At 37.9% G+C, this 58,016-nt stretch overlaps 1 protein-coding gene across 1 annotated transcript; it reads left to right on the plus strand.

Annotated features, from left to right (window-relative positions):
* Positions 1–23,010: 23,010 nt before the first annotated feature.
* On the plus strand, positions 23,011–29,302 carry sox18 (SRY-box transcription factor 18). Its single transcript, XM_028011522.1, has 2 exons — positions 23,011–23,821; positions 25,353–29,302. Exons 1-2 carry the CDS (start codon positions 23,422–23,424, stop codon positions 26,696–26,698), a joined length of 1,746 nt encoding a protein of 581 aa, XP_027867323.1. The 5' UTR covers positions 23,011–23,421; the 3' UTR covers positions 26,699–29,302.
* The last annotated feature ends 28,714 nt before the right edge of the window (positions 29,303–58,016 follow it).

The raw sequence follows: 58,016 nt of genomic DNA on the forward strand, positions 1-58,016 counted from the left end.
GTGGGCATTGTTATTGACCACACACATCCACAGGCTTCTCCACGCTGCGCATCCACAAATAGTCTGTTTTTTAGTGATTGTGTGTGTTTTTTCCTTCTCCCTCTGCAGACAAAACGCATCATCAGCTCTTTTTTGGACTGTGAGACGATGAGAAAGGTGAGAAATGTCGTTTGAGTGAAGCGGTCGTGTGTAGCTGTGACCACGGTTCAGTCATCATGAGGATCAGCTGGTTCTACCGCTGGTCATGTTTGGTTCAGTGCACAAAGACTCATCATATATGAGTAACAGAATATTTTGCAGTTTGTTAAAAGTCTTTCCATTGCTAAAAAGTCTAAGTTGCTTCATCAAATGAGAATTTGCTCCCGTTTCCAGTGTCTCCAGCAAAAGTCCAAAACCTCCTGACCATGGGCCTCTGCAGGAATCCCAATCGAGGCATTTGATCACACACAGTTCAGGTCCGTTTGGGCCTGGAGGACGTTGTGAGTGTTCAGGCCACAGCAGGTGAATCACTCATTGTTTTTATGGAGAAATAAAATGATTTGAATCAAATGCTTCACAGCAGGGACACATTCAGAACATGTAGCATGGACTGAATTTGTAATCATTTTTCATTTCTTGAGATCTTCTTGAACCATCGGTCAAATATCAAGTGTCAGGTGTTTAAATGAATCGGCATTAATAGCCAGTAGCATCAGACAGGGATGACCAAAGAATCAATTCAGGATCTAATCAGGACCTGAGAGATGCATCAACTTTCATTTATTCCTGGTCACATTTTGTGCTTTTTAAAAGTCTCTGTGTTGGTACCAAAATCCAGCTTTATCTACTTCAAGCTCTATTGTTTCGGTATTTTCTTCATACTTTATAAGAAACTGGAAGAATTTGTGACTTGATGTCACAAATCTAAAAAGTGGCTCCTCTCTAAATTGTGTCTTGTTGAAGCCCTTAACAGTGTTGTTTAGGTGCCATTGTTATGCTTCTTGTCAGCATTAACAGACAAGAAGCCTATTCCTTTCATTCAGATTTACAATCACCACATACCCAAACATGCATGTTTCTGGACTGTGAAGTAGAAACCGCGGTATCTGGAGAAAACCTCTGTATGCAAAGGATGAAACATGCTCACGTCAAGAAAAGCTCCAGCTAAGAATCAAACCCAAATAAAGAATGTTTTACAACCCATGTATATTCACACATCCTCCCACAGAAAGGGAAATATGAAATAAAGCCGCCCCAAAGGCCATATCACCCTTAATAATGTCCTGCCCAAATTTGAGTAAAACAGATTTTCCTGCTCTAATGAATGTTGTCGTCTTAACAGAACAGAGCCGCAGCTACGCATTTAATATTTTATCTAACGGAAATAATTGGCTGCAAGTAAAAGACATGGATAGATACTTCTTTTTCTGTAACTCATCCTTTCTCTCTCTCTCACACACACACACACACACACCCTTACAGGGAGAGCAGTCAGTGATCCCCTCCCTCCATCTAACATTTTCTGAATAGTTGCAGTGACCACAGAATACTTTCCCAACTTCTGTGGCCGATTCAAGTCGAGTCGCTGAGTTGAATTTGTTCCTCATAGCGCGCTCTGTCTCTCTCTCTCTCTTTCTCGCTCTCTCTCTCTCTCTCTCTCTCTTTTTTCCTCCTGTCCTCTCTGCTATCTCTCCATCTGTCACCTCCACGCTGTATGTAAACCTTTTTCTCCATCTGATCTCAGTTAAGATCTCTTTCTCTCGTTCTGTTTTCCTTTTTTGTCCGTTTTAAATCAATTGCTTGGTTACTTTCGTCTCAGCTTAAACTAACAGCTGCTGTCGTTTTTGCCCATGTCGTTTTTAATTATCTGATGTTCAGCAGTGATACAGCTTAGTTTATAGGATATTCAAACATTGATTATTGTCAGATTTTTCACTCCTTTGAAACAAAACATCAACTTTTCTTCTTGTATTGCAAGAATCAAAGCAGGGATAACTGCTTTATTAAGAATTTATTAAAATGCTTTATTTAATATATACTTGTTTTTGATGGATAAATTGTTAAGTTTGACAGTTTATATCTGAATTTTACATAAATCCTTCTGCATGGGAGGATTTTAAATATTCAGTTTAAGACGAATTAGTAGAAAAGAAATGAGGTGAATGCTAATATGAGCAGCTTGTTTTTATTTCTGGGTTCTATTAAAACAAAATTATATTTTGTGACTCACTGGTTGTTATGGTGCCGACAGCATCTTCACTCCTAAGTCATTCTTAAATTTCATGTTTTTGTTGCTCTGGGTGTCTGTGCGTTTTTCTGAAATGTCACCACAACAAAGAAGCTGTGGTCAAACTACAAAGAGAGAAAGCAGCCAATTAAAAAAGAGAGTTTTTATAGCAGCTGAAATGAGTTTCATTCCATCATCGTTCCTCATCAGACAACAACACCGTCGGGTTGGAAAGCATTGAAACGACTATATGAATTATAATCTGCAAATCTTTTAAATATGTTGTGTTTATTTTTTTAGTTGTTTTTTTTTTTTACCATACTTTAAATCAACTTGAGAAACATTTTACATCTTTTCTTTATAACACACACACACACACACAGAAGTGACCCCACCCACTCTTAAAACTAAGATTTTTTTGTTTTCATTACTTATTTTTCTGAAGTTGGGTATTTGAGGAAAAATTCAAAATGTATGTAGTGCAAAAGATGCATAAAGTCATTCATGTCTCATGAAACAAATGAAACCAAATCCAACTTTGTTCCTATAGAAAAGGGAAACATAAAACAGAAATCACAGGGCAGACATTCAGCCACTAGGAATAAAATAATTACACTCCTTCAGCAGCTTACAGCCACCAACTTATTTAAGTTGGATTCTGGCCAACACAAATTAGGGCATAATTAGCAATTTAAAGGAAAATTACACACTATTGGGTTTTTTTACACACAAACATCTGAGAAGAGAAAAGGTGTGGATGGCACTAACATTATTAATTCATTTATGAAACTAGTGTGGAGCTAAATAGTTAAATTACTCACTAAAAAAGTTTGGAAGGAAAAATATTTAATTTGTAAACTAAATATTTAGCTTTCTAATTAGCTATTTAGGTTGTATCTAAATATTTAGCCCTGAGTTAGTTAAGTATTTAGTTTGTAAACTAAATAATTAGCTAGCGCAGAGCTAAATAGTTTGTTTGGAGCTATAAATGTAGCTAACCGATGAAATATTTATTGTGACATTTTCAAATAAATGAGTAACATGGTGAAAATATGACTTTGAAAAAAATGATCCCCCTTTTCTGTCAAATTATTCTGTTATTTCTTAAATGTATGTGTAGTTTCATGTAATTTTCAAACAGTATAGCCCATATTTTTAGCACTATAAACATGCAGGAATATATCAATTTTAATACAAAAATGTGAAAGATTTTTCTACATTCTTATAGGTAAACTTTGAAAAATAAGCAGCATAACTGAGCACAAGAGAAACATCAAACAGGAAACCACAGAACATAATTGAAACTGAGAAAATCTAAACCATAGAATAAAATCATTACAATCATTAGCTAATAAGGTAAATCCTAAATCCCATGAAGACTGACAATGAATCGAAGCACATTAGATACTTTAGGTTGCAGCATCGTTACTGACTTGTTGCATCAAGCTGAACTCAGCTAATTAAACTGAACACTTGGCCTCTCTGCCTGAGTGCATTCCTCATGTCTTGCTGCTGCATCCCAGCAGGAACTGGGACCACTAGTGGGTTTAAAACTGCAACGCTAAGGATTCAATCATACAGAAGCAGCTCAGCATCGGTCTTCAGAAATACCACCGCAGCTCCCTGGTTCACATCTAAACCATATCAAACTGGAAGCTGCATTCCTAACAGTCTGCAACCCAGAAGTCTGAACTGGGACGATCCAGAACAGAGAAACAGAAAGATCGAACAACACCTGAACGGTTTCCATTTGGTTTAATTACCAGTTGGACATAAGCTGTCATGGTTGGTTTTTAGTTGGACCCAAATGCAGGCGGGTCAGAGGCTGAGATGTAAAGTGAGGAGCTTTAATGTAGACCACATTTTTAAAAAATAAAAGTTTAGACTGGAGCAAAATATACAGAATATGGAAACAAAGAATACAATAAGTAATAAACACAGAAACCAGGAGCTTTAATACAGAGGCAGGCAGAGTAACTAGAGGAGATGTGGAACAGCTGCGGCAGGAGGCAAACGGGGAAACTGAGGGAGGAGACAAGTTAGACTCAAAACCAAGACAAACACTGGTCTAAGAGAAATAAATCCAAATTCACAGATAACAGGAACAATAAGCCAAGAAAATAAACACAAAGGAACGAACTAATATGAAAACATGTTTCTACCAATAATAAACATACAGAAATGAGCTGAACTTAAGTTTAGTAAGTTCAGAAAGACTTACTGAACTTAAATGAACAACAAGAAAATTATCAAAACACCCAAAGATTGTGACGGAAACATTATGAGATTAGGTTTTAGTTTAAACATCTTCCAACATTTTGCTGTGTTTTTTCTTCAAAATTACAAAAACAGACAATTCATTGTCTTTTAGCCAAGAGGGGAATTCCTTCAGGGAGTTGCTGAACTTGACAATATGTAAAGGTTGGACTGGAGTTTTAGGAAAAGAGCACCTTTCTCTCCCAGTTGGCCATTCTGTTGGTGTAATCTGGATCTACCATTTTACTCTGAAAATACACCTTAACCAACCATTTTCTAATCCCCTCCTGCCCCCAAAATACAAATTTGAAAATGGTTTTAAAAAAAGAAGGAAAAACTTTGAGAAACCTTCAGGCAGCTCAGAGAGGTTGCTGATCAACTCCACTTTAAAAGATCTGAAGAAACTATGAAGTGAAAACTTTTGAAAAAAGGTGATGATTTAAGACTTTAACGCAGCTGTATGGCTGTCAGTAATGTTTATAGTGAGACACAGGTTGAAAGAAACGATTTCTTCACTCTTTTCACTTCAGAGATTTGCCTTAGATCCAGTCCACTTATGTAATTCAGCTGAACTTCTCTTTCTGCACAGAGTCTCAGAACAAAACCAAAACAGTCTTTTATTCCAGGCCGTGTGATTAGGTGAAGCTATAAATAGGTCAAAGTCATTCAAGGGAAAGACTTGGCAGGAAGACATGTTTGTAAAGTTGATTTGTGCAAGTTAGCTTAAAGCACCGAGCTCAGTGGTTTTCTCAGCATTCATTGTAGTTTTTCTTTTTAATAGTGGTATGTGCCATGTTTACTCAATTCAGCTTTATTAATAACCTGATAAACACCATGGAGGATAATCTCAAACAAGGACAGGCTCAGTAAATGCATAAAGTATTTTTTTTAATTCCTCCAAACCAACTTGGTTCTGTGATAAAAATTTTTTGCTCCATCTGAGCAGATTTATGCATTTAAATTATCTGAGTTTTTAAAAGAACAACAACAAAAAATTAATTTGCTCTGGGTCACACATTTGTCTGATTTTTGTTGGGAAGTTCAATAAAAAATGTTTGAAACTGTAATCTGAAGCTAAAAAGCAATTCACAGAACTCCCATTCACATCAATTCAAGACAGCTGTGCTGTTATATTGGCCGTACTCAAATGAATCTTGATCAAAGCAATGGCAGAAAGCGCCAGCGCTTTTCTCCAGACCCTCTTCCTCTGCTTCTCACACTTTCCCTTCGTGTAATGAAACTTCTCCTTGTGTCTAATGGCCTTTAGTAAGCTCATAAAATGCAACACTAAGCTTCACTGGACCAACTCGATCTTTGATAGGGTTTTCTCCTGGACATCCATAGAAATGTATCTGCTTTGGCTGAATACCCATAATGCCTCACTCTGCGAAGGGCCGGATCAATTCAGACAATTACCTTCATGTTGCTCTGAGAAAATCAGAGTCAGTAGGACTGGAAATTATCAGTCATTTTTAAAGAAACAAACAGCTGCAAACATTTAACAGGTGTCATTCAAAAGGATTAACCTTTTTGACCTTTTCTCACTTTACTACCAAGGACTTTGTTATATTTTATTTGATAAGAAAAGAAAACATGTTTATTTTTTCTTCCTAAATGCTGTAAAGAGATTGAAATATTGAAATAAGTATCTCACTGTAGGAGTGAATTTCTTCAGCAGCGTCAGGTGTCAGCTGTCAGGATGAGGAAAGGAGCTAAATGCCTGGAAGAAAACCTGAGAAAAGACCAGCAGGCAGAATCACTTTCCAACAGAACAACGACCCTAAACAGAGCTGGAACAGTTTAGATCAAAACTTGTTTATATGTTAGAATAGCATCAGTGTTAAAATGTAAAAATTGATCAGAGGTGTCCCGGTCATTCATTTTTACTTACATTTCCACTGCAGCTACAGTGAAAATGTGCTGGTCTATAAAATCTTGGTGAAATATGTTGAGGTTTGTTCATGTTATGTGACAAAATCTGAAAACCTTTCATCAGAAGACATATGCAAAACATGCTTTTGATAACCTTAAGTTATTTTTTTGTCATGTTGTTCTAGCTTAGTCTAGAAAATAAAATAAAAGATGGAACATTCAGCTTCCGATCGCAGTCTTCTGGCCGATCTTCTGAAAGATCTGCCAAAACCAGTTTTGACCAATACTAATTTTTTTGTCATTAAATATAGTAAGAAAGTCGCTGAGTTGGCAACATTGGATTTGACTATTGTTAACCTGGAACCTGCAGACATGACCTGAGAGGACAGTGACTGATTTTTAGACTTTTACCGAGGAAGAAAAGATCAAGGGATGATATCGGCTTTACATGCAAGTATTGGTCGATCACCGATCTCCCTAACACCCCTAGTGCCCAATAATTATCAATATAAGTCATCAGATTTCCATGTTACTCAGAGTAACTGAGAATGTTTTTCCTTCTTTCCTGTTTTCCACTGGTGGCTAGCCTTACCGAATATTTTGGAGAAATGTTTCTAGTTCCAACATATGACTTTCTTCTTTTGTGTTATCAAAACACGAGTTCCTCTCAGACTGGTCGATGTTGTTGCCTGCATGCAAAGAAAGAATTCACAGGAGAAGAAATGTCTTTAGAAATGAAGCTTGGGTTAAAGTTTCTGTCACATGTTCTCAGTCTACAGCAGAAAACCAGATACTAGTGTCAAAATCCTGCCAGCAATAGCACCTATAATTATATTTGCCCCAAGCCTGCTGGCCTCATCTGCCACACTTTAATCACAGATTGTCTGGACTGATTTAAATTAGGATGTTTTTTTGCGTTAGAAATTACTAGAATGAACATCATCATTATCCCATTTCACCTCTAAATCACTTTCTCTCCCCCGAACCGCACTCAAAACAGCTGCAGCCACTGGAAAGTGGTAAAACAGCACTTAGGCTTTAAATTAGCGGCTTTACTGGGTGAATGGGTTTGTGTTGTTTTAACAAACGGCCTCGCCAACTGCTTTGTGGGACGGATGGTTGATGACATACAGATCTGCTTTTATGGAAAGTATACAGAATTTAAAGTTGACAATTTTCTGCTAACAGGACAGTATTATCCAATCTGACCCGACAAGCTTCAACCATTTCCAACTTTGACGTCAAAAATTAAAACAGAGATTAGAAGCATTTTGTGTTTTTTGTGATGTTTTTTAGGGATTGTATCAGTTGTCTTGCATGAAACTCTTTCCCTTGGTAGCAGGACCATCTGCTGTGTAGAATTTAAAATCCTCTGAAGCCTTTTAAGACTGTTTGGGCTACAACTAACAATTATTTTAGCTAATGATTAGGCTATCGATTTTTTTCTGACAATCAGATAAAAAAGAAATTGGCACAATCTGCAGATTTTTCAATTAAGCCTTTTTATACAGTTTTATAAATGCATAAAAAATGCCAATACACAAATAATTTAATTCTTTTTTTAAAAACAGAAAATGAACATTTTTATTTCCTAAAATTCAACAACAGCATTCCTTTAAAGTGATCATTTGTAGCAAAGGATGAATCTTCAGCTAAACACCAACCTGTAAAAAGTTCAGTTCTTTCTGCTTGACTTCACATCAGTGCAGAACTGTTGATTATTTTTTGGATTAACTGATTAATAATTGTATGGCAAAAGATATACAAGAGGTATAATAAGAGATTTTTTTTTAAGAATTTGAACAAGTTGAAGCTAAAACAGCCACTTGAGTTCAACAAACTTACAGACAAAGGGTATTTTATCTTTAAGGGAACATTATATATACGTTATAAGTTTTTGGCTTATATACTCACCAGAGAATGTTCCTCTTTCAGCAGTTGACCTTTTAAAGAGTCTGTTTACTCCAGGTAATGATTAATTGATTTACTAAATTAACTGATGATTATTTCAATAATCAATTCATCACGATTAATCTGATTAATTGTTTCAGCCCTTCAAAGTTTAAAGTATTTATGTCAACTTTAATGTGGATTTCATGTCAGACTGTCTGAAAATATAATATACTCAATTGGATTTAAGCCTCGGGCTGCACAGTGGCGCATTTGGTAGCACTGTTGCCTTGCAGCAAGGAGGTCCTCAGTTCAATTCCTGGCCTGGGGTCTTTCTGCATGGAGTTTGCATGTTCTTCCTATGCATGTGTAGGTTCTCTCTGGGTTCTCCAGCTTCCTCTCACAGTCCAAAAACATGACTGTTTCATGTTGGTCTTTCTAAATCAGGGGTCTCAAACTCCAGTCCTCAAGGGCTGCAGTCCTGCAGTTTTTAGATGTGCCACAGGTACAAAAGACTGGAATGAAATGACTTAATGACCTTCTCCTTGTGTAGATCAGTTTTCCAGAGCCTTAATGACCTAATTATTCTGTCCAGGTGTGATGCAGCAGAAGCTCATCTAAAAGTTGCAGGACTGCGGCCCTCGAGGACTGGAGTTTGAGACCCCCGCTCTAAATTCTCCCTCGGTGTGTGTGCATGGTTGTTTGTCCTGTCTGTCTCTGTGTTGCCTGGTGACCTGTCCAGTTTTTAGTTTTATCAGTGGTGACATGTTTGCATCCAACACACCTGAATCAAATGAGTGGTTAATGACAACGCCTTTGTAAAAGTTGCTGACCTGCCATGGAAATATTTCAGTCTTTTAAATGTGGGAGCAGCAATGCATCCAGAACATGTAGAGAGGTGGCACTTGAGGCCTGGAGTTGCAGTTCTTCCCCTCTGCATTGAAACCTTTTATCTTAGACTTTGTCTAATTATTATTTTTTTATTTTTGGTTGTTTGGTTTATGATACTGCATGTTCCTCCTGGGAAGAAAAGTGACTCCAAAACACAAAACACTTTGCTGCGAGTTCACAAAAATACATCAGACTAACTGTGAGTGACTCCCAGTTTGAGGCACTTGGTGTAGCTTTAGAGGGGCGGCCATGATGGGTTCTGTGCAACTAGACAATAGCCGACAAACATCAAAACTTCTAACATCAGCTGGATTTTAAATTACAAGCGATGGAGGTGTTGTTTTATTCCTCGGCAGACAAAGGCGTCCCATGAAGCGCTGCTACTCATTTCATCATCACAGATGCTTTAATTAATGACGCTGGTCAACCTCAAGTGACTAGAATGAACATTATAATTGTCACTTTACAACTAAATCATTTTCTGCGCTCTTTCTGCTCCGCTCAAAACGTCAACAGCCCAGAGATTTAACTTTAACTAAGTGGATAGAGGAAGAGTGGATGGTAATTAAGTTCTAAATTAGCAGCTTTGCTGTGCGACTGGGTTCTGTTCATGTTTTAGGTCTTGGCTTCAGATTCTGTAAAAACTGACAAGAAAAACTAGAACGACGTTGAAGTAAGTATATGAAACAAAAAAGTCAAAATAAAATACACAACTGGGCTTAAAGGAATCGTCTCATGTTATATTAATCAAGAACAATTTAACTGGAACTTGAACATCTTCAATGCAATTTCTTCAAGAAATGCCACTAACAAGATCACAGGGAAAACAAATAGCAGCAGTTTGCTTTGTTGTTTTGTCTAAAGAGGAAAACCTTCAAATAAATGACCGAAAATGAAATACGAGGTAACAAAAAACCACAATGGTCCGATATTTGCAGCAAAAAAGCTACTCTTTGTCTCTAAGCATTTAACTTTTGCATAATAATGATGGCCGCTGTGTTCCTGTTGCCTTAAAGGAATGAAGGAGAAACGTTTCTGACACGGCCAGTTCACTTATAACCAGCTGAGTTTGTATCCTGATTGTGTTTGAGAATTATTGACAATGAAGCCCAGAATACTAAAGACTGCGATGACTCCTTTTAACATTTGAATTTTAGAGTTACAAAATAAGTTTTATCCATCAGAATTAAAACAAATTCTGATTGATATAGTTCAGGAAATCTTAGCTTATGTAGCTGATATGTTTCATTTATTTTAATATTGATGATATTCCATTTTTATTGCTTTCATGTTAGAAATATTTCACTCTTTGTAAGACACTCTGTTCACCATAAAACACCTTTTGATGTGTTTAAAGGTAAGAAATGGTCTCATTTTATTTGACAGACATCACTGGTGTTGTAACAATTACTTTTTTTTTTTAGTTTGAACAACTAATAATCCCAACAACTGAACCCAAACTTTATTAGATTTTCTTTAGTATCATGATTGCATTTTCCATTTTAACTTTGCAACAGCAGATTTCTGTTACAGATAAAGATATGCTGCTAAGCAGCATTGCATCTTTCTTTTCCTTGTGTTGTGCTGATTTGGCATGCTTCATTTTATTTGGTACATACATTTTTAAGGCTTGTATTAAAAATTACAAATAAATATTTCCATTGTTTTGTTTACAGCTGCTTATACTAGAAAAAAAATCTTGTTCCTCCTGTGATTTTTGTTTGGAGTTTTTGCCATATTGAAGGAGCAGATTTAGCATTCTCACTCTACCTTCTTTACTAGCAGGTTACCATGGAAACAAAATGTTTAGGTACATTGTGCAAAATATAAATTACAATCACACTAAGCTTTTTATATTTATGGTCAGTTAAGATGACCAAAATTATTATTATTGCTCACCAAAGTTGAGAATAATAACAAAATATTTCAGCTGCAACAAAAAATTTATCTTTTTAATGATTGAAGTGGTTAAAAGGGGGAAATAGAGGAATTATGACTCACTTTGATCCATAATATACATTGTGTTTTTTTGTATTTTTTTTTACATCAGATAAAATTCAATGCACTGATACCAAAATGATTTGGGTATTCAGTTTGGTATATCAAATATGTCACTATTACTAAATAATGTGACCCTGATAGAAAGTGATTATTTTAATCCATAATTTAAATAATTACATCATATTAATGTCCCATGAATCTCACTATTAACTCTTCATATTAATGAAAATGTTTGTTTGAAAAACATTCACAGAACTCAGATAAATCAAAATATTGTTTCAGTTTGGAACCAGAACTGATTTCAGTAGAGTTACTGCTAATCTGAAACATTTTGTTTTCCCACATTTTGATTCTGGCATCTAAACTTTTGCCTTTTTGCTGATCTCAGTGACTATTTGATGGCTATTGGTCCAGACAACCATAAACAGTAAGAACACAAGCTTCACCATACTGTCGAAATCTGAAAACTATGGAGTCTGAAAAGCCTCAAAGGCGAGAAAAGTAAAAAGAGAAGATTTAGTGACAACCACATGCAGATGTCTTCAATAGAGACACATACTGCGGGCGGAGCGTTTAACTTTCTCACAATCACCAAAAGTTTACTCGGTGTTCTTTATATAATAGCCTCAACATCCTCAGATCTGAAGACACATTTGATTTTTTTTTTTTTTTACATCACAAACAATAATTAACCCGTCATTCATTTATGAGCTTAACATGCTGCCAAAAGCAGCGGGGAAAAAAACTGTTTGTGAACTCAAAATCAAATCACAGCGTTCTTTCACAAAACTTAATCCGGTGATGACAGGAAACAAAACCTCAGAAATAATTTGAAACATGTCTCTTCTGGTCTTTACATGCGTCAATGTGACAGAAAGTCGAATATAAAGAGGGACTGGTTGCACAGACCTAACCTCCTAATGAAAGGTTTGAACTCAGGTCAGATTTTGATCTTATCTTGTTGAAACTGGACGTTTGTCTGATTGCGTTGCCTTTGTATTGACTTGCTTTGGTATCAAGATCAAATTCCAAGCTGCTTACCCATCCCAGTCCTTATCGTCCCCCTCAGCCCCTCCAAACCCCCTCCAGTGTTTAAGTGTGTCGGAGGCTGATAGCATTGACTTCAGGAATCACTCCATCTCATTCAGCGGTTCCCACACACTCACCACAAAAGAATAAAAAAACACACTCTTTACACGAACCACAAAGGAAAAAAATAGATTTCACTCACACCACACAAAGAAAAAAAAAAGTCACCTCCCACCCAACTCCTCTGGTTGTGCCAAACAATCCAGAGCTCCACTGCGGGCCCCCTCTCCCTGGCACTCGGCTTTCTCGTCTGCACTGCAGTCTTGCTCTCAAACTTTCTTTTGTTCCCAAACACATCTTAGAAGAAGATATTCGATCGCCGGCGGAAATACATTTGAGCTCAAAAATGTTGGGAGTTTACGCAGTTTTTGTGAGCGGGAATAAAAAAGGAGAAAAGTGGGAAAGTGCGATAAGTGGAAATGTTCGAATGTTCAGACTAAACAGGCTCCCAGTTCATTTCTGGAACAAAGAGCGAATACGTGAAACATTGCATGAACTCACTGGTTCTGTTTGTACGGGCATGTGTGACAGCAGTGACCTGCAAGACAAACATCTGCACACATCGCTCCAGCTCCACAAAGCTGCCACCAGTGACGTCTTCAGAACACTTTCCCACATAATTTTGTAATTTTTCAAAGGTTTAACTAGTGAAGACTGTATGCTAGCATACTTTTTCACATTTTGTTTTGGATAACCAAATTTATTTTGATATTTTGTTCAGGAGGAAAACTGTTTAAAAGCTGCAAAAGACTAGAAACTCCGGTGGACGTTCACCTTCCAGTAGGGAAAAAAGCCATACACTCATATTCAATACATTCTCATTGAGTCAGAATAGAAGTACCTTTTGAAAATAACAACCTTTAAGCATGTATTAAACATTCTCTTCAATAAAAACACACTTCCATATTTAAAAACAGTTTTCTTTTGGTCTGATGTGATATTCTAATTTTAAATGTCATGTTTTCATTGGCTGTAAGTGGAAAATCAGAATTAACAGAATAAAGACTTTCAAACATTAATCTGTGTGAAATTAATCTATATGAAGTGTTTCACTTAGTGATAAAGTTTCTAAATTAATAGATGTTTCAATAACTTTCTAACTTATTGAATGGGTCTGAATAGCCATTGCTCCAGTGAAAGGGCTTCGATCAAAGCATATTCATGTGTTAGAATGGCCTACAGATTTAAATACAAATGAATTTGTTCAGTTTGGAATATGGTTTAGTATTTTTGTCAGTTTCAGGAGATATTTTTTATCTTAAGCTACATTCCTCTGAGTGAGTTTTGAGGCTGAGACTCACATTTAAAAGATCTTTTACAACCATGAACAAATTTCATATGGTGATTATTTATTTATTTGTCCTTTTTGAGCCTGATTTGCATTATGTTGCCTGGTCTCAGCTCTGATCTGGCAACTTTCCCCAGGCGCTTTAAAGCTGAAACTTTTCACACTCAGAAAACAGGGAAATATTTCAGGCTCTTGCTGTTTTTCCTGCAGTGAATATTACAGTCAGTAGAAACATTTGCTTTGTTTCTTTTTCCTTTTTTCATAATTATGCCTTTCACAGCGATGCGACATTGCCTCCTATAAGAACGTAGTAAAGGCACACATTCTGAAAATTAAAAGTGGGTAAAACTGCAGACAGAAGGAATGCATTCAGACACTGGAGCGACACATCAGTTAGAATCACGTATCTCTGCTGTCTAGTTTGTTTCATCTCCTTCAGTCGCTGGAAATCATTTTTATTTCTTCACGTCAAAGATAACCCAGCTCTTAATGAAGAGTAATGCAGGAATGCTCATAATGTGATGTGAGTCTGTAATTTGCATGTATGGTATGTAGGTATTTGGGGCCGAGAACCAGAATTATGGTCATAATTTCAGAGCGCTGTCACAGGAGATATTTTAGTTTTTGTGCTGAGAATCTGATGCCTTCATGAACGGTTGGGAATTTCAAACACTCACTCCTGTTCATGCAACGTCTCTTCTTCTGCATTCATTATGTTTTACGTATTTCCCTGATTTTTTTTTTCTGTTTTAATTTAAGCTGCAACACTTGCTAATTTGCAAGTGTTGCAAATTAGCATAATATTTGCATTGACACATTAAATTATGAATATGCAACATTGATCTTCACTTTTCTGCTGTTAGGATATGTTGCATGTTGCCAGATCTTGTGACAGAAATAAGGAAGAAAAGTGATGGCAGTGAGCCCAAAAGAAGTGAGTTTGGAAAACAACAAAAAAGTATCTCCTACGAGAATAAAATCTGGTTTTCAAAATTATTTTCAAATAAAACTAGAAAGTTTTATTTTGGCCTTTACGTATTTCAATAAACCAGTTTTAAACTAGAGACTGATATTTTTGTAAATAATTCAAACTCAGTCAGATTGGATGGTGAGAATCTCAAGTAAATTTTAATTTCTGCCACATATTTCTGTAAAATTTCGGTTTTTACTTTTCTAGTTTTTGTCCTGCTGGAAACCATTTGCACTCCTCTAACAGGTTTTCCTCCAGGATTTACTGATATTTAACGCCACTCATCTTCCCATCATTCCTGAGCAGCTTTTCCGTCTCTGCTGAAGAAAGGCAACCCCACAGCATGATGCTGCCAACACCATGTTTCAATATAGGGAAGGTGTGAACAAGGTTAGTTTGAATAGTAAACTGCACTGATTGAATTGAAATGACTATTTTATTGTAAAGTACCTTGAGACGACATTTGTTGTCAATTGATGCTACTTAAGTAAACTGAATTGAATTGATTACACAAAAAACATGACTATTATAATCTGCCCATTTTAATTTTTCCACATTTACTGCTTGCCATACGTCATTTGTGCAAAACATCAAACTGGTTCTTTTTGTCTTTTGGAAGATATCTATTTTTTGGTATCTGAAAATGACTTTTATATTTGTTGCAGGCTGAACAAAAGAGAAGTTAGAAGAAGTGGAATTTTCTGTTTGGAAAAATCAACATTTTCAATTTATATTAGCAGAAGAAATAAAGTAGACAATGTTCCAGTGAAAAAGTTGACAATACTTTGGTGGTTAAAACAATAAATCTGAGTTTATTTTTATTTCAATGCTGGACAAAATCATCATTAACAATGTTGTGTGTTAATGATCAGTTATTTTTTAACTCTGGGTTTATGTGAATCATTCTCAGGGTAAATTCTAATGTCATAATGTATATTCATTAAAAACTAAATTTCTGTCTGACTAGATTTATGGAGTTTATGGACTGTTTTTAGATGACAGGTTGAACAGCGCTTCTGGATTTTGTTTTATCACCTGAAACCGTTTTAAACCTCCTCCCTGACCTGTTAGCTGGGACCTTTAGACCTCATGATGTTGCCTGTTCACTCATTTTCTCCAGCACACCTCTGAGGCGTTCACAGAACACCTGCATTCATGACACCTGGCGCTTTTCAGATTACTATTTGTAAAAGATAATAAACAGAGAAAATGAAGATGTGTCGCTTTCCTTACACTTGACTATTGGTGCACTAGTGTGTGTTGGTCTATCACTTAAAATCACAACAACTATAAGCTTTGTGGTTGTAATGAAGCACAGTGTGGAAACGTTCAAACCCAATGATTAGATTCGTAATTCACTGCATGTCTGTTACGATTTTAAACAAAAACCTGAGTGGACAGTTGCTTTTGGTGCTTAACTAAACACTCCATCAGCTCTACACACAACTGTGTGAAAGTTCAATCAAGCCATCCCAGACAACCACCAGTTGTCACAACAAGTGCAATCATTTTCTTAATTTGTATTTATGTTGTTCTCATCCTATTATGCAGGTTTTTAACCTGCGCTTGTATTTTTTTCAACATTCCCTAGGACTCTTCTGGCATTTATTGAGCAGTTATTTGAAAAACGGAGGAAGGAGGCTGACATGCAGCAAGTGGATCAGGCCAGGAGTCAAACTCAGGACCGCTGCACTGAGTGAGCCGCAGTAAGAGGCGCTCCTCTTCTGCGCCATCATAACTTATATCCCAAATGAGAAATGCATTTGTGAAGATTTTTCTTTGATATTATGTCTGCTGTGGTGGACTGACAGGAAGTCACAGTAAGAGAGAGAGAGATAAGAAAAAGTTGCAGACCAGATGAAAACAGTGAATGTTGCAGTTTTTGTGGTATGCACCTATCCTTCCTGCATCCGCTGGGGGAATTTTTATCCTGTGTTCTTATCTCTGTTTGGGCTTCCTGTCTCTCCACATTGTCCTGGGATTAAATGAAGGAAAATGATCAAGCACCCAACTTGGGACTAAATATAACAGGTCAAACTGACTTGTTCTTAGCTGGAACTACAATTCCTACCAGGAACTGTTAAAATTGTGACGTTACTTCGGAAACCAGCGGATTACTCATCTGGATCTGATGAGCCACAGTACTGTAAATTATTCCCCAAAGAAGTTCCTGCTTGCACAGAAAATGATTGGCAGCCTGGCTAAAATAATCTAAAATGCTTCAACATGGAGACTAACCAAAATAACAAAGATTAAGCCAATGGCTACTACTGTGCTGCAACTCCATGTGAAGCCAAACTATCAGTAAGAAGTCCCAGTAAAGAAATATGAGCTGTGCTGAATAGAAGAAGAGAAAAAAGTTTTATGGTCTGTTAGTGGGAAAACTCAGGAGTTTGTTTTAAGAAAAGCTTCAATATGACAAAGTATTTGTTCCACTGACAGATTATTTCACCTGTAATGTGAGCAAAATGCTTTAAGCAAATTAGTCTGCCAGTTTTCTTGCTGAAGCTCCTCTGTCTTGCTGAAAAGTTTCTTTTAAGTTAGTTTTGTCTTACTTCAAGTATGATAAGACATTTTCTCTAAAAACAAGACTAAACATATTTAGTAACACATTTTAAAACCAGCCCTGATATACCTACGATTTTTTATTGTCTCTCTGTGTGTGTGTGTGTGTGTGTGTGTGTGTGTGTGTGTGTGTGTGTGTGTGTGTGTGTGTGTGTGTGTGTGTGTGTGTGTGTGTGTGTGTGTGTGTGTGTGTGGACTCTCGGTTCTGAAAATTGGCCGATAATTTAAAAATCTTGCCGTCTAACCAGGCATTATTAACCTAGAATATCCAATTTGATTTTTAACATTTACGTAACACCTAAAAAGTTGTTCAAAAGAAAGAATTGTTTTTTGATTCGTTAGCCATCCATAGGTAACTAATGTGATTTTTTTTATCATGACTTTCCATAATGCGTCATTACTTTATCTCCAAACCTTCTTTTACTTTCCTGTATTTCCGTTTCTTTTTTTACTTTCTGTTCCTGAGAACTGAATATAAAGCTAATAGCAAAGCCAGCAAAGTAAGATTTACTTTGGGTCAAACAAGCCCTTGACATAAAGATGAAAGAGTCACATAGTTCTTCGGCAGTGTTGTGAGAATGCTAGCGTGAGACAGAGAGAGTTAAAGAAAGGCTGAAAATGACAGGGGCCATGATGAGAAAGACAAGACAACAGGACAGAAGAGAAGAGACACGAAAACAAGTGCTGGGCTCAGGAACAGAGGCGTTGTGTTTGGTGGGAAAGGTCGTATATTGTTCTGTGGTGCTGCGCTGCATTAATTACAGGATGAGAAATGATAAGCTCTGCCGATGCGCTATGTATAGTCAGACAGAGAGACAGACAGACAGACAGATAGCTGTGAGAGCATCCGGATGCAAACTCAGAGTTTTCACCATAAAAAGCTTCTATCTGGGAGATTTTATGTCTTTGTTTTAAGCGTTTGTAGCTGAAGCGTTGATTAGAGACTGTAAGCAACAACCAAATTCTTGACTTTCCTCTCTTTAGGGTGTTTTAAATCGCCGTCTCAGACATGAAGTCAGCTTGTGGATGGGGAGACCTTCATAAATTACACAGATACGGAGCCAGAAGCAGACGTCGCCATAAGATGTTATTTATTTACCAAAATACCAGACATAAATATGTCAGATTTGAGCTGTTTTGTGATTTTGTTGTGACAATCTAAAATGTTGCTATGCTTGTTGGGAAGAAAAGGGAGAAGAAGCACATCAGTACGATAAACACCAACTCAGTAAAACATTAACTAAATGTAAAAACTGGATTTTATGCTTGCGAAAGATTATTGGCCAAACCTGATAACTTGCAGTGCTTCAAACCAGTCGTGTTTTGTTGTTGTTGTTTTTAAATAGAGAAAATAGGAACATTTGCGAAACTATTCATCAGAACAGCTCACAAAAAAAAATCTCAGTTTAAAGAAGACCTAAAAACCAGCAGCCTTCACCCTGCAGCACAGTAACAACTTGGCTAGCATGATCATTCAGTGCAAACTGAATCTACAGGGAAAAGGAAATCAGTTAACGTTTAGTTTGAGTCACAGAAGTCAAAACTGTGATCAACGCAGCTTGGACTTGATGGTAAACTTCATGATCCTGAACAATCCTTTTATCTCCATGGCAACCATTCATCAATGTGAAACTCCTGGGTGGACCTAGCTCCTCCTCTAAGCTGCAGTGTCTGATCTGCTGGCTCCTTCAGACTAGCCAGCAGCAATAAGCAAACACCTGGTGTAACTGCACATCATAGGAGCTGCTCCTCACGGTCAAGGTAGCAATTTTATCACAACTAAAAGGAACATAGTTACTTGATTATGCTACAAAATGACACTATGTGCCTGGAAAATACATAAAGCTGAAAAAGTAAAAATAATGTGAGGTGTAGAGATCAGTGTTGCAACAACCTGTTCTGTATGGGTGGTCGAACATACTCTACAGCCAGGATGATGCATAGATCTTCACTATTCACAGACTCCAAATTACTTGCAAAAAATGGCATATTTACAGATTATTTTCATAGACAATATACAGTATCTGCAATATTTGAACAAAAATGCAGCTTGGGAAACTGAAAAGCCTCACGATGCTTTTTCACAAACCAGAAAGCAAATGACAAAGGAGCCAATCCAGGAGCAACATGTGTTTTCCTTGCCAGTGACTGAACCCCAAAAGCAGCGATGATGTAGACGACACAACCAGCAGCAGCCAGCCTTGTCTGGAGGATGCAAACTTATTTACACTATTGTAAAAACGTAAACATGTCAGAACATGAAAAGTGTATTTGACACACATGAACACACAGGTCACCTATATGTGCTATTTTCATGTCGTGCTGGTTTTATTTAAATTTAATGGCTTTTAATGCAGAGAAATCTTCAGCAGTGTTTTGACAGCGTTATGTTCCATATGTAACTCACTGCTAACTGAATGCAAATATCTCTTCAAACCCCAAGTTCAAAGGAGAACGTTCTTTATTTTTTCTATCACACCCAAACAGTTGCTGACCATAAAACCTCACAAAAACACATAAAGAAATATTTAGTAATATTATGGAACAGATTAGAGAAAAATAGCCTAATTTCTTTCTTTGGCATGTCTTTTTCTGGGTTGTACACGCTTTGAAAACGGGAATGCAACATTTGACTTCAGTCCACTAATTATATCAAAGAGAGCAGAAAAACTTTTATTGAAACAGAAATGGAAAATAACAAGGGCTGTTCATGCAATGTCAACAAAATGCAGCTTTAAATGGTAAAAAACTTACCACTTTCAGAATAAAGTCATTTTATGTAGCTTGTTGCCCCAAATTGTTGTAAAAAAAAAAAAAAAGGCCAAAATGACTGACACAAGTTCTTTCTAATTCATACTTAATTGTATTTTGTGTTATTTTTAGAAAGTCTCTTAGGCAACTCAGAACAAACTGAATCCCAGTAATTTTAGGTTAAGGCTCTGATTTTACTTTACGCATTTTTCCAAAAATAGTAGTTTAAGTTCACAAATATGGTTTATGTTTTTTTTTCTAAAGATTAACCACTTGAGACTTCCATCAGATCCATCACAATGTTACCATTCATTGGTTTTAAGTCATTGATAGATTTATCCTTAATAAACAATAGACATCATTTACTTCCTGCAGGATAAATCCAGCAGAATGAAGTCAAGATGTTTATTCTCATAAACCTCCCTTCAAATTGAAATAAATGATATGAAGTGTAAAGTATCTTGAGTTTTCAATGTCTGCAGAAGAATAAATGTAAAAGTACAAAACTCATGGATCTTTCAAACCAATAAATGTGTTAAAAATGTGTTTATATCTAAAAAAATAGCTTTGTGGAGACTTTACTAAAAGGTAAAGGAAAGTCACATTTAGTCTTATTAAGATGATTGATTTTATCACTTCTGGTTATAAAAAAGAAAATAATTTCTGATTATATCTACATGTTTACTAATTGTTCACAGTAGTTTACAATGTCCAGTATCCAAGACAAAGTGCTGATATGATCTACTTCTTTAGCATATGTGTGTGTGTGTGTGGGTGTGTGTGTGTGCGTGTGTGTGAGTGTGTGGGGGGGATAAAGGTGGGGGATTCCCGGTGACCCATGTTAACGGTGTGTATGTGTGTGTCTCCCATCCATCATCACACACATTTCCCTCCTTCAGCGTGTTCGAAAATAGAAAGTTGTGTGAACATGACCTCTCCCACACATAAACACACTGCACACACACACACACACGCCAACACGCACATTACGATGCCATTGTGTCCCGGCTTGCCGTCCAGAATGTTGGTGTGTGTGATTGTTTGTGTTTGTAAGATGGAGATCTCTGTGTGTGCTGGGGTGTGTGTGTACGTGTGTGTGTTATCTGAAGACGTAAGAAAAAATGCGCCCGTCGCCATGTCTTCTCTCCTTCATTCGATGTCTCTCTCTATTTTCTTTCTCGCCACAAAGTCTGCAGCCGCAGCCAAATTTCCTCTGTGGCGAAGGTGTGGTGCTACGGCACTGTCTCACACACACATTCCACTTGTTAAGTTACGGAAACGGCTGGAAAGAGACATTCATGAAGCCTGATATAATGACAGAAAAAAAGAAGCTCCTAATGAAGTCAGGTTATCCAATTCTTTCTCTTGCAGAAAAACAATATTACTAACTCAATTGTTCTTTTGTCAAAAGTGAAATTCAGAGCAGAAATTGTTGAATTTTGTGACAGTTTGCAACATTCTGTGGACTGATGAGACAAAAGTAAAAGTTTCACAAAGAATAACTTTGTTACCAAACACAACATTTCAGAATAAAATACTTTTTTGGACCTGTAAACATGGTGGTGATAGTGTGATGACTTGGTTCTAGTTTGCTGTGCTTGATGGAGTTCTTGAAGTGGCCTAGTTAAAGTCTAAATTGGAATACAATTGTGATGCTGTGTCATGACTTTATATTCACAATTTACTCTACAAAAAATATGTCAATGTGGCAGAATGTGAATTATTCTGCCAGAAACGGTTCATCAAAAACTCTTCCACTGAGATGTAAAAGACTAATTAATCCCCAGTTATGCCTGATGATACAAGAGGCACAACTAGTTATTAGGTTTAGGGGGCATTTACTTTTTCACATTGGCAAGTTGGGTAGTGTAGCTGTTTTCTCGTGATAACAATGAAACAAATGCTACATTTTTCAAGTACTCAAGTTCTCTTAATATAACATTTGTTTGATGATTTGAAACATAAAGAAGAATGAGTCTGTAAATGTAAATGTTCATTTTTACTCTGGTTGAGAACTGAAAATATGTGGCTTGCAGGAAATGAGACAAGAATGAGAAACACAAAGAGAAGCCAAAGGTTTGATACTGAAGTTGTCACACCTAAACAGTTACAGTAACTCTCAACATAGATTCTTATGGTACACACACACAACCACGCCCGCCCACGCACACATACACACACACACACACAATGACAGTGAGCCTGAGACAACAGTGGTACGTGGGAGTAGTTCCTGGTTGGTCGAGCAGGAGGTTCTGAGACGCCACAGGAGCCTCCCATGGAGCTGGGCGTGGGGAGGGAAGTGTGTGCGCGTGTGTCTGTGTGTGTAGAGGTTATTATATTGTTGCACTAGAGGGTGGTTGTAATCGTTTTATGAAGCTCAACAAAGATAATGGTTGAAGTTGAGTTGAGTCTTTCTTTTCAAATTTCTGTTGTAAAGAGAAAATCCTCATTTCAGCGCAGAGTTCGTTTTTTTTCCGTGAAACGTTTAATATTTTCATGAATAACAAAATGCGTTGCAGAATGACAATCTGCAGCAACTTACCTGTGATTACAATTAAAAGTGCATTAATGGAAGCCGTGGATCCTGTTGGAGAACAAAATGTCCCAGGCGTCATGGCTGCCATGCCCCCCCACCGCCTCCAGGTCCCAGTTTTCCCAGTGAGTTGTTGTTAATCTCAGCCACTAATCGTTCTGGTTGGGACTGCGGCTGGCTGTGTGACCACTGTCCTACCCTCAAATACACACACACACACACCCAAGTGCAGAAACACACATCAGGCAGATTCACATACCATTACTAAAAGTGTCGTTGTGTTTTTGTCTGTCATTTGTTGGTGAGGTTAATTATAAATGCGACATATGCTTGTTTTATGCTACACAGTAGAGGATGTGTGTGTTGTTTCATGTGCGTGCGCGTGTGTATGTGTGTGTGAGATGCTCCAGTCTCAGTTGGGTAAAAACAATGGAACCTCTCTGATTACATCTCCCTGAACACCCCGACAGGGTGTGTGTGTGTGTGTGTGTGTGTGTGTGTGTGTGTGTAGTTCCAAGGGGGAGGAAAGGGTGGCCGTTAAGAAGGAAAAAGAGGGAGGCGAAGTTCTGAACTCCCCCTTCGCCGTCTCTCAGACAGACTCACTTCTTTCCCTCACAGCCGCCTGGCATCTCATTGGTTAAGGCCTCAGCTATATATTTATCTGATTGGTCAGGGCGGGGTATATATACACAGCGTGGGTCGGTTAAATCTGGCCACAAGTTTCAAAACTTTCAAACAAGGTAGAGAGACGGAGAGACGGAGAGTCGGACGGCCTCGCTGACTGAGAGAAATCAACTGCTGAACCGCAAAATCCAAACAAGAGCTGTTGTCTTTTTGGGAAGGAAAAAAAAAGGAAGTGGACAAAAGAGGCAGAGTCTCTGGATTTTTTTTTCTTCAGAGGGAATATCCTGCACCACAACTTTTGTTTTCCCTTTTCTCTCTCCTTTCCCTCTCCTCTCAGATCTCGATGCTTTATTTTAGGATTTGTGCACCAAATCCGTCAGATTCCTCATTTGATCCTTCGGTCATTTTCCATCTGAAACATTCAGAGTTTTCCAGCCAACATAAAGCAGAGATTTTCTGGACAGAACGTTAACCTGAGTGGGATGAATTTAACTGAGCCCAACCTGCCTAGAGAGGCCTCCCTGCATCCCAGTCAAATGCCCTTTGGAGGCCGCTGGACGTCGGAGACCCCGAGTCCCGCTTCCGACCCTGAGATGGATTTTGAAGAGAGCCTGTCAGCGGACTGCAGTTCTCCCGACGCCCCTGGAGAACCGAGGAGAGGCGAGCCCAGGATGGCTCTGACGGTCGGCTCCAGGGGACAGAGCCCCGACTTGACCCCGGTAGGGGGCCCGCTGGCTGGGGCAGGCGACGGGAAAGCCTCAGGGGCCGAGCAGAGGATCCGCAGGCCCATGAACGCCTTCATGGTTTGGGCCAAAGATGAGAGGAAGCGACTGGCCCTGCAGAACCCGGACCTGCACAACGCCGTGCTGAGCAAGATGCTGGGTAAGACGAGCAGCGGCCTCAGCTTTTAACAAGCAAAGCAATTATTATGTAAAACTCATAATTCATGGCTAAATTTACTAAATTAACCTTTTTCTGTGTGCTTAATCTGAAAAGGATTATATGAAAAATATTAAAGGTTAAAAGTTCAGACAACTAAAAAATCTTAAAAATGCATTAATCAGACATTTATTGACCTTCACTGGCTTTTGGTTTTCTTCAAGATCTGATAAAATGACAAAAATAAACCACATGAAACAGAAAAATGTGCCACAGGTGGTAGTTTTCAGTCAAACAGAAAATTAAAGAATGACAAGACTATCTCTATTAATGCATCAAAGCATATTCAAACCTAATCTTCAATTTTTAAGGATCTGATGCAAAGTGTGTGAATGCCTTTGCTTTTAACTGATGCATTTACAGGATGAAAATTGAGGGAGTTCTTAGTTTGGAAGCATTTAATGCAAGCAAAATAAAGTTAGATTTTTCGACTTTGACCTGATCTAGGTGTAATCAGCCAATTGAACAGTGAATTTCTAGTAAATATTACAGCTTTTTAAAGAGATATTTACATTAAATGCAATATTTTTCACTTTGTATTTGTAAGCTAAAAATGTGAGCTGAAAATAAAAAAATTCAACAATCTACAGAAAATATTGGCAAACCATTTATAAATCACTGAACTGCTGTCTGTTACTGTACTTATTTTAACTCTGCATACTGAAAAGTTAACTATGTCATTAATGAATGATAAAAAATATTTGTTTTAATACTTTTTAATTACAAGCAACAATAACTAATCTTATAGAATAAAAAGAACTGCTGATGTCACTGTGTTAGATATTTTAACTAATATTTTTTGATTCTTTATTTTATTGTATATTTTTCCAGCTGTAAGCTGAGCTTCAGATTAAAACGTGGGAGCTGCTCAGTGCAGACCCACTGTACAGCTGGAGTTCATCTGCAGCTTGAAATGTTCAGAGTCACTCAAATCCAAACCGCAAGTTTCTGGGAAAAAAGTTTGTTTTGCAGATCTGGAAGCAGCCAGAATTTACAACCACAAGACAAACTGTAAATATGTACACTTAATGCAGAGCATAAATACGTCGAGCTCAACCCCGAGGGCTAAACTTTCTTAATTAGACACAAATAAATATGAGGATGCCTTCCATCAAAACAAGTTGGGAATTTGTAGAAACTGAAAAGCTAAAAGATGTCAAGATAAGGAGATTTATAGAGGTCTGAATGTGGTTTAAAGGTGGTTAGGGGGCCAACTAATCCTGCTTTCATGGTCTTTGTTTACACTAGAAGTACAGTATTCGATATATTTTCATTGGCCATGTGTAAATAGCTATTAAAACGATATGCATGAATTAAAATGATTGTAGGTTTAGGTGTAAAAGGGGATTCGGGTTTCAGGACATGAGGGTAAAATGTGATTAGGATTTAGGATATCAGTTAGATTAAAAGTAATAAACAACTTTGTCCTTTAATGTAAATGTAATCGTTTCCGCTCTTTGTCCACATCTTCCAGGTCAGTCCTGGAAGGCCCTGAGTGCCACAGACAAGCGGCCGTTTGTGGAGGAAGCCGAGCGTCTCCGTGTGCAACACCTGCAGGATCACCCAAACTATAAGTACAGACCTCGACGCAAAAAGACCACCAAGAAGCTGAAGCGAGTGGAACCCGGGCTCCTGCTGCACAGCCTGGCCCAAGGTGGGGCCCCGGCTCTCGGTTTGGGCCCCGGCATTGGCCCTTTGGCTGCTGATGGCGTATCTGGTGCTGCTGCTTATGGCCACCCGGCCACCCACACTCCCCACCACCATCACCCCCACCAGCTGCTGCCGTCTCTGGGCCACTTTCGGGACCTTCCGGCCCCAGGGCACGCCGAACTGGAGAGCTATGGCCTGCCCACCCCGGAGATGTCGCCACTGGACGTCCTGGAAGACGGAGCCGGAGAGTCCGTGTTCTTCCCCCAACACATGCAAGACGAGGCGGGGATGGGAGGTTGGAGCGGTTATCACCGCCTTCACCATCACAACCCACATTACAGCCAGCAGCACTACAACAACAACCACAGTCACCACAACGCCATCGCCGTCAGCGCCAGCTTAAACATCGGGATGAATGCAAGTCTCAGTCCAAGCAGGACTTCCAGACTCGACTCTAGAATAAGTTCTGTTGAATCAAATATGACGTCAAGCATTAGCTCAGTTAGCGCTAAGCTACCTCCTAGTCATGCTTTCAGTCATCAGGTCCCCTTAAGGACTCCTGTGAAATGTCCTCCGCCTCTAGCCGATTCCTCGTCCCCTGTTTCCTATCCTCGCCCGTCCTTCAGCATCCCTGAGCCAATAAAATGCCAACAGACACCTCTGAGCACAGCGCCTGTCGGGTATCTCAACCAAATGTATGGAGGCACTGCGTCCAGCGCTACTCACTTCACTCCCTCTCATCTGGGACAGCTTTCCCCTCCTCCTGAAACTTCTTCCTCTTCCTGCTCTTCCTCCTGCATGCTCCCTGCATCCACCTTCGGTCGCTCTGCACACTCAGACCAGTCCAGCCTGGAGGCCGGCAGCCACATGGGCTCTTCCTCTGCTGAGTTTTGGTCTGAGGTGGACAGGCACGAATTTGACCAGTATGTCAACATGGGACGGAGTCGAGAAGAGCCCTATGGAGGGTGTGGAGGAGGGTCAAAGGTCCTGGGTGGGTGTAATGCCATTGGAGGCAGTAGCAGCAACAGCATTGTTAGCACTATTATTAACAGGGACGTCAGCAGTATTATGAGTGGCGCTGGTGGCTGTGATGATGGAAGCAGCCCTCTGATATCTGCTCTCTCTGACGCCAGCAGTGCCGTTTATTACAGCGCCTGTATAACTGGATAAATACAGAATCTCATCTCACACAGTCTTCAATGCATCTGCAAAGAAAATTTAATATCAAAACTTTATTGAAGTCAGTGTCGAGTCATCGCCTACTCTAAAACTGCTTGAGTTTGTTTTTAAATGTGAAACAAATGTTGAACTTTATTCTGGGCCCTTTGCCAAATCTTGGATTATTAATTACATAATTTGCATTGTAAAAAGATCAGACAAGAAAAACAAAACGTGACATGTTCCTGAAATATCTAATCAAACACTAAAAGACTTCATATTTCCAACAAACATTTTACTTTTTTTCTTTCTCTCGTGTTTTCAGCAGATTAATTTTGGGTAATCAACAAATCTGATCAGTCAGTGGTGCTGCATATTGTTATTAGACTCACTAATGATCAAAATCTGTTGTTCTCTCTATGTCGTTGTGCTTTTCATCAAAATGTACTTTTAAAATTACTATAATAGCTAAAAGTAAACATCCACTGACAAAAACAGCTTAACATCCAGAAGTAATGGCTTTACTTGGATGTAAGATGGTCCACACTAGTGAAAGGAATTGCAAGAACCAGTCACCTCTAAGGGCATTAAGTACCTGAAGTAGAACGATAACGTCCCAAACGGTATTCGGAGCATCCAACAGTCCGTTAAAATTTTGGTGCCATCTCCGTGCTGTAAGCTGATACTATTAATCGTTTTATGACAGATTCTATGAAATCTAGAATATTTTCAGTTATCTGTAACTTTAAATTTAAATGTCAGAAACTTTCAGGATCAGTCATGAAAGGGAATGAAAATGAACTCAGTGGGCTGGGGGTTGATTCCTGTCTCAGAAAGCCTGGCCGCTAACCCAGAACAGACCGCTGATGTCTCCCACAAACGTTTAGCATGTTTTACAAGTCAGGGTGGGTTTTCTTTCTCGATGTCATACATCCCGTTCCCTTCTGCAGCTCAGTTCATCCTAGGGTCTTGTGTCAAATGGCAAATATAATATTTTGAGATATAAGACATGTCTTTGTCTACCGGCAGGCAGATATCCTCTGATGCTGATTTCAAGTCTTGCTTTATCTTACCACAAATCCTCTGATTTACCAAACAGATCGTTTATTAAAACAAAACAGTTTTTCCACGTTAGGTCTGCAGATGACAGAAGCTCAGGTTCTAAAATACTTCTGGAACACATCAGAGAAAATGTCTTCAACAAAAAGTCATTGTCACTTCCTCTAATTTGTCAAGAGTCTACTTTGAATTCTTGCAACCGGATACGGGCATACATTAAGATTTTTTATGATTGTTTATTGTATTTTTCTTTTGGAAACTATAGGTTTCATGTAGTCATACTGTGTATATTGATTCAGTGCTTTTTGTGAAAGAGAGATTTAGACTATGAAATGTTCTCTTTGCACTGCATTTAATGTATTAGCTGTATAGAAGGTATAATACTTTTTCAAGATGAAATATCTATTGTTTGAAATATGTTTTTGTACAGAAATGATCTTATTTTTCTGAAAGGAAGGTTTTGGAATGATATTTACCAGCTTTCTTGCTGGAAGTAAGACCAACACGTTGTTTTTATATTTGTGTAGTAATTATGGTGCTAGCTAGCCTGGCTTGGCTAACGGATGAAAACTGGAGAAATGGCTGCACACACCTGTTATAAAATCCTAAAGTTTACCCTTCAATATATACTAAACACTCATCCAAATACCAACCAAGTATTGTTGTTGCAATTTGTTGTTTTGTTTTTGGAAATCAGGTTTTGCAAAAGTGCCTCTATTTAGCTAGGCTAACGATCCGCAACACTTTGATACAAAGGTAAAGCATGTTGAACTTTTTTTTTTAGCAGTTTTTGGCTTAAATGTAATTGAATAACTTTACAATTATTGGCATTACTTGAAAGAAAAGGTTAAAATATATTTATTGATTGCATATCTACAGCATTCTCTCTGTCCTGTAGTGGCTTTGTGTACAGGGAAAGAAAAACAAGAAGTCTCTTGAAAGATGGAGCCTGCATCTGTTCTGCATTAGTCTGCTTGTTTCTTGTTTCTTGATGTACATGAAACAGTGGAACAAAATCAAGTATCTCTTACGGAGCCACCAGTTACATTTGCCATGCCATTTCTGAGGTTTAAGACTTCTTTCAACTTTTCTTCAGCGAGATGCTTACTGAGAAGCAGGAGTTCAAGTGAACTAGTAAAAAATAAGTTTCTACATCTGCATTTGACATTCTTCTCTGTTGACACCAAGCACTCTTTTTTTCCGTTTTAATTTACTGTGACACAAAAAGACTTCAGAGAGAGACAGGCGTTTTTTTTGGAATCGTGCAATAACTTTGGGCCTTTTGGTAATAATTATCTAAGAGAATAAAGAAAACACCCAGGATTTTGGGATTAAATCAAAGGATATTTTTCTCAGCAGTCATATAACAAATTAAAACCAGTATTTTCCCAGAAGTGTCACTGGGATGCTTCTAAATCTGCCTGACAAGAATAATTTTTAAATTTTCTACAAAGAAAAAAGGTTTTCTTTATGTGTTTAAAAACGGTGTGTTGGCTGTAAATGGATCTGTTCTGTTGTATACAATAATTGTACCAAATAAACACCTTTAAGAATTTACTTTAGTTTCCGACTCTCTGTAGTAATAAAACAAAAACCCTTTTGTTTTTTATGTTCAAGTCAAACTCAAGTAAAAGCAGGATGGCCTTCAAGAGGACATAAAAGGATTAATTTTTATTGCAGATCAATAAATGTCTGAAGTGTGTGTTCTGTCAATAGAAGACATAAAACACCAGCAGAAACATCTGAATCCGCGGCTAAAAAGCACAAAACATATTGAACCTAACAGGTTTATGCATTTTCATAATCAATACATTTTAAACAAATGTATAACTTTTAAAGAGATATTAAACATAAGTTTCATTAGGGCCCCATTCCTGTTTTTAAAAATAGTTTTTTTAATGGCCTGACGTAATATTCCAATTTTGTTTACATTACTTTGTATGTGAGAAATCAAATAACAGGCAGGAAACAAGAGAGAAACCCTCAATAAGCAGGGAGAAACCACTGCTACAAAGGTTATAACCTTTCCCAGGCGTTATTTAATTTCATTTTTATTTTTTGTCATCATTTTAAATCATTATCATTGTTAAATTATCATTTCTGTTGTTAGAACTATTTCAAATGGATGTTGACCCAAATAATCCTAATATGAGCAGGGAAAAGAAAATGAGCATGGGGCTGTATTGTTAATGAATGGACATATTTTACACAGAATAGATTAAGGTGTTCTGATTTATGATGGAGAACAGGCAGAGCTGCTGAGTAAACAGATCTAGGGTGTGAAATATTGGAAAAGACTCAAAATAAACAAATAAAAGGAGTTTTTGAAAACTAACAAGATTCTCAACAAAATGATAGTTCATAATACTATGCATTGGGTCAGGCTGATACATTTTCTATAAAAGAAATCATATAATTCCAATAAGAATTAAGATAATAATTGCTTCTAGAGCTAATAATACTTTTCTAGCTTTTACATTTATGAAAACTTGCATCAATAATCATATAGTTGTTTAGTTAATACTTCTTAAAAACAATGACTAGAAAAGTGTCAGAAAAACGTTCTTGTTGATTTTTTTGTGGATATTCAAATACATTTTTTTTCCCCCATGAATAAAGCATTCAAGATGCTTAAAAGGCAATAAGCGTCTAACCTTCCCTTTATTTTCTGTCTGACCTTATTTTGTTTACTTTACGTTTCTAAATCCATTTCATTAAATCTCCGTTGGAGCAGAACAACGTTTGGACATGTCAACTGGTCTGTAAAAGATGACCAAACATTGTGTGGTTGGGACTTCAGGCGTGTTTTCCTACAGTGACTCGTGTACTTTCATCTCGGCGTGTGTGTGTGTGTGTGTGTGTGTGTGTGTGTGTGTTGCGTAGGTAGCTGACAGGAATGTTAGCAACCAGGAGGAAACTCATGTGGAAGTTTGGGATGTTCGGAAAGGGTGTGTGTCCCTCTTTATGTGTGGAAAGTGAAAAGGGGAAGAGGTGTATATTTTTGTGAGAACACCTCACCCGGCTGCTTGTTGCTCTGACTGGAAAAGAAAACAAGGCAAGATTCCTGCTCCTGCAGCTGGAAATTAAAAAACGTGAGATTCTGCCGCAGGCGTTTGAAATTCTCGTTCTCAAAGCCGATAGGCTGCGAGATTTAGATGTTGCCTTGTTTCAGCTCATGTTTCATTAACAGATCTCTGCAGATTGGATTACATGATGAAGAGCTAATTCCAAACTTTGACTGTGGAGTGACGGAGCAGGCAGGTCAGAGTCTTTCAGGGCCAACATTTGGAAAAATCCAACTGAAGCTTAAGTCTCTTATTTGAAGCTTTCTCCAGTAAAGTCACCTACATACATAACAGCATTGTTGTTCATGTCTCATGACGCTTTTCAGAAAGTTGAAACTTCAGTTTCGATGAATGGACCTCGCAGATCCAGGTGAAAGCTAACTATCCTTGCTCAGTTGTAAAGAACTGGAAGTTCACAGACAGGACAAAAACACAACTGTTTCCTCAAAGTCCAAAATCTGATCCCTCCATAGTTAGAATACACCTTCAGTGTCTCCTAAAGTTTAGGTCCATTACTGCGGGTAAACACCTCTACCCCTTTGCACCTGATAGTCCAGCATATTGCAACATTTGGTTGTTTTCTCACTGCACTGTCAAACTCAGCCAATCGAATTCAGCCTTGGCTGTAATTGGATTTATATACAGTTTATCTGGGAAGTATTCAAACCACTTCAATTTTTCCATATTTTGTTATATTACAGTCTTATTCCAAACTGAACTAACTTAATCTCTTTCCTCAAAATTCTGCACACAAATAAACCATTATGGCGACGTGGAGCAATGTTTTTAAGATTTTGCTAATTTATCAATGTTCAGAAATGTTTATGAATAAACAATATCACTCTGAAGCAAATAGAAAAGTAAAAATAAACCAGAAACAGGTAGATTCCTCCCTTTCAGTTGGGAATCAGAATGTGAGGAAAAGGATTTGTGAATCTGAGACAGTTTGAGTTGAAGCTCAAAGAAATGAAGAAAGAGAGAAATAAAGAAGGGGATTTTCCAGTCTTGTCTGCCCTGTGTTTTATTGGCCACATGTGGTCAAAAAGTTAGATCAGTCGCCACAACCACACACTGACACACTAAATGTGTATTTGCATCTCTGGTCATCCATGTGTGTGTGATTTTACACAATCTGATTAAAGATGACAGTTAGTTTATGCTGTAAATGTATTTGTGAGTTTGGGCTTCTTTGTGTACGTTTTCCTGTAACAGTCTTACATAAATCTTTGTGTAGCTGTTTTATGTAAAGGCATTTGCTGCATATGAGCGTATATGTCTGTTTGTATTTATTTGTAATGTTACATTTAATTAGCTAGTTTAGCAGTGACCCAAATTACAGGTTCTACGTCTCTGAGAGTCTGGTTGTTGTTTCTGTTGCGTTTTCTAAAGTTTGTGATTTAATAAAACATCCAGATGTTGACATTTAGGCTCAGGGTTTGATAACTGATTAGCAGTACAACTGACGTGCCTCTCCTTTTGTGTAAATTATCATCCACGGTTTATCAACTCATGAGTCTACTTTCACATATTTTATCAATGAAATATTAAAATATTGATAATAAAGTTGTGCTTTCCCTGAAAACCAAAGCATTTTTATGTCTTTACGGTGACTTCAGACTGATATTAAGATTATATTGGCTGCTGCAGTTTCCTGTCTTTCTGTTATGAGATATTTGTGACCACTTTGATTCTTCCAAATCTTATAATCTGTCCATTAATTCACATGCAACAGGAATTAATTACTGGCAAAGTTTTCAGTTAAAGTTCCTCATCTCAGCATTTAAAGAATTTAGTAGTTTCAGTTTACACCCTTTAAATTATTTGTTTGAAGTCGTGCACACTTAGAAAAGAACAAATAAATGCAGTTTTTTATATGTTGGATTTCTTGCAATAAGGTGAATTACACACATTGCAGTAAAGTTGGCATACAGACTTTTTACATTCATTGCATAAAGGCCAAATACATTTCTTAACTCTTGCTGAACCAGAAATTACAAGACTTGAGTTGACTGAGATGATGTAATGGTGAAGGTGGGGGTGCATGTGTGTGTGTGTGTGTGTGTGTGTGTGTGTGTGTGTGTGTGTGTGTGTGTGTGTGTGTGTGTGAGAAGGGGGTCTTTCCCTCTCTGCTGCAGGATGTCAGGCTCTGTCTTCTATTCCCCCCCTGCTTCCTGTTTCCTGTCTCTGCAGGAAGTGGCAATGTGTTCATATCCTCTGATAGGAGCTGTTAGGAAAGCGGATGGAGGAAAGGTTCGCTGAATTAAAAAGCTTGGCATTTCTGTGTTTCATACCTCTAAGGTCACACTTTAAAAGTAATAATGTGTTAATCAATTACAGCCCCCATTCAGGCCACAATAATTGACTTTTACAGTAAAAATAGGAAGAAGAGCAAGAAAACATGGAAGAAAAACATCAAAGGTGAAACGGCACCAGATTAACGTTCAAAACCAAAACGTTTCAACTTCACAAATGAAGTGAATTATTACATTTATTAATATAAATTTAATAATTTATATGGCTGGTCTGCATCTGCACCAGTACACAGGCTAATTAAACTTCAGTATTGTTTGTTTTTTTAAATCAGAAAGTATACAAGCTCTAAATGCATATGAATGACAACATGATGTTTAAGGTCTTTGGCCATTAAAAACATTGGTACCCTGATTATATGTGCATATATACTTATAATTTCTAATATCTAATGCCTCCATTTTATTCCCACTAATCTGTTTTGTTGATCCATTAGCTACGTTTCCATTGACAATATAATTGCGCAAGTTGGAATTATGAAAATACGGCAATAAAAAAAAACATCCTAGCTAAATGTTTTTGCGCTAGGAAGAGGTTGTTTTTCAGCTGTATCGAATTTAGTGTATTTCACAAAACTGCAATGGAAACATTTTTCTTCTCACGAGTCATGTGATCAACAATCGGATGTTACTACTGGCGGAAAAGACGAAGAAGATGACAGGAAGTAGTAGGAGGATGATGGCACTGCGTGTTTTATAATCATGTGAACAAACACATTCACATGTGATTCTTATTCTTATTGAATGGAGACAACACAAAAAACTGTTTTCTTTTCTTGCATTAGCCGAACATCGACAAAGTTTGTAGTGGAAATTGAGCGAGTGACATGTGAAGATGAGTTTCTGTAGGTAAATAAAAACCAACACTGGCTTGTTGGTTTATGTCCGACATGCCTGAGTTTTTTTTGGTGGACATATTGAAACGTTCCTGAACATCACAATTCACAAAAGACTGTATACTTCACACATACGTCACTGTGAATGTTTGACGCAGCTAAAGCCAAAGGCAGAGACATAATTTCTGATTATTTCATTACTTGCTGACTGTCTAGAGAAATGAACGTCTGTGTTCTACTTAAATAAAACAAGATGGACATCACAGCAAACGGACACACCCCGTCCTAATGCAGGAGCAACTTGTACATTTCTTGACCCGTCATTCCAAGACACAATCACATTACCAGGCGTCTGACTCCACTTTCAACCTCTAGATCAGGGTGGGCAACTCCAGGCCTGGAGGGCCGGTCTCCTGCAACTTTTAGATGTATCTTTACTTCAACACACCTGAGTCAAATAATGAAGTCATCAGCAGGACTCTGGAGAACCTGATTGCACTTAGGAGGCGATTCAGCTGTTGGATTCAAGCGTGTTGGACCAGAGAGACATCTAAGAGTTGCAGGACACCGGCCCTCGAGGACCAGGACTGCCCACCCTGCTCTAGATGCAGCTTTGCTTCAAAACTACAATAAAAAATAAAAATAAAAAAAACTGGGCCATTTGTTTGAATTTTTGGGAATTCTGGAAATTTGGGAACATTGTTAGATAAGACACTGTTTGCAGGTGACAAAATAGGCATTCAGGGACTTATGAAGAAAATAATGCCTGTTTGTTTTTCTCACTCATCTTTTTAACTTCTTTTTCTCCTGCTGTAGTCTATCCTTCCTTCTCCTCCCTGCTCTCGCCCTCCGTCTTCGGTGGGAGCCAAGGTGTGGGTGTTAAACCTCAGAGGTCTGCTGGTCTGGTGGCCTTGGCTTTGAAGGGCCTGTGGGTTGTGGGTTCAGATCCCGGGCAGGCCTAACCACTAACGTTCAGTGGTGGAACTCCTCAATCAGCGTGGAAATGGTCAAATCAGCCAATCACGGTGCCAGATTCTGAGTCAGCAGGAACCCAGCTCTTCTTATTCTGGGCTTCTGTCTAACAAATATATCCACAATTTTAGGCTTTTCTATTTGGTTTTCCTTCTTGACTTCATTTTTATGTTAGATTGAAATCTGAAATTAGATACAGATAGGAAAGAAACTGACAAATTTAATTTAAACGGCCACAAATTATCAGAAAAATATGAGACTGGAAATCCACCAGTTTCATTGTATGCGGGATTTCAGCAAACCGTCTTGGGTCCATAAATGTGCAGAAATATTAATAAAGACTTTTTTTTTAGAAGAATCTCAGAAAAAGCAGTTTTCCACTTTTCATTTCTACCTGTAAATGTATTCAGAGCATTTTAACTTTTCACATTTTGTCACATTGCAACAGAATCCATTTTACTGCGATTTTCACTAAAACACCAACACAAAGTGACAAGCAGTTGTGAAGTTGGAAAGGCGATCGTTCATGACTTTTATAAATTTCTAATATAGAAGCAAGAAAAGTATAGTATGCCAACCTGAAAGGTGGAGGCCACCTGTGTTAGTTTAAATGTAGAGGTTAGAGAGCATTAGTGAACAAATTGGCCCAGTCAAAGCATGAACCTAAAAGGAGATTCTCTCCACCCAGTCTGAGCTTTAGATATTTTTAAAAAAATAACTAAATAATAACTTCACAATCAGGATGTTTCATTGGTTTGTCACCAAACACATTGAATTTTGTGACTGTAATGTGAAAAAGTTCAAAAGGTGAGACGACCTTTTACACACAGTTATAGTGCAAACAGATTTCTTCATGATTTGCAACACAGAAACAAATCAAGAAATGAGGCACACTGTGATATTTTATCTATTTCCATCATTCTTACCAACTTTTTTAAATAGAAAAATACTTTTCTGGAAATTTATTTCAGCATTGTTCCATTTTCTTGCTCATTTTTCCTTTTATGCTCCACTGTGTGCAACATCTAAACAAGTTCCAAACTTTTATAAATAGAAAATGAAAAACATGTTGAATAAATGAAAAGGAGAAACACACACACACACAAAAAAAAAATCAGAGCAAACAAGAGGAGAAATGAGATCCAAATTTAAGATGACAGCCTGTGAGAGAAGATGAAGACATTTTTTTACGACTACAGACGCTCTGTGGTCCCATGTGTCTCCTTTTTAACCCATGAAAAAAGTACCCATGCTATTTGGGGATGACTGTCTCCAAAACTTTATAATTCAGTGTATTTATCTTTCTGGCTCCCCTGGTTTTCCTGAAACTGCATGGATGTCTAAACATAGGGTTTATGAGAGCAGCGCTGATGTGGAAATCTCCTGAAATTGAGTGGAATTTTAGCCCACTTTTATATATTTGTCTGTTGTTGGTTTTGTTCGTGGCATTGTCACTATAACAGGCACTGACGCCGCGTGGGAGAGTGTGTGTGTGTGTGTGCGTGTGTGTGTTTGCTTTAGTGACCCAGCATGACATTGTAGTGAGCATAACACAGGGCTGCAAGCAGACACAGGAGAAACAAGAGTGTGGGAAAATAAAAAAAAGACATGAAGGTGATGCTGAAAAAACAGAGAAATAAGAGTGACAGCAGTTACTTTGGCAACCAAATCTATTGAAGTGAAAAACGGAAATAATAAAAACAGCATGGGTGAAAAGACTGCAAAAAGAAAAAAAAGGAGAATATAAAAATTTTCTAAAAACCTCAAGCAAATACACACTGCTCCTGTTTCCATCTTAGCTCATGTTGTTCAACTACTGAGCTGCAAACTAGGCAACCATCTTGTCTGATATGACGAACAGGCAAAGACAGGATGCACAATATGCCTTAGCATGCAGCATTTTAAAGGGGCCAGTGGAGCGAGGGCAAGTTTATCAGTTCAAATGTGTCAATATCAGTGTTGTATAGTAACGAAGTAAAAATACTTCACTACTTTACTTAAGTATACTTTGGAGTACTTCATATTTTCCTCGAGTATGAAAATTTTTGATGACTTTCACTTTTACTTCACTATATTTCCGAACTTAATTGCGTACTTTTACTCCGATACATTTTCAATGTGTGGTTTAGTTACTCGTTACAAAAAAGCGAGAGAGAGAAACGCAAGTGTTTTGACCCCACCTACTGATTAGCAAGTAGCAAGCAGGCTACCGAACAAAGTCGGTAGCCTACTTGCCTGGGCTTGTTCATCACCACCAATAGGATCCACCTGTTTCGCTTCTCCCATTAAACACAAAGCAAGTCTCGCAATCAGCAGCAGTCACATGGAGGAGGAGACGGAGACCACAACGACTGCATCTACGTCGGACACGGCTCCAGGGGAACCACCAGCTGGTGATGAGAGCCCATGGCCTTATTTAAACACAATATACTCTTTCGTGGGTGTTAAAGATTCGTCGTACCGCATGCAGTTTATGTTATTCCTGCCCGAAGATGTGGAAATTCTATCTTACAAAAACTCCCCGTCCAACTTGAAGAAACACATCGAGGTAACTTCTTATGAAATGGTTATAATCCTCCTGTTTCAGTAACTATAGCTTGGTCACTAGGCACTACTGTATTGTGAAACGTTGACCATAAATGAACTTTGTTTGGCATTGTTTCAGTTCCATACGTAGTGTATTTAGCTTAGGCCTAATGTTGACTGTATCAGGCTACCTAGACTCCTCTGTTCAAGGGGGACAGAAGCCATAGCAATAGCAATTTAGACTAAATTTAAAGAATATAGGAAAGGCATGCAAGTTCAAAACCAGGTTTACAGAGATGACAATAAGCTGCATTTCCCTCCCAATTCTTTTTTTCTTTTGCATAATGACCAGTTGTGTGCACCACCTACTGACTGTAGCATTGACTGATTCACTGATTTGTGAAGTAGAGTAATCGTAACAGCTCTTTTTCTTCATGTTGGCCGCATTTTCTGTACTATTTATTTTTCTCATTTTCAGCACTGACCTTACTTGAAGGGAAAACTTAAGGCTTACAAAAACTTTGTATTTTCTGTCCTGGAGGGTTTACTAAGAAGCTGGTTCAGTTGTAAAGCAGGTTAAGTTAACCTTGTGCTATAGGTAAAGCACCTAATTTTCTTAACTAAATGATGCCTGCAGGTATATCTATTAGCAGGTTTAATTTTGCCTGCACTTGGTTGGGTACATTATTTTAAGTGTATTTGACAAGTTTACCAAAATATAAAAAATGTCATTCAAACTGCATTTGCTTTGTTTTACTTTTTACTTGTACTTTTCATTACATTACTTGAGTACATCCATTTTTACAGTAATTTCCATACTTAAGTACAAGAAGTTTCAGATACTTTAAGACTTTAACTCAAGTAACATTTCAGTCAGTGACTTGGACTTTTACCAAAGTCATATTTTGGAGAGGTACTTATACTTTTACTTGACTCTGAGATTTCAGTACTTTATACAACACTGGTCAATATTCTGCTAATGTCGAAAAAACATGATTCCTCTTTGTGGTGTTTCCATTAATTAAGAACTCAATTAAAATTTCATGAGACTAAATTTGTTGACACAATGAGTTATTAAAAAGCAGGCCGTCCCATCATCCTCCTACGTCTTCTTCTTCTTCATCTTTTCCACTGGTAAAAACATCCAGGCGTTGATCATGTGACTCGTGTGATATGAAAAAAAACTTTTTCCATTGCAAACTTTTTAATCGAAAAACGTAATTTTTTTTATAAAATCGCATTGTTTCCATTAAGTGAATTTACTTTCATTATTACAATTTGCACAATTATATGATTAATGGAAACGTAGCTAGTGGGATAAAGACAGGAAGTATCCATCCATCTGTACCTGCTGTTCCCTGCAGGACATCTAACCAGGCACACACACCTGAAGGGGAATTTAAGGTAACCGTAACCTAGCAGTCATGTTTGAGGAAGCCGGGGAAAACATACAAACTTCATACTAAAAGTTCCCAGGCTGGGATTCAGAATCCTCCTGCTGCAGGGCAGCAGAGCTACTAACTGCTCCATCACGAAGCTCCAAACTGCAAAGACGGAGTGAAAAAACCAAAAGAAATGGAAACAGTGTTGATCTTTTCAGGTTGTTCTTGTTATTGTTTTTTTTTCTCTTTGGTTTAGCTTTCCCCTTCTCAGGTTTCCCCCTCACTACGTTTCCCAACATATCATTGACCTTCCAGTGTGTGTGTGTGTGTGTGTGTGTCTGGAGCCATTGGATGGAGTGTGTGGTTACCCACTGGTGTGACCAGGGACACAGGGGCACCTCTCCGCTCCCCACTCTGTCATTTAGCTCTCGCTCTGCCGTGTCAGGTCTGCTGAGCTCACTGTGAGTCTGTGGAAAAGGTGACGCATCAGATTTGAAAGATGAAGCTTTCACTACAAAATACTCCGTCTTGTTGACAAAACGATTCACAGGGATAGTCCAGATATTTGGGAGTGGGGTTATTTGGAGTTATGAACTGTAGTCACCATCATCCCTGCAGATCAGATCAGTGTGAGGGAATATTTCTGATCATTCCAGTTTCAATTTGATCAGTTTATTCAGAGGAAAATGTTTTGTTTTACATAAGACAGTAGCCACCCAATAAAAATTGTGGAATTAGATTTTTCTTACTGGTTTTGATCAGTTGGATCTCGATTTACCATCAAAACAGAATTCTTGCAGCTGTGACTCTGCATTTGCCTGAATGTTGTCTTCAAATATAGGGATGCAAACTCAGCACAAAAACCTCGCCCCAAGCCTGAACCATTTCTGAGACCGACAGCTGAATCTGCTGGAATGAAATTTGCTCTTGGGAGACCACAAACTCCAGGTTTCCGCTCCGTGAAGCGCTCTAACCGGTAAACAGGGGTAACTAAATCAGCAGGTGAAGCCGGAGAGACTGAGATGGGAAACAGATTTCATATTTTCCAGTGGAACTCTCAATGGCTTGCATCTTTATTTCTGTCTAAAATATATTCCTAATAAAATGTTTCTCATTCAAATTAGTATTTCATATGGAGCTGAAACAAATTAAAACATCTGAGAAAATATATAAAATAAAAATTAAGCCTATGCTTTTTAACATTTTATATGTATTTTATTGAGATTTCATTTGATATAGTGACACAAAGTAGTGAACAAACATAAAGTAGGAGTAAAATCATTATGGTTTTTAAGATTTTTTACAGTAAAACAGTGCAGCATGCATTTGTGCTCAGCCTGTGATATCTTGTGCCTTCAGAAGTTACTAAATTGGGTCCAGCTGTGAGTAATTCATTCCCACCACGAATCCAGCTGTGATGGCCTCTGAGCTTTGTTAGAGAACATCAGGGAACAAACAATAAAGTCAATGAACAAGATGATGAAGACTGAGGAGCGCAGCACAAAGGTCAGGGAGAAAGCTGAGGAAAAGTTCAAAGCAGGGTTTGGTTATCAAACAACAATCTGTCCGTTTCACAGAACTCAGTTCCACTTATCAACCAGTAAATGAAAATGATTCAACTACCAAACTACTCTGGAGGAGCTGCAGAGATGCAAATCTAAGGTAGGGAAAATCTGTGATGGAAAACATTTTATCTGATTTTATGTAATCAAAATATGTAAAACAGTAAGAATGGAGAAAAGCTGAGCTGAGATTCAAACACAGATATGGAAGCAAACTCATCACAGTCTGCCTTAAGCGGAGCTAAAGAGCTAAGAAAGCAAACATGATTAATTTCACTGCAAAGTTACATCATGAACCACCAAACTTTTAGATTAAAGCTCAGTTTACAATCAATAAAAAAATATGATGAGAAAATCAGGATTATGCCTCCAGAAGGTCAGACTATTGTAATATTTTGGTGTTTCTCAGTTTATTTGACAAATATTTTACAATGAAATTTGAGACTTTTTATAATCCATTAAAGGGTTACAGTTTAACCAGAGCCACTATCTTTCCTTTCTAATCCAGCATCATTTTCCCTTTCTTTGATAATAGAAACAAACAACATCCTGTCCTTAATTGTTTTTAAATTCCTTATTAAGATTTTTTTTTTTTTATCATTTTGCTAACTGTGCAGATGTCAGATAACATCTGCACAGTTGGCTGCGAGTTATGGGGAGACAAAAGGTTCTAGAAACCCAAAAACCTGAAAGCCTCCAGGAGCTGCTGTGGTTCTGGATGTGTGGTCCGCTGCTTCTTTTGGCGTGAAACGAGCTGCAATAAAAACTTGGATCTTTCAAGAAGCACAACACAGAGAGCAGAAGAAACCAAACCAGAAGCAAGCAGCGGCTGCTGCTGCATACCAGCGTTCATCAGCTGTTTTACAAATCGCTTCGCACACTACGAGACTCACTGGCATCAGTCCCCCAGTTTTTTCTTGCTTTGTTCATTTCTTTGGAGAACAGAGCTATGCTATCAGGTGCTATTCTGGTTGCCCAGACCTCCAGCTGACTCTCTTTTAAAAAAAGTAAATGAATGTAGTTATTATGAAAAAAAACCCCACCTCTATAAATGATTTGCATCTGAAATGATGGATATTTAATTTGAAAGTTCAAAGTTTGAACTGAACAGAAAATGATGCCAGTTTTCAGAACGGCCCTCTGCTGGATAAGAAAGCAAATTACTGCATTGGAGAATGAAGTAGTTATTGAAAATTACTGGAAGATGGAAAGGTGTACTTAATAAATGCATTGAAGTCTTTATGTTGTTTTTTGGCCATGTCACCAAAACTTGGATAATGAAATTTTACACTGTTGAAAAATGCATGAAAGATGTAAAACAAGGGACAATATTCTCTTAATGAACATTTCTGCAAAGAAAAATTCACCACTTGCTAAAAACATTGGTGCAACTCTACTACTCACCAATTTATGTTTTTATTAATTTATTAGATTCATTTTTAATTAAAAAACCAAATTGCCATTGTGAAATCTGAGTCTCAGCAAAAATTTCTAACACTTCTAGGTTTAAGAATAACCTGGAAAATGTTTAGTAGATAACACCCTGCATGCTGCATACGTCCCACAGGACTCAAACCTCTCTGCAGACCCACAGTTATAGCAGGTTTTAGGTTCAGAGAGCCATAAAACTCAAGTCCCAAATCATAAACTGTGGTTTTAAACTCCAAACAAGTTAAAGTCCTGTGGTTTGAGTCCACACCTGCAGGGAAATCACCACCAGCCATACAGAAAAAGTCAAAGTAACGCAGTTTGATGTTCACCGTTAGAGAAACTAAAGTGTCAGTGACTCTTTGGACTCTCCTTCCAGTTTGAGAAGCTAACGTCACAACATTTTAGTTCTCTAGACGATGTGATTTAAGCCATACGTAATTTTGGGCAGTAGGGAAAAAGAAATAAAAACATATAATGAAAACACTTAAAGCATATTCAAGTGGTATTTTGGTCCTGGTTTGGTCCCATCCAAAGGCCGGGGTTAGAAGCCATAAGAGCTCCGAGAAAGATCCAGGTTTTTATTGCTACTTTGCTGAAGCCAAGAGAGGTCCACCAGACCAAAGACTGACCTGAAGTCTTGGCAGCAAATTACAGTTTGTGAGAGAATGGCTCATTTAGATCACAACAAATGGTTTTTATTTCTGACAGAATCAAATATAAATATATAAATATATATCACTCAGTCACAACACGTTTCTCCCCAGTATTTCAGACGCCTGTTTTTTTGCAAATAGTTTTTTTTCATTGTGTGTCTGAATTAGTTGCCTCCAGAACACAAACAGAACTATCCAGAACGTCACGACGCTCCTCAGTGCTACTGTCAGACCTACCTCACCTTTTACAGAAATAAACAAACATCCTGATTATGGATGAAGATTTATGTTAAGAACATCACATTAAAAGGTAGAAAAGCTTTGAAATTATTTATCTTGATTACATTGTTTTACCTCAATATTTTCTGGTATTTCAACAGGAGTGTTTAGACTTTTTCTATTCACTGTGTCTCTGTTTGAGCTCTGTGTTTTGGGCAATAAATGAATTGTGTGTCCTTATGCCTCAGCCTTCCTTTGCAGTCATTATTCTGCATAAAGCTTGTTTCCTAATCCTGCAGCAAGATAGTAACAGAGTTCACTCCATCCTTTACTGTGCTGCCAATAAGCACCTATACATCCATTTGACTTATTCCTGTTGGAAAATCTGTTTTGTTAACAGAGCCATCTGATTCATGCAGTTTCCTACAAAACGTCAACACTCCATATATGGTAGTGCATATGTTGGACTGAACTTGAAATAAGATTTTCTAGCACTTAAACGTCAAGAAAACTAATTTTAGCTTTTAGAGTAAAATAATCCAGAAGTGACAAAAATGTCACCGATTGAAATAAAGTGTGAAACTGTGACTCTGAAACAGCTGTAGTCTTCAAGTAAATGAAGTAACTCTAATCTATTTTACAATACTTTTTTTGTTTATTTATTTACGACATAACCGTTTATATTTTAACACTAGAATGGCTGGGTTTTCGATTTCTCCCTAGAATGGCTGAACAGGGCCAAAAGGCCCTGAGTCCACCCTGACGACTCTGATGGCTCAAATTAGCATTCTTCTTCAATTGTAAATGTGGCCGTTGACCGTCAGGCCAGAAAGTAGGAATGTGAATAGTCCATGTTGGGGGTGGGTATCTATGATACCTGCAGGAGATCAGATCTCCTGTAGGTAGTGCTCTTCAGTTTAGTTTTGAAGCATACATGAAGTGTTTTTGGAGAGATGTGACCTTTTGCAGCTGATCCATGATGTTGTGCTGCATTATCCAGGTCATTTTGCCAAATGTACATAGAGTTTGCAAAACATACAATCTGTTTCAAAAAATATGCAAAGGTTTTTCTAAAAGAAATGAGTAATGTTTCTCTTTGAAATAAAGCTAAGAGGGTATTAATTGTGTTGATCCACCTCAAAAAAATCATGCAAAAAGTGTAAGCAAAAGAAATCTGGGAGACTTTGCACATGCAAATTTGCATGCAGTCTTTTGTGCTGTGGAGGATAAATAGGTGACTGCTTCACCTATTTAGTTCACAAGAACTAATGGCATTTATTTCAGTCATAATCTTGCGGGGGGTGACCAAGGTTCCATCACTATGTGACAGCTGGTCAGCAAACCTGGCAAACATGATTGACATGGCAGCACTGAATGCACATGTGCTTTATCAGGCATGCATTGGGGTGCAGGAGAGACGGGTGGACTTCCTGGTTGAGCTTGCAAAAGAGTTCGGTAACTCTCATGTGAGTGAGAAGAAGGCACACAAGGAGAAACTGCTTCGGCAACAACCTTCCACACCCAGCTCAGGCAAAAGGGCGAAGTGTCAGGTCAACCATCGATGCAGGATGCGTGTCCTGAGGCCGAAACATCATCAGTGACCCCTCACACCCCCACCATGGACTGTTCTCCCTGCTGCCCTCTGGAAAGAGGTTCTGCAGCATCCGGTGCAGGTCCACCTGGTTCCGAAACAGCTTTTTCCCACTTGCCATCAGACTGCTGAGCTCTTAACTGGACTGCACTCAAAAACTGGTCTCCACTTTATACCTTGCACATGTACAGAGCTAAATAACTTCTATTTTACTGTCAGTCCTGCACTTTATATTTTATATTTAGATTTATATTCATATTTTATACTGTATTTTATTTTACTCACAACATTGGAACCTCAAACATTATCCTGAGCCGTATGCAACGAAATTTCGTTCTGTATACACCCTGTGCATTGAAAATGACAACAAAGTCAGTCTAAGTCGAAGTCGAAGTCTAAGGAACAATTGTGCAACTGTGAGATGCGTTGAGGCCATTACCAGGGTACTTGGCCTAGGTAATGGCCCTATTTACTGAACAAAAGCACCTGCTAGATAAAATCCTCAGGCCAGTTGGACTATCTCTAGCCTGAATAGGTATATGTCCAAATGGCCTAACTCCAGCCATTCTAGTTCCTATCAGAATGCAATTCCAGTGATTAAGCAGCAGATGGCGCCAGATTAACATTTGTCTGCTGCATCTTGCACCGTGGTCTTTGCAGCAGCAGTGTTGTCTGTAAACACAGCAGGATTATCAGCTTTTTAACAGATGTTTCTGTTAAAGATTAACAACTTCACAACTTCAGCCTGTCTCCTCAGTTCACTCACAATACACGCCTCTCTGGTCTTGGACCCACTGGACCAAGTACTGTTCCAAAAGAAAAATGATGCATCAAACCCAGGAGAATCCAAATATTCATGTGTCGACATGCTACACCAGGATTCATGGAAACTAGAGGCATCACAGAATTCACAGTTTAACAGAATAAAGCTCACAAGCGCAAATTTATAAATATAAAGTAAAGATATGGCAAAAGAAATGTGAATTAAAAGTAGCACATTATGTAGCTGTTTAAACTTGAATAATATGCTTTTGCCATATTAGCTGGCTTTTTCGTAGAATTTGTGCAAATAGTCCTGACTCTTTAGTGCCACTGAGCAGCTCGCTACGCGTGACATTACTGCATCCACTGCTGTGCGTACAGGATGATTTTAGGTTGTTTGCATTTCTCACATACAAGCCGCAAATATTCAGAAATATGAACGACTTGAACATTAAAGTTTGCAGTGTTAACGTAGCTTTAGATGCATCCTTCTTCAACGCACCAGGATCAGATTAATCTTCACGTTTGTTGGTGCAGAGAGGCATCTGAAAGTTGCCGGATTGTAGCTTTTGAGGACTGGACCTTTCTCAGGTTAAAAAAATCTTTAATTTTAATCTAAGATGTGTAACAAAAATCACTGTTTCCACCATGACTTTAACAGAGGTGGGTAGAGTAGCTACAGTATATAGTCAAGCAAAACTAACTGAGTCAATGTAACTAGTTACTACCTACATCACATGTTTGTTTTCATGTGAAACAAACAAAGCAAACATTGACAGGAGTGAGAAAACATACGCTCTCCACAAAAATATAAATATGTACAAAACATCCAAGCAATAGGATGCAGCATTTTTAATGTCAAAATTATAACTTTGCTGAGGTTCAATCAACCTAAATGTGAGCTTAAAAAAAAAACTCTAGTTTTACATTATGCAAAAAAAAAATTCCTTTGTGTGAACAAATTGTTTCTTTTCTTCTGCATTTAGTTGAAAGCGGTTGTATCGATGCGCTCTCACTGGGTTCCTTTGTGCTTATGTATCGGTACATGTCACGTTTGAGGTCTGTTGACTGAATTACACCGTTTTCTGGACACTATTCTGAATAATATGCTTCGATACTCTGTGGTACATGTGCCTTCAGTGTAAGTGTGTGTGCAGATAATCCAGTTTTATCAGCAGAATGCTCTTCCTGCCAGGTCTGACCCAGCTTGCTGCAGTCACAGCTGATTTCTCACACCACTGCTGCCTGAAACTGGCTCTCAGAAAACTATTCATCTCTCTCCTACAGGCGTCTGCAATCCCATGACAATTTTGCTACCTCAACAGTAAGTTATTGGTTTTTAATAATAATAATAACATTCTGAAGCATCTGAGTCTGTATTCTAAACGTCTCCGGCAGAAACAATAACGCAACCCCAAAGAAACACATCAAATAACTCTTGTGTATTCCATCACGAAAAAATAAAAATGAAGTTGAATATTGAGGCTGAAGTAAAGAAAGACAAAGCACATCTAAATATCCACAAGAAGAAGTTGCACCTTTTGCTTTTTCTAATGGATGAATTTTCCAAACTTTATGATCTGCAGCTGGCAAACTCTGTAGCCAGGAGACAGAGCGTTGCTCCTTTCCATTGATTTTTTGACTCTAGCTTATCCTCCCTCTGTATCATCCATTTCATTAGGCTTTGCTTTCAGTTTATTGGGTTTAAGGCATCAGGCTCAGAGGGAATATGTGCTGAGCTTATTGCTTTGGCCAGCTGATTGAGATGAGTCTTATTGCTGGACACTGGAAGGCCAAATTACCTCTAGAGAACTGATACTTTTGCTTTTTTATAAATGCATTACAGTACAGAGCACTATCATATACATATCCTATAAGCACAGTTCTTCATAGAACCCGATTGCAGTCATCACAATATTAAAAATAAGTTTTAAAAAATTAATTGACTGCAACCCAAAAATCAAATTGCTAATCCTAGATTAGCTGCCTAACAGTTGATTTATTTACAGAAATTACTGCATAAAGGCTGCAGGATCAGTTTACAGTCTAGTAGTGAGTTTGTTGGTTTATATTTTGTACTAAAATGCTTGTTGCTCACAACTGTGAACCTGTTAATGCATCAAGGTTCATTTAATAGTCGTGGTGCAAATGTGCAATGAAATGATCATTTTTAAAAGCTTTAAAATGTTTCACGTTATAGCCAGCAAAGATAAAATACATTTAAATTAACTGCAATACATAGACTAATTTGTCAAAAGCATTCAATATTTTATTCAAAAGTCAAACCTCAAATCTGAACACAAAACACGGATCCACGTGACTTGACGTGGCCACAAAAAAGGGCTATATTTTTATAACATATCCATCAATTAAGTTTATTTGTATTTCAGCAGCAAGACAGTTCAAAGTGCGTCACATCATGAAAAACGATAATAAGAAGTCATGAAAACAACATAGCACAGAAAAGCTTCCTGTTTAAATACCAACAGCAACAATTTTTTGAGGGATTTTAAAGATCCGTCTTGCTTTATATAATCTGACATGACGCCTCCTGTCATCCAAATAGCGCCTTTGTCAGCAACTGACCAATCGGTGGTCCAGAAGTACACGCCAATTTAGATTTTCCTACTGTAGCGCATCTAGATTTCTATATATTATGGGGAGGGTATAAGCGTGTGATCCATACTTCAACCTGGAAGGTGGCGGTAATGCACCTGTAAGTTGTTTACCAACCGCCATAAAACAAGAAGAAGAAGATTTCTATGTCTGTCTGTCGGCGCTACCTTAGGAAAACCGCTACCGCCGTATTTAGCTACATACCGAAGATCATCGCAGTTAGCGCCAAACCAGGAGACTTTCTTGTTTACAGTTGACAATATGGTAACAACATTACAGACGGCAAACTAAAACCATTTATAAATAAGATGCCTGACATATAAACTTAAAACATAGAGTAACAGAGCAGCTTTAGGAAAGCTATAAATTAGATTAAGCTTACCGTAATCTACGAGGAAATTTCCACAGGTGAAATCCATAAGAAATCTGCTGAGTAGGCAACCTGTGAGGTAACGTCGGTGTGCGCATGTGCACGGCAGGACTGATTGTTGGGTAGCGCAGAAAGTCGGAACACCTGGTGTGGCCACTGCTAATCCCAGCGGACATAGATTTCAAGAAAAATGGGAAATCATGATTAACGCTGCCACTGGTGGTAAGTATTTTTTTTTTTCTAATTTTTTGACACTTATTGATAGTCAAATCAGAGATCATTAAGTGAAGGCAGTTATGCTTGATTTTATTTGTGTAGATCACAATTGTAGCTTTATGGCCTGTTGTCTTATGAGGCAAAAATGACTCAAGAAGTGTATCAGGTGATGCACTGAGTTCCACTAACTAAGAGGAAAGTATGTCAATTTTTAAAACATGCCCTCTGGTCAAACTTGGACTGAATCGGTTAGCAAAGATTTCTAATTTTGTTTCTAAGATAAATTTTGCTTTGGAAAGCAAAATTTATCCGTTTGTGGAAAACCCAAAAAAATATTGATGCTATAATAAAAAATAATTTTCTTAAACTCAGTACTGTATGTATGTATTGCTACACCCATAATTCCTGTGAATATTTGATGCTGTAAAACAGATAGGTTTGAGTTGTAAAACCTCAAGCAAACAGAATATGGTCCACCACGACAGGAATGCATTTATATGTCTTTTTAATAACTCCTTGATTCCTGCAGCCATTCACCATTTGCTTCATATGGATAATACTTAATTGTCTTTTGTCCTCCCTCGTGTGTTTGCCTCTCATTTCCTTCTCACTCACCCAGATAGCAGCGCTCACTTTTATGGCCATCTTTCGTTTCTCTCCGCCAATCTTTCTCTGCGGTTTCCAGAAGCTTCCATCAGTGATTACACATAACCCTTTAGTAATTAAGCTAAGAAGACTGATGGGCCTTCGGGTCGTAAATAAACCACTATAAGTGATATTAAAGTATGGGGGAGAACATTGGCAGGGGAAAACATGTTGTCAGGAGTTTTAGATAAACACTGAGTGTGCAGCACTTCTCCCCCCTCGCCCAGGTTTAAGCAGTGGTAGCTGACAGGGATTTATTTAGTTATCACAAACATGATAACTTGTCAAAATTACAATTGCAAAACCTGAAAGCAGGGATGTGTGATTGGATTAAAGATTGTAATCTGTTGACAATGTGAAGAAGATGGAAAATAAATTAGATGAAAACTGTAGCTGTAACATACAGTATGTGTAAAGTGTTTTTTTTTCTGATAAAATGCCATGTTTAAATAAAGCTGTACTTTTGGAGAAACCCTGCTGTTAAGCTAAGAGCACCATTGTAAGTCAAAATGTTTCGATTCCACCTTGATTGTGGGACAAATGTTGAAAGTTAATATAGATCAGATTTAATCAGTGTGGTTTTGTCAGCAGTTTATGAGTAGCAAGTATCTTACTTACAATAAATAACACTCCCATTGTCTTCTCAGAGCATAGTAGTTTTTAAATTGTATGTGAGAAATGTCATGTTTAATAAGAATGCTCTTTTAAAAATCTGACATGTAGGGTGCAGAAACTTGTTTTTAACAGGAAGAGCGCAGCAGCCAACTGCAGTATTTATCAAAGAATCAAGGAGCTCTGTGGAGCGTTTTTTTGTACTTTTGTATGAAACATGTCTGGTTGTTAGTTTTTTACCTCTAAGATCCTGGATTTAGTTGAAAGGAGGAAAAGCCCGTGTTCAAGGCTGGAATCCTCTGTGATTTTGTGAGAGAGAAAAGCAGCTTTGTGATCGGTTTTCACGTAAACAATGTTACCATGGTAACTTGTACAAAAATAAACTGGTGAGGAAAATGGCAAAAAACACAATTTTATAGGTTTTATTATTATAATTAGTTTCAGCTGCCTTATTATATTCTCAGTTTAAGTTGCTGGATAAATGTTAAGTTTTAAATTATGTGGCATTGCTTTGAGAAGCAGGTATGTTTGCCATCTGCAAACAGGCATTTTCAAAGGAAGGACCAAACCTGATTGGATGAAAATAAATCATTTTTTTATGCTTCTCTGGCATCAGAATTTTGTTTATGTATTTATTTTCCACAGATTTGCTGTTATCAGGAGGTTATCAGAAGACTTATTAAGCTTTTAGCAGCAGGCAGATTGTGTTAGCTAGTCTGACATTAGCCCCTCCTGGAAGAACACATGGCTCTGGCAGGGAGATGCCTTAATCTGGCATCTCCCTGGCAGATTAAGGAAAGAAAAAATTGTTCTTAATAACTGAATAAATACAGGCTAAATGAACCAAAAGATAAAATTAGCACAGGCAATTGAGCTATCAAATGTGCCTCTGTTGGTAAGAATAACCAACGCAGAACCTGCATTGTTGTGTTTGAGAAAAAATATTTAAAGTGCAATGATATCCAGTTATAGGATCCTAATTTTGTCAATACTGAAACCTTTTACAATGTCATAGTTTAGGTCAAAAGGCCCTTGAACTGGATTTGTACTAATGTGGTGGCCTCTCTGCATTCAAGCTGTCACTTTGTAATAAACGTAACTAATAATCTAGTTTTATTCCATGCTAAATAATAATTTTGTTTGCTAAATTGTTTCTTGTTGACTGACTGAACTTGGACATGTTAAAAGCTATGGATTTGAAAGTAACCATGGAACAGAACATAATCCAAAAGATTAAAAATATGTGCGCCCCAAAATAGCAACGGAGGTGAGGTGGCAACATTCCCCTTCGCCCATCCAGTCATCGTTCTTCTCTCTCTCATTCTTCCTGTAGCAAGATTATTAAAATCATAATGAGACAGTTGCCGTTTTTGGAGACCAAGATGAGAAGAAGAAAAAATCCTCCTCATTGCTGAAGCTAAATAATTAAAAGGATGAAAGAAAATGACTCTTTTTGGGGAAGGATTATTATTATTAGCCAAAAATATCTAGACCGTCTTCTGCATGACGATGTCTTCACTAAAGTTATTCACGAGTGCCATGCACATGATAATTAGACTAGAAATATGAACAAAAATGCTGCTGAAACATATTTCAGATCCCTATAAGAGCAGAACATGGAGAAATGGAGCCTGCACCTGCATCCTGACTTTATTCAGCCTTTAGCTGTTTCCAACAAATCAGATTTCCTTGTTAAGTGTCACATAAATTTCCGTCGTGTTCTGCAGATTCTCCAGACTGACGTTGAATAATAAGGATGTTGTTTACCTTGCAGCTGTAATACTAACAGAACTCATTTCTGACTCATGACAGAAACATTGACATGTTTACCATAGTTACTTCTAAACCAAAATGAAACTTTGGGTATTTAATACCAGCAAGCAAAAATTCTGTTGCACGTTCATAAACAATCAGTCATTTCTGATTTGACTTTTCATAGGTATATGTTTGAGTAAAATGAACATTGTTCTTTTATTCTATGAACTACTGACATGTCTTCAAAATTCCAAGCAAAAATTTATTATTTATTTGCAGAAAATGAGAATTGTCAAAATAATGAAAAAGATGCAGTGCTTTCAGACCTAAAATAATGCAAAGAAAACAAGTTCATATTCATTTAGAAACAATAATACCAACGTTTTAACCTGGGAAGAGTTTGGAAATCAATATTTAGTGGAATAACCAAGAGGTTTTCCATGCGGTTCAGTGCAGTGGACTCTTAATTTTTGCCAGAGTTTATAAACTGTTTACTTATTTTTACTTTTCGATATTTCCAATAATGTTAGTTAGTTAAAAATATGACAATATTTGCTTATTGTCATATAAGGCAAAAATATATATGTTTTTTCCATTTCCAGTGCACTGTCAAAATGAATGTCTCTTAACTGAGTAATATCTCCTGTGATCTGCTGGAGAAGAGGAGGGGAGATGCAGAGAAGTAACTGAATTACTAGAGAATAATTCCCTAAAGCCGATCCGAGGTTCTCTGGTCCAAAAGCTTTGCAGTTGCTGCACGATGCTTTCCGTTCAGTCTGAATTTGGGCTTTATGTCACTTTCTTCTGGCAAGTAATCAGTTATGAAATTGTTTTTCACTTTTGTGTGGGGAAAATGGATCTGTGGCGTGTGGAGAATTTTGAGGGTGTCATGCTCAGCATGTGAGAATTAGCTACTCTGGAGTCTGTGACACATTCTTCCTTAAACACCTAAAGGCTCAGTGCATTAAATTACAGGCCAGCTGCAGCAGTTATTGATGGCTACTGCTGCTCTGTGCACTGTGCTGCTGCAGAGGACCAACAACCAGACTTTAACTGGTGCTTGATTGATTCAGTGTGATTTTGAAAGCTCTTTTATGTTTAAATCTGACAGATTTGCATTCTTACCTGTCTCATCATTCTCTATCGTACATCTTGGTTCGTTTTAGGAAGTCAGTGGGAAACTGTTGATAGAGAGGAACAGCCTCCATTATTTATAGTGGCGTACAAGGAGTCTGCCCAGTTTAGTATGAGATCAGTGTTGTGAGCCAACAGCAGCTCTCAATCATGCCGGCCCCTAGTGGAGCGTCAATCAGCCTTTAGACGGTGTGTGATGGATTTTCCCAGAGCCTGTTCAGACAGACCAGTCAGGCCGAGATTTACCGAATCCTTTTACACAGGTTTAAATGAAGAAGGAACATCCAAACCTCACCCTTTTTCCATTCTGGCTCATTATAGCATCAGCAGCAGAATGTTCATACTATGAAAAGGGGCTAGACATAAATTTTAAAGGTTGTCTTTAGTAAACAAACATCCTCTTTAGCTGCGTTTCCATTAAAAATCTTTGTCGATATTCTTCTAATGTCGAAAAACACAATTTCACAATTGCAATGTTTCCATCAAGTAATGAATGAAATTAAAATCACACATGAACATAAAAAAAATCATGGGAGCGACGGATGTAAACAGAGATATATTTATAATTTAGCCATGGTGCTAACACTCATCATCTGTCAGCCAATCAGAGGAGATGTTGGCGTCTTATTCAGACATTGGAGGTCGAACCTTTATACTTGGGAGCAGTTTGTGAAAATTGTAGTCAGTGATTTTACAGAAAACATTTACTATATTAGTTGAGAATTAAAATATTCGATTTATCACGATTAATCTGATTATTCATTGCAGTCCTAGACAATTGTTACATTTTTGTATCATTTCTCCCTCATAGCTGTTGTTCAATCAGTGACTTTGACTCACCTGCTTCCCAATTAAAATCCACATTTTGTTTCCTTCAGTCCTCACCAGATGCTCTATTTTATTCACACAGTTTAACCTCTGGGTCTTAGTTTCTGCACATTTAATATTTGTATTTATTAAACATTTTAAGAGTTAACTTTTTAACTCTCCTCTGCTTCACTGCTTCTGGATCCTACAATCTTCTTCTGGATCCTAAGAAATCCTTTGCTAAACAGAATCTTGTTTTCAGCTGGTTTTTATCCTGCTGAAAACTAGTTCACAAAGGTTAAATACAGAAAAGAGTTCCGACTTAGTACCACAAGTTGTACCTAACAAAGTGGCCCACAGAGAGATTACATTTGGCATAAAACAAAAATATGCGCCTGCGACTTTTGTCACTTTTTGAATCCACTCCCACACGCAGCGTGTTTTGGTAAATCTGGTGTTATCTCGTGCACTATTATTGGAATCGTCGAGGTGTTGGTGTGTTGGGGAATAAATGTTAAGATGTTTCTGGAGCCTCCATGTTTCATCAGCTTCTCATTCCAATACAACATAAGCTGTCTTTGGGAGGTACAGTACCTTCTGTTATCTTCTCCCCACTGAATTTAACCGATCTCTTCAGCATCTCTCCTCACCGTCTCCAGCGTTCACATTGTCCTCTGGGGAAATTCAGCTATTAGAAAGTTTCTTTTTACTTCCTCACATGTATGGAACCAAAGTTTTTCCTTGTTCTTACAAATAGAAGGTAGTAAATAAAGCTTCTGGAAAAGAAAGCCAGACCACTCCCTGTAATATTCGACAGTCCATCAGAAGCTGGCTGCAGATCTAAAGCGTCTTGCTGGACTAAAATCTTTTAGCACCAACCACTATGATGCTTTCAAAATACCACAAATCTCCTTTTTTTCCCACTTTGAGACTTTGTTTGATCTCAGTCACCTCATCTAGGTGTCTAAATGCATTGAGTTATGATCGACTGATTCGTTTTTGGGTTTTTTTAAGGAGTTGAATTGCTTGAGCTAATAATAAAGTAGCCAGTGATCCACACAGGACACACACCTAACAGTAATTTAAAGTGACCCACAGATGTACAGTGAGAACATTCACACTTCATGCTGATTCAGGATTTAAACCCAGGATTACTTTGCTAACAGCTTCACTCTGCAGAAAATATTTCAAAAACACCCCAGAAATCCAGAATTCCTTCACATTTCTCTGAAAAGGATGTCGGCCAACTTGGTAAATTGCCATAGCTGGGCTCTTTAGTCCTCTCTGCCCCGCAGCAAGTGAAACCCTAATGGTTGAGTAATAACTTTTCTTTATGTAAACATTATAACAGGATTAGAATGATCCCACGTCCCCCATCCTCGTTTTTCAGCCACACTCGTCTCTGGAAGTCTTTCTGTCTCTCCTTCTGTGTCTTTCTACCTCACTTTATCTCTGCTGTTTGCCTGTTATGTCAGGCTGTCTGTGTGAATCCGTCACTGAGCCTGAGCTCTTGAGGGCCAGCAGGGTGGACGGTCGTTACAGTGTGGGGGTGTGTGTGTGTGTGTGTGTGCATGCTCGCGGCAGACAGCGAAAGCATGATGTGTACAGCAGGTGAAAGACTTTGAATGTTTCCCTTTGTGTCCCTTTCTCTGCGCTCACTGTCCTTCTATTTGCAGGGAGTCTTTTTTTTTGTCGTGTGTGTGTGTTTGCACACATCGTTGCAGCATGTGACTAAACAATGGAAAGTGAACATGGCAGCTGCCACGCTACACAAACTCCCACTCCTCTGACAGACCCCCTCCCCAGTAACACACTGGCGCTCCCAGTGCTTGAGCCACTTCTTTACCAGACTTTAGCGTGTTTTCATACTTGGTAGTCTGGTAGATTCAGTTCAATTTGGGAACAAATATGCCAACATTTGTTACATTTTCAGCTGCTGTGGTTCACTTTCACACTCCACTGTGTCAAACCATAAACCCTCTAAAAACCCTGTTCCCCTCCTCACCTGTGGTGGCGCTGCACCAAGAACCACTGAAGGAAATCGGACCAAAACCTCTAAAGAAGACATGAGTGCTTCCTTCATCTCTCCATGGGGAGTGGCGTCAGATTTTAACAGTTGAAGGATTTCTCTTTTGTCTTTGGTAAAAATCCAGGAGCCATTTCACATGCATTTGTTTTGGTTGTATTTACCCAGAATGCCCGGGGGTATAGTCCACTTCCTGCTTTTGGAGCAGTCTCCAGTCCACTTCGCGTTCAAATATGCATTCAAACCGAACCAGAGTTTACTTCAAACTGAGACTGAGGTTTTTAGGTGAACCAGACTTCTGTTGTGCACCAAACAACCTTAACAGACATAATTTACTTCATTTACTGTTTTGAATGAAAACCCTTTAAATTTCTGTCTATTGTGGTTTTCTTCCGCATGGAAATTTGGTGTTATTTTTAGTTTTTCCCACGTATTTTTCTTTTTATTCTTGTGGTAAAAACAAAACACAATGCATGATAAAATAAAAACACAAATTTCAGATTAGCAATGGTTATCAAATCTGCAATGCCTCTCTCCCACCCATTAAAGGACATTTTAATGGTTTTCTGTGAAATGGTGAATGGTCTGAGCTTATTAGCTGAGCTGATGTGAACCAGAAACCTCAACATGCATCATTTTGTTCAGCTCTATGATAATCAGATGGGAAAATTGAACCAGAGCTGATTGATTATGCAAAAATTACTGTAGGACAGTTTATTGGTTTAAAATCAACTATTGGAAACCAAAATCATCTTATGTTATACTTTACACATAAACATCCAATAAAATGTAAAGCTTTTGGTTGTAGTGTGACAAAATGTGGAAAAAGTTCAGTAGCTATAAGAACTTTTTCAATGCACATCCATCCATCCATATTTAATCTTTGTTAGTCTTGCAGGCTCTTCACACTCTGCTGTTTGCTGCGTCTTCCTGTGTTGTTTCTTCCGCCTACATCCCTCTGCTGCGAAAAGCCATTTTTAAAACTGTTAAGACAGAAAAATGAAGGCCTCTAAAAAAGCCAAGTCAAGCAACGTCTCGTCTTTAAGTCACGTTTAATGATTTGACAGAAGTCAGCCCTCAGTGTCAGCAGGCGCAATTAATTCTGATCCTTTATCACTGTAAAACAGCAGCTGACGTTTTGCCAGTTGTTATTTTCACAATGAAATGTAAGTTAGTGTTTTCTGTATGAGCTTAAAAGTTAAGCAAAATCAGAAGTTGTGATGAAAGAAACTATTTTCATAAAGTGGAACTGAATGTAGACCAAATCCAGGGGGGACCTGTACATTCCCACTGCAAATTTTTAATTTCATAAAGAATAGCCCAAAGAGAGGCGAAGTATTTATGGTCTAGTTTCTAGTTTAAATATCTTAGTACAATTGAAATAAAACAAAACTAACTTTAAAATAACTTTCAGCAAGTCCAGGATTCCTTAATGTTAATGAAAAAGTACTTGTTCCTTTGGCAGATAATTTCACTTATAACAAAACATTTTTTCTATGTTATAAGTGAAATAATCTGCCAATGTAACTACTACTTTTTCATTAATAAGGAATTATTGACTGAAAACAAGCTCCTATATCTTGCTGAAAAGTTATTTTAAAGTTAGTTTTGTCTTATTTCAAATGTTTGTTCTAGAAAATAGAGATTTTGTGCTTTTGCAGTGTAAAGAGGAGGACCTGAAGCCAGAGGCAACCTCAATACTATAACATCCTAAAATATAGATATAGAAGTTTAATATAATTATTTATTTGTTAACAGACTCATGAACTGTTCTGTTCATGTTGTCTGCGTAAAAAAAAAACTTGTTCTCCCTTTTTTAATGGTAAAAAAATGAAGAAAATAAAGAAAGTAATGCATAAAGCCGCAGACAAAAGATCACCTGATGTAAATTAGCATGTGGCCTCTAAAATACAAAAGAACTTCAGATTAACCCCGGGGTCTTCAAACTGTGTCCCTAGGGCCATTAGTGGCCCTTGTAAATACTGTTTATGGCCCCCGACAACAACTCAAGATTTATACAAAGATGGTCCTCCAGCTGACAAATTAAAATCTTCATAAGAAGAAAAGCTCTGCATACAACCCAAAGTATTATTATTCACACTTTAGTTTAATTTAATTTAATCAGATCATAAATATTCAAGGATTTTTACTCAAATTCAAACCTGGGCATTCATTGGCTAAATACAGCAAGCAGTTTTGAAAAAGATTGACTCATATCCAGGTCTTGTTGCTCAAACACAAGATTTGTTGTTTTGTTCATGGATGACAATAGTAAAAAATCAACCTGGAAAATTTAGGAAACATTTTTGGATAAACATGATTTAGAAATCCCATTCCCTTACCAATCATACAACTTTGTCCATTTTATTAAAATATGGCATGTCTAGGGAAACCAAAAACATATCAAATTTACTTATTTACTTACCAATTTTTGTGACTTTCCATTTCAACAAAACAGTTTAGGTCCAAATTGTAAAAAGTTTGGATGCTTCTGGACCATCTCTTTGAGAAACAGCAAAGGTTTTATTGTTTTCATATAAATTCATGGCAATAAGGATTTGAACATTTCCCACTTGTGTTCAGGCCTGAGTTTCTAACTGGATGTCTGTTTAACCTGTGCAGGTTTCTGATCCGACATTAGCTGCTCACGTCTGCTGCAGCTCGCCGCTCGTCGTTTTTCTCCTCTGTTTCTCTTTTGTTCGGCGGCAGACGGCCGCCCACCATGAGCCTGCTTCTGTCAGAGTTTACAGATCTGATCATAGCATGTTCGGCACCCTGAGGA

This window comes from Xiphophorus couchianus, chromosome 24, assembly GCF_001444195.1.
Source record: "Xiphophorus couchianus chromosome 24, X_couchianus-1.0, whole genome shotgun sequence".
Lineage (NCBI taxonomy): Eukaryota > Metazoa > Chordata > Actinopteri > Cyprinodontiformes > Poeciliidae > Xiphophorus > Xiphophorus couchianus.

Excerpts from the sequence above, each read along its gene's own strand:
- sox18 (XM_028011522.1), top strand. The coding sequence starts at position 23,422 with ATGAATTTAACTGAGCCCAACCTGCCTAGAGAGGCCTCCCTGCATCCC. Across the intron at positions 23,822-25,352 it reads CGTGCTGAGCAAGATGCTGG|GTCAGTCCTGGAAGGCCCTG; the intron begins GTAAGACGAGCA and ends CACATCTTCCAG.